The sequence below is a fragment of the Scylla paramamosain genome, chromosome 6 (genome assembly GCF_035594125.1).
Source record: "Scylla paramamosain isolate STU-SP2022 chromosome 6, ASM3559412v1, whole genome shotgun sequence".
NCBI classification, from domain to species: Eukaryota; Metazoa; Arthropoda; class Malacostraca; order Decapoda; family Portunidae; genus Scylla; species Scylla paramamosain.
Window position 1 is genome coordinate 3,633,484 of NC_087156.1, and position 72,089 is coordinate 3,705,572.

At 38.3% G+C, this 72,089-nt stretch overlaps 4 protein-coding genes across 15 annotated transcripts; 2 read left to right on the forward strand and 2 right to left on the reverse strand.

The window, feature by feature from the left end:
• Positions 1-5,944: 5,944 nt before the first annotated feature.
• LOC135101220 (zinc finger CCCH-type with G patch domain-containing protein-like) lies at positions 5,945-19,395 on the reverse strand. Of its 6 annotated transcripts, XM_064004847.1 has the most exons (12): positions 19,311-19,395; positions 17,509-17,630; positions 16,566-16,718; positions 14,349-14,460; positions 13,792-14,037; positions 13,349-13,549; positions 13,080-13,222; positions 11,470-11,698; positions 11,048-11,185; positions 10,681-10,801; positions 7,461-7,631; positions 5,945-6,903 (listed from the first exon to the last, which is right to left on the reverse strand). In XM_064004847.1, the coding sequence occupies exons 4-12, from the start codon at positions 14,394-14,396 to the stop codon at positions 6,581-6,583; spliced, it is 1,620 nt and encodes a 539-aa protein (XP_063860917.1). In that variant the 5' UTR covers positions 14,397-14,460; positions 16,566-16,718; positions 17,509-17,630; positions 19,311-19,395; the 3' UTR covers positions 5,945-6,580. The 6 variants fall into 6 exon arrangements, with proteins under 6 accessions (XP_063860917.1, XP_063860914.1, XP_063860915.1 ...); XM_064004844.1 differs by lacking the exon at positions 16,566-16,718 and having other exon boundaries at positions 19,311-19,394; XM_064004845.1 differs by lacking the exons at positions 16,566-16,718; positions 19,311-19,395 and adding an exon at positions 18,991-19,015.
• Positions 19,396-21,677: 2,282 nt separating this feature from the next.
• Positions 21,678-49,911, reverse strand: LOC135101221 (intraflagellar transport protein 122 homolog). 2 transcript variants are annotated; one of them, XR_010269163.1, is made up of 28 exons: positions 49,752-49,911; positions 47,677-47,786; positions 46,954-47,074; positions 46,577-46,694; positions 44,045-44,137; positions 43,594-43,673; positions 43,366-43,441; positions 43,084-43,275; positions 42,474-42,671; positions 42,178-42,321; positions 41,880-42,017; positions 40,558-40,722; positions 39,866-39,985; positions 38,206-38,324; positions 36,769-36,922; positions 36,415-36,576; positions 35,018-35,184; positions 34,398-34,508; positions 32,617-32,780; positions 32,246-32,390; positions 31,212-31,305; positions 30,818-30,918; positions 30,108-30,216; positions 29,624-29,792; positions 27,747-28,000; positions 26,958-27,119; positions 26,477-26,632; positions 21,678-25,915 (listed from the first exon to the last, which is right to left on the reverse strand). XR_010269163.1 is itself a non-coding variant. In XM_064004849.1 (27 exons), the coding sequence occupies exons 1-27, from the start codon at positions 49,808-49,810 to the stop codon at positions 26,531-26,533; spliced, it is 3,627 nt and encodes a 1,208-aa protein (XP_063860919.1). In that variant the 5' UTR covers positions 49,811-49,911; the 3' UTR covers positions 21,678-26,530. The 2 variants fall into 2 exon arrangements, 1 of the variants encoding a protein (XP_063860919.1); XM_064004849.1 differs by having other exon boundaries at positions 21,678-26,632.
• A 468-nt stretch (positions 49,912-50,379) lies between these two features.
• Positions 50,380-56,113, forward strand: LOC135101222 (peroxisome assembly protein 10-B-like). Of its 6 annotated transcripts, none has more exons than XM_064004852.1 (7): positions 50,419-50,535; positions 51,463-51,496; positions 51,816-51,938; positions 52,068-52,225; positions 52,485-52,736; positions 53,731-53,887; positions 53,991-56,113. In XM_064004852.1, exons 3-7 carry the CDS (start codon positions 51,827-51,829, stop codon positions 54,179-54,181), a joined length of 870 nt encoding a protein of 289 aa, XP_063860922.1. In that variant the 5' UTR covers positions 50,419-50,535; positions 51,463-51,496; positions 51,816-51,826; the 3' UTR covers positions 54,182-56,113. The 6 variants fall into 6 exon arrangements, with proteins under 6 accessions (XP_063860921.1, XP_063860922.1, XP_063860925.1 ...); XM_064004850.1 differs by having other exon boundaries at positions 50,525-50,610; positions 51,827-51,938; XM_064004853.1 differs by having other exon boundaries at positions 50,534-50,610.
• Positions 56,114-63,349: 7,236 nt separating this feature from the next.
• LOC135101224 (uncharacterized) lies at positions 63,350-69,984 on the forward strand. The gene is made up of 3 exons (XM_064004856.1): positions 63,350-64,129; positions 64,235-65,659; positions 65,783-69,984. The coding sequence occupies exons 2-3, from the start codon at positions 64,868-64,870 to the stop codon at positions 66,446-66,448; spliced, it is 1,458 nt and encodes a 485-aa protein (XP_063860926.1). The 5' UTR covers positions 63,350-64,129; positions 64,235-64,867; the 3' UTR covers positions 66,449-69,984.
• Positions 69,985-72,089: the final 2,105 nt, after the last annotated feature.

Consider the following 72,089-nt stretch of genomic DNA (forward strand, 5'->3'; position numbering starts at 1 on the left):
GTTCATCTATTTATTTCTATTTTGTATTTCCTAATCCATTCCGCTGACACGCAACGCTCTATATGAGCTTTTAATGTAGAATATCACATCGTTAACATATATGTACAAAAGTATAGTGTGCTGCTATTGTAGGACCCCTTGTTCGTATTATACTAAAAAAAAAAATGTACAGGTAAGAGAGAGGAAGATGTAGAGGCGGTGGGTGAGAAGGCACACCTTAAAGGCAGCTCTAACCAATGACATCTGCCATGAAAAAAAAAAAAAAAAAAAGTCGCTTTTGTTAGAAATAAAGGTAAGAAAGCTGCTTCAAGTAGGGAGTTGTCTGTATGTGGCAGTTGCGGGTGAAAAGGGCCACTGAGGTGCCAGTCCCCAAAGAATAAGAACCGAAGGGATTAATCAAAACTAGAAAAGTGGCTTAAAACCTCCGTCTTGAAAGAAATGTGTGGCGGCGGCTCACATCCTTTTATGGGGCTTGTTGCAGCACACCTCTACATTGGGGTTTTGACTTTTGAGTTCCCACGTTACAGTGTGCTTTAATGGCAAACTGCTTTCTGACTGCAGGAGAATATTGCATACTGGCAGAGACCTGACTGTATTAAAGCAGCCTTGAGGTATAAAGCTGGACTGAAGCAAATGTAGGATGCAAGATTAGTGAAAAAGGTGGTTGATGATGAAAATCCACTTATAATGGGAAGATACTGTGTAAACTCTTAATATGAGAATGACAAGCTATGAATAATTAGCAAGAGACAAAAGTGTGTTCTCTTATATTGAAATTTAATATCTCTTAGTAATGCTTTCACTTAAGCTTGTAATTTTTACATTTCCATGGCTCCAACATGTCTCACAGTGCTTTCCACTAAAACATGTCATATATGTATCATAATATGTTAGGGAAAGTTTTGGACAACATAGGATGTGAGCCTGTGAGGAAAGGATCCATAATGGTGTAATGTCACTCTGAATGTTCAAGTGGAATATTTAGAAATGAAAAGAATTAACCAAAGAATTATAATATTGACACAGAAATAAAAGTTGAATACTGTACTCATTGTAAATGACAGTTTTCTTACACTCAGAGCTCTTACCATAATGAAGAGAACATGAAAGAAGAACTTCAGAGTAAATGAAAGTAGTATGTGCCTTCTTACTTTTCTTACTTGATGGGTCTAGTCAGCAAGTGAGTGAATAAGTAGGTGACTCAGAACAAGGCATCAAGTATGTCAGTCAATGAAACAAATAAAAATATAGCAATTACAACTAAACTATTATCTTCATTTATTGAGCTAAAAGTCTGCACAAAATATGAAAAACTGATGGTGCATTAAGTGGAAATGGGAAAGAATTAGGCTGCCAAAGACTGTAGATTAGCAACTCAAATATATCATTTCTGAGAGCAAGCTGATATTGTTAACTAAATATTTTCCAAGCTACAAATAGAAATCTCAATCATATGTTGGTGAAAAGAATTCCATGGCTGAACAATGCAACACAAAGGTGATTTTCTTATGCTTGAACTTCAGCATGCTCAACAAAAAATTTTCAGCTTTATCATCCCAAATGCCAACAGCAAGGGACATCACAGTTATATCCATGGGTTTCATCATAAATTATTCATGGAGGATTTCATTGCAATAAAGCAATTCTTGTTTTACAAGTTTGTCTTCAGTACAGAACAGACTGGAGATTTCTGCTTTCATGCATATGCCTCCACCCTAAGACACCCTAAGCCAGTAGTAAATGAACTCTTCTGACCGTTGAGGAAGGCCTTTGTCCTGTAGTAAGATTATGTAGTAGGCTGAAGATCGTGAAGACATTCTAAGTAGTTTACTGGCATAGAAAATATGTATACTTGGGCTTCTTTTACCCAGCTCATCTGAACAGTTTCTGATAACCTGAAGTCCCCAACATACATTGTGTACCAAATGGAAAGACAAACTTAATAGTAGGTCTAACATCACTGATGAATATATATAGTACATATAAATTTGGGGTGGGGGGCATCTGCAGGCAGTATATTTGAACAAGGAAGTAGATTGTTCAATAAGCACCTGAAATTTTGGGTTTGAATCTACTCAGGATCATTCTAAGCACTGAGAACAAGAGGTTAACACTGTAATTATGATCATCCTCAACATCTTTAATTATACTATAGCATAAAGACTTTCCTGACCTCCATCAACTGCTGATGGCTGTCCACCTATTCTATACCACTCCAGCAAGGAATATTCATTAATATAAAGCCAAGCTAGATAAAATTAGATGTGAAGATGGGACAGAATGAGCCTAGTGCACGCGTGCACACACACACACACACACACACACACACACACATATACACAGCCAAGCTGCCTTCTCACAAACTGATTAAGGGGCTGAAAGAAAAGACAAAACTTGAAGAATAGGTTGATTATCATTTCAAGGGGAACAGTGCCCACTGAAATGAGTCATACTGCAATTTATACAATAAAGAGGTGAAACTCACTATCCTGACATAAATCGCAATAGCATCAATATCACTTACAATTATATTTATTAAGGTAATTCCTGCCATTTGCATAATCCTGAATAATTTTATTAACCTACACTTTCTCAATAAATAAATGTTATAGAAATCATGGACACCTGAGTTACATTGCAAAGAGAACCATTAACTTCTCATATACATTGTAATAGAAAGTATAAGACTATAAATTACTGTGATGCACAAATGGAAACAACTACACTTTTCTCCTGTGGTCCCTAAATGTACTGTGGCTTTCAGTGCATTCTGTTTCTTCTAGTAACACAACAAGGAGTATATCCAGGATCTTACAGTATGAAGAATTTGAGTTTTCAGTCATGTATTATGCTTGTTTTCAACTTATTCTAGATAATTATTGAGATTACAGACTATTTGTAGTTTGTTAATATGTACAGTTAAGATAACATGCCTACCTCCCAGGTTGGCACATCACCTCATCCCATCAAGACACAGTCCAAGTCATCATGTTAACTTTCCCTTGATCAGGCCACAAAACAGACTAGCTCAAGAAGTACCATCTGGGTTGCTGTGTTACTGCATTTAGACGTTAGTTGCATATTATAAACTGGCCCACATGCAATACATTTATGTATCAAAAAAGAAAAAATGTTATATCAGTCTCCTTTCAGAAGACAACAAATGTACATAAGTGCTGTGATGAAGAGGGTTACGTCATGTCATGTCATGTTTTCTTATGAGGATGTTATGTAATAGACCAATAAGGGTAACCAATCATTGTGCCTCACTGAAGTAATAAGGCATTCATGTATAGTATTGTGAAGATAAACTACCTGAGAAGAACAACAAGCACAATAGATCTACTAGTATCTCTTGAAATCTTATTTCCACCAAAATCTCCTAATGAAAGAATCAATGGGGATAAGAAAGGTGCCTTCTATGAAAATCCATGTGCACAGTACTTGCTCTCCTTGGTTTTTAGTTATCACAGTCCTTTTCTTGTCTTCCATGTATAGTAACAGGACAGATAAGGCTGAAAAACAAATAAATAAATAAATAAATCACTTGGGCCTTGATCATCTTAGCCATATAGGTAGCCTTGCAAACTTGCCTTTCCTGTGAATGTACTGACAGGTGTCCAGCCTCCTAGCAACAGCTTCTCATGGCCAATCTATCTAGATCTAAATCAGTCCATGTTTCAGTTTTCTTTTCTTTTCCCTTCACGGATCAGTACAAAGCATGTAGTTTTCTGTTTACTAACCTGTTTCCACTACAACCAAGATGATCCATATAAATTAATATGACTTGTAATAGTCTTAAAGAAATAAAGTATTCATAATATGACATAAAATACTGAATGGAACTGACTGCATGTATAGTTCAGGTATAGCAAAGAGTGAAGTGAAAATAATGACTATAATTAAAACTGAATAATACATAATTGTATGAGGAAAATCAAATATAAGTCATAAGAATTAGAAAGGAGTAATTGTCAGTATCTTATATTTACATTCCAGAATGAACATTGTGGGAGAAAAAAAAAAAAAAAAAAAAAAAAAAAAGATGGGGCAATGGTGTCATTCATTGCTTGATTTAAACACTCCTGCCCATTATTGTGTTTGATCCAGCTGCCTGATAATGTGTTTACCTCTCACAGTTTTGTCTAGTCACTTTCTGAAGTGCTTCAGAAATAAATTATTTAGCACTGTGCTGAAGACCTGGAGTGCAATGAATCTTAGTGAGGTTATGTAATGCAGGAAAAGAGGAAACTGAATACTAAAACAAAGAACATATAAAAAGAGAGAGAGTTCTAAAGACAGTATATATTATCAACAAGAAACACAAAAAGAGTTTGTCTTATGAAAGAGGAAGGTAATATATTATTGTAAGTAGACAAAAGGCTGACACATCCCACTGAGATGGTGGTAAATATCTCCACACTCAATGCTTAATTTGGTACCACCTTCATATTGTTTGGTCCTGATCACACTCTGAGATGATTCAACATGACAACAAGTGCTTTTTAAAAGCATTTTTATTAACCTTTCTAGTATCTCTACCTTGTCATCCTTGTATATAACTAGACCAGACCCCACCCCAAGCAAATTTGACAAATTGCATATGTGGATCTGTAAGTTAAATAAGCTCTGCTTACAGTACATAAAACAATACAAGCTGGCAGAATTTTAAGTGTCAGTACCAGGACCCTGATGCCTCATGCTTACAAAAGGGATGCTACAGCAGTGCCACTGAGCATTGAAAATCCAAATAGTACCAAATAACATTACTGTACATAATGGTTCAAAACCATTTAGTCAATAATAATTCCAAAACATTACTTTCATTGTTAACAGGCTTCTAATATTTGCTACATTATGAACAAAATGTTCACCCTTGGCCAGCTACTCCACTTCCTACCCTTATCCAGTCTATCAGTACTGAAGAGGTTTGTCACTCTACACTCTCTGGCCTCAGTGTCTTGGGTTAGTGAGTGAGTACTCCAAGATATTTGGAGTGTGCAGGTTTTCAATAGTAATTCCAGAGTACATTTGACAAAAATGATGAGCTCAGAATTTAGAAGGTTCAAAATATTATAGAATCTCTGGGATTCAGGTGGGGTGACACTTAGCCACTTACATCATCTGATTGCACAGGTCTGCTTACTTTCTTCATTATGTCAAGTAGATGTTTCAGGAACACACTTCAGAGTCATCATCATGCAGATCTTGAATGCAGCACAAGTCACAGATAAGACCAAAGGAGATAAGTTACATGCATGAAACATGACAGATGTCATGATGGGATGATGTGAATGAAAATGAGAATGGTGGCATGGGTTAGATGGCACAGGAAATGTAAAATGGAGTGACTGAGTGGGAAAAACATAGAATACTGAGGTAGTTTGGACATATGATATGAATGGATGACAATGAGTCTGTGATGAGAGAGAGAGAGAGAGAGAACATATGAATGAAAGACAATATAGGAGAGGGAGACTACCAATAAAATGTCTAAAACAGATCAGAGAGAGAGAGAGAGAGAGAGAGAGAGAGAGAGAGAGAGAGAGAGAGAGAGAGAGAGAGAGAGAGAGAGAGAGAGAGAGAGAGAGAGAGAGAGAGAGAGAGAGAGAGAGAGAGAGAGAGGCAACATTTTGATTATGCAATGAGGAAGAAAAGGAAAAACAGTAACTTTTCTGCTAGTCATCAGCTTAGGAAAAATCCTCAGAGGGACTCAAGCACTGCAGGTACAGTTAGGTGGATTCATAGTTATGTGTGTGTGTGTGTGTGTGTGTGTGTGTTTACTTAAAAATTGCTGTAGAGAAGAGCTTCAAAACAGGTTTCTATAACATGAAAAGCAAATAAAAAAAAAAACAGTGACGAATAGTGTGGTCAGTGAGGATTGGTCCCCTTCCCACTAGGCAAAGATGTGAGGGAATGTTTGTAGGTGTGATTAGTATGAAGATTTTTCTGCATTTATTGTACATCCAATTACATTTTAAAATCATGGATGTTCCTTAATTGCACCATTCCTACCTTCAAATCTTCCTAATTATCAATACTTCTGTTTAAGAAATTATAATTTATATGAACTATCTAAACATTTAATTCTTTCTTATTTTGTACTATATTCTCATCATCACACTCCTATGTCTACCATTCCAGCCCCTGTATCCCTTTAAATATCTCAATTTTTCTTCTTAAATAACAACTTTTGCCAGAAATTACTGTCCTGGTGAGAGCTTAGAGCTCATCTATAAACTCCTGCTAAAGGTAAAGATAAGACCTTTTACACAACACACTCACTCTTCATCCCCTTACTCAGGAAGTGAAAGATTTTTACTCATCAGCAAAAACCTACAGCAATCAAAAGGACATGAACCTCAAAATATTATCACTGAGCTAACAAAGTGTGTGTGTGTGTGTGTGTGTGTGTGTGTGTGTGTGTGTGTGTGTGTGTGTGTGTGTGTGTGTGTGTGTGTGTGTGTGTGTGTGTGTGTGTGTGTGTAAGAGTGCAAATGTGTGGTACAAAATAAGTAAAATGACAAGATTATTGTATAAAGTAACCGGGTGAGTATGTTATATACACTACATTTATAGCCTAAAAAACACAGTATTTCTTAGTGTCCCTTCTCTTCTGTTGCTCTCCTTGTACCTTCAACTCAGCTTCTTTAAACTTTTGTAGTTCTGACTTTTTGGCTTGTAGTTTAGTGTTTATTATACCAAGTGCAGCTTTGTTATTGCTTTGGCGAAGTTTTGCCTTTTCCATCTTTTGCACTTCCTTTTCTAGCTGTCGAATATTTTCACTGATCTGATAGTTTTTCATGTTCAGGTTTTTAGCAGTATCCTTCTGCAGAACAGTTGAACATATATTCACAGATGGTTTTTGCTTGAGGTCATCAGCATCATCTTCAGAGGTGTGACCTAAAACAGAAAGAATCATCTTAGCTAATTACACTTGATATTGTAATTATCATTGATGTTCTTCTTTCCTGTGATAATAAGAGCAACATCAAAATTTATTGTCACTTTTGGTACCTTCATAATCATTATCATCATCAACAGATAACAATGAACATTGTAGTAGAGTCAAGATTGGACATTCAATGTCTGTTTAAATAGTCATAAATAGAATGTTTAGAGAAATGGAGCATTCAGCCTCCTTCACAGCATTCATCTTTACAGAGAAAGCTGTTAATAATTATCAAACATATAAAATAGATTCTTCTAGCATGGTGCAGTCACTACACTAATAATAGAAACAACATGAATATATTCATAAGAGATGGTTTATCAAATTATCTTTTAAAAACGCCTGTCAGTCTACATCAGTTACATCCTTATACCTATGTTCTCACTACAAGCCACGCTGTGTTACATTACATTATGCTACACTTCCCTAAATATCACTGCCTTGAATCAACAAAATACTTAGTCTTTCATTTCATTGCATTACATTGTATTACATTATAATGCATTACCTTTCCCTCCAAGCTTTTTATTGATGATGTCAAATACAGATGTCTGCTTCCTCAGTCTCTCTGCAACCTGAGCTGATTTAGCTTCTTCTTTTCTTTTCTCTCTATCAAGTCGTTTTTCAACTTCTAGCAACTCTTCACCATTGGATGCTTCTCGAAGTTCCATACAGCGATCTATAAGAACACAATACTTTCACTGCAATTTGTCCTCTTCCGCACAAGATAAACAACACTCAAGAAACAAGAATAAACAAAAAAGTAGCAAAATAAAAATTAGGCACAAATATGGTAAAACTATCATTAAATATTCAATAAAAAACAAAATGAACAATGTCTTGACACAGATTCTTAAGGTGGGTTTCCACAGGGCTGTTTTTCCATCCGGCTGCTTGCAGCCACCCAGAGCAGCTGGCATGTTACATCTGAAACCATTCACACAGTTGAGAGCAGCCACTGGCTCACTAGCTGCTGAATCAGAAATTAAACAATCAAGATGGAGTCCTCCTTCAATGAGCTGGTTGCTATAGTTGTGATTTTGCTGTGCTTGAAGAAAAAGCAAAAGAAGAAATGGTTGTGGACTTGTTTCTGGTCTATATAGCCTTGCAGGCTGTGGTGCTCATAATGCCTTCTGGTAAACACATGCTGGGCTGCTGGCTTTCTCAGTGACATTGTAAACAAACCAATTTCACATCTATTTTCCAAAAAATTTGATAAATAAATTTAATTATTTTATTTATTTATTGTATATAATACAATAAATACAGTTAATGGTTATTACTAAAACACTTTCCAACAATATTCCTCCTATTTCCAATTTTATATTTATAGTTGTTCTCATTTGACCCCAGAAAAAAGCCGGGAAGGCAACCGATCAGACTGACAGAGCAGTTTCCCGGCTGGTCCGGCAATTCTGCAAATCCTGGCTGCATTTCACTCCCGGCTGCATATTCCCAGCTAAAAGCAACTGTGAATTTTCCCTCGCAAACCTGTGTAAACCCACCTTTATTTAGACTTACATGCATATATCACCTCATGCACAATGTCTAGAAGGACTGATTTTTTTTTAGGAAACCAGGAGCTGAGAAATAAGACTGGAAGCATGTAGGCCTAAATGAGTCATGGGTGCATTTATCCAAAAGGGAGGTCCAACACAAAATTTCAAGGAATATCATGTTACTTCAGTAACATGATATTCGATAACAATAACAATAAGGGATTACATTGACACTAATATCATCAATGTGCAATGGGGCAAAACAAATCCTGTATCTGAAAGTATTCTGGAGAGAGAGAGAGAGAGAGAGAGAGAGAGAGAGAGAGAGAGAGAGAGAGAGAGAGAGAGAGAGAGAGAGAGAGAGAGAGAGAGAGAGAGAGAGAGAGAGAGAGAGAGAGAGAGAGAGAGAGAGAGAGAGAGAGAGAGAGAGAGAGAGAGAGTACTAAAAGACCACACAGGAATATAACTGCTCATACTGAAGTGATACTACTTGCCTATAAGAAGGAAGACATTGCTCAGTGTCATGTACTGACAATGGGGAAGGCATTAATTATAATACTCAACTCACTATGTAGCTTAGTTTATAACTGACTGTCTAAATAACTAAGAATATTTTCCCTTGTGTAAAAGTCAGATAAGTGTTGTAAAATCACCCTCCTGGACACCAATCAATCTGACAGCCTTATATGCTTGGTTTACAATCTAACCAAACCTCTTGTCCTATCCACTCCTATGCTGATGATACCACTCTGCACTTTTCCATGTCTTTTCATAGATGTCCAACCCTCCAGGAAATAAATAGCTAAAGCAGAGAAGCCACATAATGGCTGACTGATCTCTCTAAAATTTCTGATTGGGGCAGAGCAAACTTGGTATTGTTCAGTGCCTCAAAAACTCAATTCCTCCATTTATCAACTTGACACAACCTTCCAGACAACTATCCCCTCTTCCTCAATGACACTCAACTGTCCACCTTTTCTACACTGAACATACTCGGTCTGTTTTTACTTATATTCTAAACTGGAAACTTCATATCTCATCTCGTCAAAACAGCTTCTATGAAGTTAGGCGTTCTGAGTCATCTTCGCCAGTTTTTCTCGCCTCCCCAAGCTCCTAACTCTGTACAGGGGCCTTATCTATCCATGTATGCTTCACATGTATAGGGGGGTTCTACTCATACTGCTCTTTTAGATAGGGTGGAATCAGAGAGGGTGGAATCAAAAGCTTTTCATTTTATCAACTCCTCTCCTCTAACTAACTGTCTTCAGCCTCTCTCACATCACTGCAATGTTGCATCTCTTACTATCTTCTATTGCTATTTTAACACAAACTGCTCTTTTGATCTTGTTGACTGCATGCCTCCCTTCCTCCCACAGCCTCGCTGCATAAGACTTTCTTCTTTCTCGCACCCCTATTCTGTCGACCTTTCTAATCTAAGAGTTAACCAGTATTCTCAGTTATTCATCCCTTACTCTGGTAAACTCTGAAACTGCCCATCTGATTCTGTACTTTCTCCATCCTAAGACTTGAACTCTTTCAAGATGTTTATCCTCTACTATTTGATCATTCTACTTGTCATTTCTTCTTTGGAAAATGGCATTTGAGTGGGCCTTTTTTATTCCAAATTTTTGTTGCCCTTGGTGAATGCCTCTTTTACATATATATATATATATATATATATATATATATATATATATATATATATATATATATATATATATATAAAGCTAGACAGTGACTGTTTACCAGAAAGGTAGCTGATGGCAGTACAAAATGTGGTGAAAATAGACATATCCATGTTATATTTTTGCATCAAATTATTGACATTTTTTATTTATTTATTATTATTTTTTTCACGTAGGAGGGGCATACTCTAGACATCTACATATGCATGCCTATTTTCTGTTACTGAGGTAAGTTTTTTTTACTGCCTTATGTTCCCTAATATCAGACACAACCAATTAGCCAGCAGGAACTCCAATGAATGGCCACAGTGGAAAACAAGCACTGGTGGGAAACATAGAGGCAGCACTGCTAATGACAAAAAATGGCAGGCATGGAGCTGAATGAAATTTTTTGAATTATTTTAATTTTTTTTCAAAGAAAACTCTAGACTGTTTGGCATTCAAACTGGTAAAATATCATACTGCAGGAATTCTTCTGGATGGTGTGATGGTATGGTACTGAATGACATCCTAATAGCAGCCACGTTAGACCAATGGTGCCTACCTAAAGAAACTCCCTGAGGATACACATAGGCAGTCACAGGCTCCACACGTCCCTCTCCTTCACGACCCAGACCGGTGCCCACTACATAACCCATCTTCATCATCAACTTGGATCCAATGCCCTGGTGAGAAGGAATTACCATCAGGCATCTGCTTAAATAGCATGTCCACATTTAACCTGCACTCAGACACTAAGCTTTCACATGCACTTACTCTTTCAGCATTGCAACTCAATAAACATTCTTTCAATAAACATGAGCAGTTTAAGATAGTGAACAATTATATTTGTATATATCCTATAATGAAATCTCCATGTTCTAGCATGATATGAATTATGAAATGCTTACATTAAATAAACAAAAACATACTTTAGTGTACTTTTCCCATTCTCCAAGCCGACATGATAAAGAATTCTGGCACCAGTTTGCACTTGGGATAAAGATTTGCCCTTCATCATCACTGCTGTCTGGGCTTGTGTCTTTGGTGAACTCAGGCCCCTTCAACATCTGAGAATGGAATATCTATGAGCACAAAATGAATGGATGTGTTTGTGTAAGTGTAAGGGAAATTTATATATTCATCTGGTTGTAATATAAAGGGCTTGACCTCAGGACTAAATTGAAGCTGCTTAATAAGAGTTGTGTAAATTTAGCAAAAATCTACCATGGCACATATAATGCATATTCTTGATTTTGTTACCTTTCTGCTTGAGAGAGTCAATACTTAAGTAGATAAATACAGTATACATATAAACATAATTTAAGAAAAATAATAAAAATCAACAGATCACCTCAGCATCATCATAATCATCATCACTATTTTGTTCCACACTGTCCTCACAACAAAGAGGAACAAGCTGCATTGCTGTCACTTCTGCAATCTCCTTGTTCTTGTCATACTTAATGCAGAATGCTGATCTGTCTTCCAGAATGTCCTGTACAGTTGCATTTGTCCAGAGATCACTGCTGTGCTGCACCAACACACGGCTGCCAGGTACTAAAGCATCATAATCTGGATCTCTGAAAAAATTTTGAAACATAAAATTGCTATACACTTCTGGAATACATGATTCAATCCAATATCCAGTGTCATACCAAATGCCTGATCCCTAAAGCTAAAAAAGAGGTCAACTTAAAAGAATTCTATGTAGGTATTTATGTCTCATTCCCCCTCTGTAGCATTAAGTTAATACTGAGATTTTGATCAGTAGGCAGGATAAATTGGCTGTGACTGAACCCTTCACATGATTCAGTGAATATACAAATGCGACATTTCCAATGAGGCAAAGATCACTCAGGACTGCTTCACTTTCACTCTCCTGTCACTACATACATGAGTATCTGTGCTTTCAAAAAGGTGGTGAAATGACTGTCTGACTTTTAAAATTACATATATGTGGTGAAATGACTGTCTGACTTTTAAAAATACATATATATCATCTTAAAAACCATTTTATGCATTCTTCTGTCCATCTCATGAATTATATTATCTTAAACTGTTAGTTTATCTACACACATTCATATAACTGATTTAAATTTCTGATTTGTTGTCTTGTTGCAGAAAGTAAGCAACTAAGGGATGAGTTCACAGCCCTCTCACTTCTTACAACTCACACAGTACAGATACAATTGAGCGACCTGTGTCTGAGGGCTGGCTGTATGGATACCTGACAATGCTAACCACAAAACATAGTGACATGCATTACAAAGTAGAGGGCAGTAGAGTCACCAGAAATAGAATATGATGCCTGTTCCTGAAAACTCTCTCCAAAGGAATGGCCATGACAGCAATCCATAGGGAAGCAACTGGCTCTCTCGCAAATGGGAAACACATTGGGGACAATTATCACAGCCAGCTAACAGCGATTCATGCCATGGTTATATTAGCAACAACCAGTGCTCTGTGGCAGGTAGGTCCAAGACACCTCTGTGTCCCAGAACTACAGCCAGCAGTTTTCACACCAGACATCACCTCACACCACAACTAGCCACATCCAGGCTCACCATGAAGAAGGTGCCAAAGATTTGTACATGACTTCCAATAGGATACAGAAGCTATTTTCATGTTAACTGCATGCCTCCCCTCCTCCCATGGCCTTGCTGCACACACTTTCTTTCTCTCACTGCTATTCTGTCCATTTCTCTAATGTAATAGTTAACCAATATTCTCAATCATTCATCCCTTTCTCTGGCAAACTCTGGAACTCCCTATCTGCTTCTGTATTTTGACCTTCCTGTGACTTGAATTCCTTCAAGAGTGAGGTTTCAAGGCACTTATCCTTAAATTTTTTACTACCACTTTGGACCCTATTCAGGGATCGGCATCTCAATGGGCTTTTTTTTATTGGATTTTTGTTGCCCTTGGCTGGTGTTCCTCCTACATAAAAAAAAAGTGTTATACCTATATTCCTTTATTTCTGATACGGGAACAACTTTTCCATGAGAGAAGCGACACTTGTCCTCTGAGTACTTGCAGTGGCCCGAGAGGAAGAAGCGGCAGGTAAGCATTTGTGTAGAGGTTGGCTGACTATACAGTACTTTCACCTGGAATACAGTTTATCAAGTAAGAAAATATAAGGAAAAGTTACTAGGTTTATAAAATTTTCAGTTTTAGTCTTCTAAAGAAAACCACATTAAAGAAATGGTACAAAAATACACTTTAATGCTTACCTCTGGATTTCCTAAGTTAATGTTTCCTTCATCCTCTGTAACCAGACTGAGGATGACAACATTGTGATAGGAGAGACCTCCCCACTTCTCTGTGAAAGGTGCTCTGTAATGATTTCCTACCATTGCTTCAAGTTCCTCTTTTGAAAATTTTGCAGTTTCTTCCTCAGGCACATCTTCTCCTACTATGGCTGCAATTTCAGACTGAAGAAAAAAATAATATAAAAAAAACTGCTTTAAACAAAACTGTTATGAAATATTTGCTTCCTTTGAAAATCTAAGGATAGCAGAGAAGACAGACTGAATGTGCACTTTGTATTTATCCCCAAAGCAACAGTCAAAACTCTATTCAGCTGTTTCTGTCTGTCTTCATGGGTATACATATAATTAAGAAATTTCTTGTAAATGAAATTCATCATGTCCATACAGGAGGTACTGTACATTACCTTGAAAAGTGCAAATTCATCATCTAGATTGTTGTCTTCATTTGTATTATTAGATGGACTGATGCTTTCTGTGGCTTGTTCTTTGCTGTTGGATCCTCTGTCACCCTTTACTTCATCACTGAGTGGCTGCTGGTTCAACTGTTGTAGTGTAAGCTCAAGAAGCTGCAGAAGGTTGGCTTGCAATTCTTTCAGTTGATTTTTATCTTCATTTCCAGCAGCTGCAAGTGCCTCTTCAATTTGCTGCAACTAAATCAAAATTATCCCATTAATTTTATATAATTACAACTTATCTGTTGATGAGGTTTGTATCTTAAATCATGATATGCTCTCTCTCTCTCTCTCTCTCTCTCTCTCTCTCTCTCTCTCTCTCTCTCTCTCTCTCTCTCTCTCTCTCTCTCTCTCTCTCTTCCCTACTTCAGCACTCCTGTCACAGGATTCTTTCTGACTGGGAAAAATGGTGATTAATGTCAGTTATTAATAAATATCCTGGTGACAAGAACATACATCACACAAGATGAAACAAAATTACAATTCCAGAAAGAAACATTGAAACTCACCTGTTTCTGATACACTTCTATGGATGCCAATAATTCCTCTGCAGTCATGATTATTTGTTAGGTATTATTCTCTTCCCACAGGGCTTCATCACCATATTTTCATGCTTGATATCTGAAATTGTGCATACCTCTATATATATATATATATAGAGAGAGAGAGAGAGAGAGAGAGAGAGAGAGAGAGAGAGAGAGAGAGAGAGAGAGAGAGAGAGAGAGAGAGAGAGAGAGAGAGAGAGAGAGAGAGAGAGAGAGAGAGCAGGGAAAGCATCCAGAGTTCTTTCTTTTCTTCAATTTATTACTTGCAATGTTTCACCTTCACAGAAGGCATCTTCAGGCTAAAATATATAATTATATTTAATACAATATAAAAAGATATAATTTAAAAAATAAGAGCAAAAGATAATAACATATAAGGGGCACGATAAAAGTAAAAACAAAAAACCAACATATGTATGATGGTGGGTCACATTGTTAACTAAAAAAATAAAATGAAAAGCAGCAAATATAACATAGGGAGGTTTCAAGAGAGGGAGGTTTCAAGACACTTATCCACCAATTTTTGACCACTGCTTTGACCCTTTAAAGGGACTGGCATTTCAGTGGGCATTTTTTTTATTAGATTTTTGTTGCCCTTGGCCAGTATCCTTCCTACATAAAAAAAAAAAAAAAAAAAAAAAAAAAAAAAAAAAAAAAAAACAGTGATATGTGTTGGAAAAACTAACTTGGTGTGCACTTGCTGGTAGAAGGGTGAGGAGTAACAGAGCCTTCTACCGGAAAGTGCACACGAGGTTAGTTTTTCCAACACCTATCACTATTGCTCCATATATTATATTTGCTGCTTTTTTTATTTGATTTTTTTTAGTTAACAATGTGACCCACCGTCATACATGTTGGTTTTTTATTTTTACTTTTTCTATCATGCCCCTTGCGTGTTATTATTTTTTGCTCTTATTTTTTAAATTGTATCTTTTTATACTGTATTAAATATAATGATATATTTTAGCCTGAAGATGCCTTCTGTGAAGGTAAAACCCTGCAAGTAATAAAGTGAAGAAAAGAAAGAACTCTGGATGCTTTCCCTGCTCACCTCTATTATATCTTGGAACTTCGTAATCTCTCTCTCTCTCTCTCTCTCTCTCTCTCTCTCTCTCTCTCTCTCTCTCTCTCTCTCTCTCTCTCTCTCTCTATATATATATATATATATATATATATATATATATATATATATATATATATATATATATATATATATATATATATATATATATATATATATACATACATACATACATACATACATACATGCATACATACATACATACATACATATATATATATATATATATATATATATATATATATATATATATATATATATATATATATATATATATATATATATATATATATATATATATATATATATATATATATATATATATATATTACACACACACACACACACACACACATAGGTGGGCGTTATCACAATAAATTATCAAGATAATTTATCACGATAATGATATAGGGTTATCAGTTGTCCTATAATTATTTTTCCTGCATTATTAATTCATCGGTATCACCAATACTTTTGGTTCCAAACTAGCAATAATCAATAATTTTAGTTTTTGGAACATAAGCATGTTGAAGTTTTTAACTTTCAAAATCTAATGTAGTTATTTTACTTAAAACAGTACTTTTCACTAGTGAAGCGACAGGATAAACATTGATTTTTTATTTTTTTCCTTGATTTTTCTAAGTTTTCTAAGATAAAGATATAAATAAAAATTTTGATTTATCCATTTTTTACTAAAAATATCAATACCATTATCACTAGTATTGGGATTTTGGATTTATCAATTTATCAGCAATTGGTTATCGGGCAACAAATTTATTGCCAGTTATTGATTATCAGTTATCGCCAATAAGGTTATTGTTATCGATTTATCGGTTATCATGATAAATTTTCTATCTACCTACTATCTATCTATATTTATATCTATCTATCTATCTATCTATCTATCTATCTATCTATCTATCTATCTATCTATATATATATATATATATATATATATATATATATATATATATATATATATATATATATATATATATATATATATATATATATATATATATATATATATATATTTCTGAATTTTATTGTAAGTACTTGTATAATGGCACACTCAAAGGAACAATTTTGAATCAACTCACTATCAGTGACATCAGTTTGTTGTGAATCTAATTCTACACAAGTTAAATCTGGACTTTTGATATAACCCTGAAAATTATGTTGAACGCTTTGCAGGGACTGCAGTGCCAGCACGTAGACCATGGATGAAGTGATACTGGATATTGAGGAGGTGTCTATAAAGCAAAAGAAGTGATAGATGAGATTCACACAATAACCACATGGTTTGGAAAACTGCCATCAGGTCACAATGGCTCATCCAGCTAGACATGAAGCATGGCCTTCAAAATGATAACAATGATGATGTTATGCTAAACATTGTTCACAAACTGGATAGTAATGGATAGTCCAGAGCTGGCAGCCAGCTGGTAACTGCAAGTATGACACAAAGTTGTATGACAAGGTAGACCAGTCTATGAAAGGTGATCAAAGATGATAACTAGGTGCTCAAAATACACATGAGCTGCCTTGTGTAACTCAACTAGACCTCATTTAATTACTTGTCATGTAATATATCCACTTCAGTGTAGTACATAACCATACACTGTGGGGTGACAGCATGCACTGATGTGTAACAAACCAAATGCATATTTTGAGACACTGAGAAATTAGTCTAATAGTTTAAGGCATGAGAGAGGAAAAGTCTGGGATTGATGACAGTCATGTAACCTGGGTACTACAGGCTATATCCCAATCAAGTTGCAACAATCTCTGAGATCCACTGAAGCTTGGCTGGCCATGGCTGTCCTACCACTACTGATGGCCAAACAGATACCAGGGATGATATTGAAATAAAGCTAGTGTTCTTCTCTGATGTGTGTGTGTGTATATATATATATATATATATATATATATATATATATATATATATATATATATATATATATATATATATATATATATATATATATATAGTATTATGGTTGCTGAATGTAATCCAGTATGCAATATCTTCTGCAAACTTACAGATGCTTAAACAGGATTAGAAAATCAGGTGCTGGAAGTGCCACACCCACGTGTGTGATGGATAGTTGGGCACTGGTCTACCCTGGTGAAGGCGTGTTCGTCCGTGCATGCATGTGTCACATCTGTTGCACAAATGTGTAATTAGTCACAGTGATCAGTTCTTTTGTTTGAGAATGCAACCACTGGCCAATCAAAAAATACAGAATTAATTTAGCCAGTCATGGCGTTTTATTTCACCCTGTGGAGGGAGAAGCAGCTCAATTTGAAATATTTGAATTAGTCTGAGGAAGACGTCTGTCATCGGGTGTCGCATTGATTATTTCCAGTGCATTGTCAGATTTTATGAAGATAAATAAGGTAATGACTTCATATTCATTTCTTGGTCTTGCCAGTTGGATTAGGGTAGGCAAATTTGGTTAGGTTAAATCACTTTAGTTAGGTTAGGTTGTTAGTTTAGTTAGGTTACATTAGTTTGGTTAGGTTAGGTTAGTTTAGTTTAGTTAATTAGGTTAGATTAGTTTATTAGGTTAAGTTAGTTTGGTTAGATTAGGTTGGGTTAGGTGGTGGTGGTGGTGTCAACACCCTGCTGGCAGCCATGGGCAAGTGGGAATATTGTGTGTGTTACTGCTGTGTTACTTATTTGTGAGGATGAAACTATTTTTTCTGATAGATTTCAGTCAGTTTTGTATTAATCTGCTTTTCATTTTTACCACAAAACATTAGTTTCTGATGGGGTGTTGGGGAGGGTGGGTTAAAAATAAAAACTAATGATTTGCGGGAAAACCAACATATAGATTAATTCAAAACAGGCCTAAAACTACTGGAAAAATAGTTTAGTCAGGAAAACAGTAGGCTAGCTTTATCTCAATATTCCCCAATACCAGTTCTTCCCAGTGCCAAAATGGTCACCAGTGCAGATCTGTCACCCAGCCAACCATCCCACCATGTGAGGACAATAAAGCAGTCCATATAATCGTCCACATTGTTAAAAAGTATAGAAGCCAGTCAGGAGGCAGAGCATTATGTGGTGAAGAGCACACATAGACCATCTTAAGCCATCTCATCCCCTCCCAAAACTTACTCGCCAGCACAGCAACTAATAATTAAGAGACCATGAATTTAGGCTTCAGAAATACTCTCTCTCTCTCTCTCTCTCTCAATGTGCCCAGAAAAGAAGGCAGGAAAGATATATGGAAATCTACACATGGAAAACACTAGAAAAAATGGTCCCCAATCCAGCAGCGGGATCCATAGAAGACCATTATAATGACAAGACAGGAAGACAGTGATATCACTTCCCAGCCAGCAGGCATCTCACAAAGGCAAAACACAACCTTCACCATCATGGGTCCTCAAAATTTTAACTGTCTTCCAAAAGATTTGAGGAATCTGACCAACTGTTCTGTTGCAAAATTCAAGAAGAGACTGGACTTGTTCTTATGTAGCCTGCCAGATGAACCACAGGTACGGGGCTACACCCACCTAAACAGGGCAGGCTCAAACTCTATACATGACTAGCTGAAACTAATGAAGTGGGACACTGGACCAGGAAGCAATAATGGGCCACCACGGCTGTGACACATGAACCTCTCACTATCAAGTTATCACGTAAGTCTGCCTGCGGATGCTATTTTTTTATTATTTTTCTTTTTTTTACTGATATACATGTATTTTAAATCACTTCAATGACAATTTCTCAGAATAAAAAAAAAAAATGTGGTTTTCATTTCAGGGGACGGGGACAAGGGGTTTCCCACAATGAGTAATTTCCTGGGAGATTGTCAAAATTCATCCTCACTGACCTGCTTGTTGTTGTTGTTGTGGTGGTGGTGGAAGGGTAGGGTGATGGAAGGGAGAGGGTGGTCTTGATCCTGATCTTAATAATGAAGGAGTTTATAATAGCTTCTGCAAAGAAAGATAAAAACAAGTAAATAAATACTATAAAAAATAAAAAAATCAAAGTGTCCACTCTTCCATTAATTCTTACATCTTGCACACCACATTCCATCTAAAAAATTCTTCGTTGCCTAATACTACCTCCTTCCTACTTCCTACATATTGCATACCCGTACCACATTCCCTTCAAGAACGCCTACACTGCCTAATACTACCACTAATTCCTACATTTTGCTTACCACATTCCCTCCTTCCTTCATTGCCTAACACTGTACCACTAACTCCTGCATCTTGCATACCACATTCCATCCAAGAACTCCTTCATTGCCTGAATCATCTCCTATGTACTGGTGGTCAATTTGTATCCTGATATTAAGGGTGCAAATGGCATGATTTTTCTCAACACTAAATGGCAAATACATACAGGTAACTGACACAGAAAGAGAAGAGGGTGGAGGAATCTGTAGAAGAAATAGGTATAACTAGAGATTTAATATACTAAAAGGTTCTTAATTCAATGTTGAAGTGTGACAGATTTCAAAATAAATCCTAAGAGACAAGTAAAAATGACAACAACCTAATAAGAAGTAATACAACTACAAACAGATGACAAGAAGATGATGTCTTTGTAAGAGGCTTATCCTAAAGCCTGCCAAAAGTGGCTCTGCAGGACATGGAACTCTGTGTTGAAGATTCTTGGAAGTACTTTGAAAAGAAGTGAATGTTTGATGAAAAATAAATTACTTCTTATTCTTTTTAATTATTATTATTATTATTTTTTTTTTTTACTCACCCCTCACCACTTTCTCTACAAGTACCCCTTCATTGCTACAACCATCATACCACTCTGGTCTGTATTCCTGGTGACTTGCAGAGCACATTCCAAGTACTCCTTCACAGCCACAATTATCTTAGTTTTATTTCATTGTACTAAAGTAGCCAGCAGCCATTATCTCTGCTCCATCTCTATCACATTTTTTTTTCATATTCCCACACCATGTGTTCTACTGCTTCATTTCCTCCTCCATCACACATCTAGCATTCTTTACCGTAGGACTCAGTTAAGAGCCATCTATATTACTAGGAATACTTGATCTGTCCTACCATATGTGTGTCTTGTTTATTCTTTTCACAGCAGTGAGACCCAATACAATAAAACTAAACCAATCAGCACCACTGATCAGAAACCCCACATTAAAAAAAACGGTAAAATAAAAACAAAAATTGTTTCTAAAAAATTGTCACCGTAAAACTAAAATACATGGATCAAAGTGGAACTGGCTGGTGGATTTCACTTCAGGCTGTGCTGTTCCAAAACTGCCTCATATTTGTGAATATTGTCCACTAGGCAAGTCTCTGTTGTTCTTCCCTTCACACCACTTCAAGCAGCATTGTTGCATTTACATGCTTTTTAAAATGGATGAACTATAATAAATTTATTATGTGACTCTGTGGAAAATAACCTCTTGCCTCTTGTGTCACTTATAAAGGGTTACTTGCAAGAATTTTAATTGCAATAGTATAATTTCCAATTTATTTTATGTTGTCATTAAATATGCACACACCATGAAAATTACTAAATATATGGAAAATATCTGAAAGTGGTTAGAATATTCTGGTATAAAACAAACATAAAATTATCTAATGACATTTTGGCACAGTTTAATTAATGGTGCTCAGTTTAGGCATTTATCAAAAACAGTTTTCTTGAAACTGTTACCAGATCAGGATATGAATTCTCTGAGCCTTATATTATATCACAGTGGAAAATTCTAAAGCAAAACAAACAATTAGGTGTATATAAGACTGCTGCATAAAATTTTCAATAGGTGAGTTGCACTTGGTACTGTAGTACAAAAAATAGATAAATAAATAAATTAATTAATTAAGTAAATAAATAAATTAATTAATTAATAAAATAAAATAAATAAGTAAATAACAACACAATTAAAATTTATCTATCTATATGAGGTAACCTAAAGAGGACAACACATCTTCCCTCACAGTGGTAGCAATACAAAGTAGGGGATTCCTAGTCCCTTCACTGTGCCCCTTTTGACTATCTTCTATGATGCAAAGGGAAAATGGTGCAAGTATTCCTCTAGTCTGGCCACAGAGTGTGAGATGAAGCCCTCTACACAAAAATAAGTCATACCTGCTAAGCTGCGGTTAGCATTCCCTTCTGGTACACGTGAAGTACATCCTATGCACACATACATCATGCATGTACCACTCCATGTCTTTGGGCTGAGGTTTAAAATCAAACATATAAGGAAATTTAACTAAATTTAATGACTAGAATGCTATTTGGCTTACATGAAAGGTCACTTTTTTCAGATCTATTGCAGATTACAGAACTTCAAATAATGTCTGCAAATTATATATTTTCATCATTACATATTGTACTTAATTTTCTATACTATAGCTGCCTGGTTATATGAGATTAATAATTTGCAACGATCATAATGTTTGTATCATGCATCATTAATTGCTTTATCATAGTATATTCCACAAAAAACTAGATGAATAATGAGGGAAAACAAGTCTTAGGGTAATCTATCACTGAGAAGTGAAAACAACAATAACACTATCACTTCTTAAACAACACAAAATTTTCTATTCAGATCACCAGCCTTTGGTTACAAATGGATGTGTCATGACTCACACACTTTCACTCCTTCTTGCAAGTATCTATCAGTATGTTTCTACTCTCATCCTCATCTTAAATTTCTTCACTTGTTTCCTTCAATACATTCAACTCATGAGACTTACATTCTTTCTCCACTAGACACCATTATTCCATCCTTTGCCACAGTATTTCTTATTCTTCTGGACAGTTGTTTCTGAGCACAGCAGATAATTCTCTCTATCCTATACAGTACCTCAAAAGATGCTACATAATTCTTAAATCCTTATGCTCATACTACGAGTACAATCAGATACATTTCATATCCATATAACAATAATAACAACCACAACTTTGTGCCTTTGTCCTTGGTTTCCTATTTCTTAATAGTCCCTGCATTATACTACACTCCCTTAATTTCCCTTGAATATGCCTTTTTTCTCCTATCCAAAAGTACTGTATTCAAACTTCACCCTAAGACAGACTAATTCTCATGTCAATGCACTCAAACATTTATGCAATATCTTATCAATAAACTGGTCATCATTATGGTACCTGATTTTATTTAAAAAAAAATAGCAAGCAGCAATCTATTATTTCTATTATTATTACTATTATTATTATTTTTTTTTTAACTTTTTAATAAGCATTTTTTTTTTTTTCAAGATTCTCACTGACCTCTCAGCTTTTTAACCCTCTTATGCACCAATAAATTTCATAAGTTTCCTTTCCAATACCTCTTCTGTTGGCAGGCATTTGTGGCCTCCCTATGTGCCTTGCAAAACATTGATTTGGAAGCAGTTTTCTTTCCTTTAAAACTCATAGGTAGGCATGTATTATGTATCACTAGATTCACAAGGAAATTATCTTTATGGTGATCACATAAAAAAATCACTAAAAAAGTAATTTCACTATTTTTTCGTAAAGAATAAATACAAAATAGGAAAAATGTTCACAACCTCGTAGCTCAGAACTTTTCTCCCAAGCATTCTGTGTGGTCAGAACTTTTCTCCCAAGCATTCTGTGTGGTACATCACCTAAATTGTCTTTACAATGGTACTATAGTCATTGTGACATGTCAATTAGATCTCAAGAAAAGAAAAAGAAAACTGAAATCAGCATTCATTTCAGATTACATACAGACAGCCTGAGTCAAAGGCTGAAACTGACAAATGATATAATGGTCAACCTATTCTGGGAAGCATCAGCATTGCCAATTCATTACTTTTATGAAACTTATGCTCATTTTTGACTTACCGATAACTGATGCACTTTCACCAGAAACTTCATTTCTAATTAATTTAAATAAGTTTTTTGATGCATTTGTGTGTCAGTGCAGTTCTGCATGAAGACATTTTGATGCACATGTGCATCTAGTGCATGGCAGGGTTAAAACAAATGTTACATAAATCAAACTGTCTCTAAGTTTCAAAACAAGACAAACATGAATGTGATAATAGGAAAATTAATTTAGTCCTTATGGAAAAAAAATATGAAAACTGAGGAGTACAAGAGAAAAGGTGGATTTAGAACTAGACAGGGATGATTAGATGAGATTTCCAATCTAGAAACTGACAGAAGCAAATTTTATGAAACGGAGACAGTAAGAAAATTAAGTGCATGAAGTATGTGGGAAATTATTAAATGATGTGAAAACATTTATCCATTATTGGGAGAAAAGGAAACTGGACAAAAGTTCCTGAGTTGATGGAAATGTGAGACAAGGATGAGTAATATCACCTTGGATGTTCATTTTGTTAATGCATGGAAATACAAGAGATATTTCTGAAAATGCTGGCAATGTTAGTATATAAATGTATATAAATAATGTTCATTGGAGCTCAGTGTGATTCTGTTTACAGTCAACTGACTACAATGCAAAAAATTCAAGAAATTTACAGAAGTTGATAAATGAGCTGAAACCTGTCAGAGGTGGAAAGTATAAGTTAAGTTTGAGAAATAAAAAAAATAAGTAATATATCTGCATTCAACATATTTAAACAGAGTTAAACAGAGTAAGAACTATGCATAATGTTATCTGTAATAATGCTATCATAACAATTTGTATAAGGAATAAATAGGGATTTGCATGAATGAAAGTAATAAGATCATTTGACAAAGGAAGGTGAGTAAGGATAGAGGTGAAGGAATTATGAACACTTACAGAGAGAGCCTGGCTGGGAAAAGACAGTGGTATGAACATCATGCTGCATGAGTGGAAAGATCCAAGGCTGACATGAAAGTGAGGCTTGGAAAGAGTGAGAGCTGAAGATCTTAGATCAGAGAACTGTTGAGGGATGGAATAGATGGTGGGATTAATTAAAGTGTAGATAGAAGGATATCTATTAATAGTGAAGGAATGAAATATACTGATACTGGTGAGACAACACCCTGAAATGCTCTGGTCACATGGAGAAGATGAAAGGGGAAAAGATGGAAACAAATAAATGGTACAAGTGCCATACATGCAAGAGAATGAATGGTACCTGTGAAATGGAAGGGCTTGTTGTTAAAGTCAAAGAGAGACAGAAGTGGGAGAATATAACGACTGGAGTTTGCACTGATTACGGACGGACGTAGTGAAGACTTTCCTGTGACCAGGTTTTTGATAGAGCTCCCACAAAGAAGTGTCAGAATATAGAGATATATGTATAAAATTGATATGTTATCTATCTAAACCAATCATCTCTGACTTATAACGATCCATTCTACCTCAGCATTTCATCATGTTATGATACATAAATTGAATAATAATTGAATTTAAAAAATATGCTTCAGATCTATAAAAGTTTCAAAATTTGTAGAAAATATTATTTTGATGAACCTATGATGACCTATAATAGAAATATATTTAGAGTACAAAAATGTCTAATACCAATACTAAGTATAGATATATTGTTGCATACAGCAAAGATGGGTATTAAGAAGTTATCAGTCATCTCAAATAATCTAAATTAGTGATCATTAGTTTTCATAAAACTTGATGGTTTCTAAAGAATATACTGATGTGATGTGAAGTGACTCATAAGTATGTATGTAACACTCAGTAATATATAATCAGCATTCCCTGGTAAGAAAGCCAAGCGTGGACTGTTTGGAGCTGTCACTGTGGCAGGGAAGTAGTGAGCACACATGCACACACCACCTGAAGAGTTCCCTTTCTGAATGCTACATGAAACTTGTCTTGATGGGATAACAATGAATGACTAATGGTAGTTTTTATGACTGGCTGTCTATATACCAACCCAACTTACTCCATAAGAGGGTTAGCTGAGACAAGATATCCACATGCATATTTCAATATTCACCACATTGACAAGAAAGGCACTGGCTGTATTATGGTACAGCATTGGTAAACATTTTCTGCCATGAAGCGCTAATGCAGAGAGGCCAAGGTATGCTACACATTGTGGTTGATGAGGATTGGTCCTCTCTTCTTTCAAGGCTTAGAGCAGTGATTCTCAAACTCTGTGCCACGGTGCAGAAGTGTGCTGTGACCATCCCCTAAGTGCACCTCATAACTTTCATGATAGGTATACACTACATGTGACTGTAGAGTTGGTGCACCAGCAAAGCCCAATATATATCATTAGTGTGCCACTAAGCAATAAAGTTTGAGAACCTCTGGCTTAGAGGCTAAGGTGTGAGGGAATGCTTGTGGGTGTGATGAAGATCATCACTATGAGTGCAGGGACATCCTGTCTCTTCTATCTCTCCTTGTGGGAAATGTTAGCCTGATATATACAGAGATAAATAAGATAGATTTGCCATAAATTTTCTTTACACATAGAATACATAATAAATCTTTGTATTACAACATATACAAAATTTAAGATGGCAATGTCCCAAGCAGCAGGTGATACAACAGTGGAGTGAAGGAGGGTTCTGAAAAAAAAATTAAAAACTTCTCTGTGAAGTGACATGGTCATAAAAAGTAAAGTGACCTCAAGGAAATCTTTTAATTTTCTCCAGAGTCTGTCTTTGATTGAGTAATAGATTTGTTGACATGAATATCACAGCACTTTGCAAGTTGTAAATGATTCAGTTAATTTCCTTGATATCACAAGCCATATGAATTACAGAACACCCTTCTTCCTTCAGTTAGAGAATGTGGCTCCACTTCTGCGAGTTTTCATAACCCATTGAGATATCTGGTTAGAGGAGAAGGGTGCCAAAATTAAAGCATTATGGCAGGACCATCCTTAAAAGAAAAAAACAATGGCCAAAATAGTCATGTTTTGATTTTCTGAATGCTTTACTACTGCTGTTCAAGTAGCAGACAGGGCAAGATGTACTTGATTCTGAAATGAGCAACTGAGTGTTGGTCTACAAACTCCTACATTAGTATTTATTTTGTGTTTTCATGTGAAGATATTTTTTGTGGCTAATGTAGGTAGGTTGATGGAATGCAGTGAAGAAATTTCCTACCATTAAAGTTATTCATACCTGTAAGAGTTACCTTCACTTGCACTTAAAATACATGCATGCATTTATAAGTTTTTAGTCATTGTTGTTGTCAGAAGTGTCTCCAATGGTTGTGCGGCAGAAGGGACAATGACCCTTCTGGAGGACCTGCAGAGTGTAGTCATCAGTGTGGAACATCTGCAAAAGATTAATTAAACAATTCAACTGTTCATGTCACTTAAAAAAAAAAAATAAATAAATAAATAAAAAAATAAATAAATAAATAAATGAATAATAATAAAAAAAAAAAAAAAATATATAAAAATCAAAGCCATATGAAATGACAATTGCAATATAGTTTCAGAAATAGATATTTAAACCAATATTCTATGACCTAGCTTACACTTTCATCAATATAACATTGTTTTCAGTGAATGTCAACCAGAAATTGGTAAACTGTCTTGTGTGTCTACTATGTTTCTCAATTAAGTATCTAAGTTACAGTAAAGATAACAAATATTACCTTATTACAGTGAACACAGAGAGTAATTGGCATGTCTGGCATAAAGTTCTTGTAGTACTGGAATCTGAGAGGTTTTGGCCAGCGACACACAATGACATCATGAGGCTCCATTGCTATCAGAGCTTTCCTGCCCACCGTCACTGGCTGGTACTCTGAGCCTCCCTGGCAGGGTGAGGGAGGGACTTTCATTACATAATATACTGTAAAAGCAAATAGGTGTTAAGATAAGACAGTCAAGGCTGACCAGCATCCATCTGGGCCTTGATTACTTCCGACTTGATTAGTGTCATGTTCTTAATGAATGCCTTGTCATGAGTTGAATCCTATTTCTTCTTTTCAATAACATGCCAAGGAGTCTGGCCAAGTACACAAAAAATGAAAGAAAAAATATGATGTTCCTCAAAAATTTAACTATAGGAGATTCCAAATTTAAAGCAGCTGAATTCCACAGGAATTCTGCCCTTTAGATTTCTTTTTTTTTGTGTGTGTGTTTCAGAGCACAACTAATTAAAAGTATCAAAAGCTGTTACTTTTTTTCAATGAGTACATAATTCATCCTTGAGTGCATCACATTTCACCCCACTTGGCCACTTCACATCCCACATCATCTCATTCTTGCCTCTTTCATACACACCATGACCACGTCAGTCTGACAGTACAGGTTTATGATTCGCTAAAAATCCTGTGATATACAAATCTGGAACAATGGTGATCTATAATGAACACCATGGCTTAGATTTTTTTCAAAACTACAATTTTTATTGTTCTGAAGAAAATTCTTATACTCACATAAAAGTTCATCAGATTAGCAGTGAATGGATCATCACTTGGCTCGCCGTGTGAGGGAGAGCCATCAAAGGTGAGAGCCTCTGCAGTGCCTGAGTCTGAACGTTTCCAGTGGTTATCTTCCTCTTCATCATAGCTGCCTCCTTTTGAGTCACTGCCATCCCTCGAATCACTCCCTCCAGATTGTTGGATAAGGTGTAGAGCGTCCTCATCAGATATTCCCTCCTCCAGCACAAATTCAACAACTGGTAAGATTTCTGTCCAGTGTAAAAATAAACTTATTTAATTGATATATATATATATATATATATATATATATATATATATATATATATATATATATATATATATATATATATATATATATATATATATATATATATATATATATATATATATATATATATATATATATATATATATATATATATATATATATATATATATATATATATATATATATATATATATATATATTTTTTTTTTTTTTGGAACCTCAGTTACAGAACATCTCCCTTTTCGAACAACTCCGTTTTTTAACAAAATTTTTAACTCATAATTGCTTCGGTTGCTGTACCATAATTCGGTTTTCAAACAAAGTTACTTGATTTCAAGTACCATACGACGTAGCAAAAGCTGTCATTTATCACTAATTTATAGCTTCTATAAATATTTTCTTCATTTTTATATATTTGGAGGAGAGACACAGAAGGCAAGACAGTAATTCAATCTTTGAAAAAAGTTAAATGCATTCCTGTGGAGTAAGTCAAAAGAACCTCAATGTAAACAAAACAAAGTTTGGCACTCTGGAATAATCCTGATCCTCCCGTGGCTCATTCTATGACCCACAATGCCATCACTATTGCACAACTGCATTTTCCCAGTAGCTTTTCCCAGCAGCAAGATGTCTAAGTGTTATGATCATCTTCATTTTGGCAGTTAGTGGGTTGCTCCACTGTCACTCTCTAAGGCTTCCCTCACTTGATCAGTGACAAAGAGAAAGCCTGCTTGGTCTAAACAATATCTTTTGATGATTCTGTGTCACTAAGTCCATTCAATACATCATTTCTGGATAAAAAATTCTAAGCTGGAGATGTTGTGGAGTGGCCATCTTAGCAGTGGGAGCATTGGTCATTACCCACTAAGACAGGGTGGTCGGGTGTCTGTGGGGGAAATAGTTTTGGTTTTCAAACATTTCTGATTTCAAATAGCATTCTGGAACAAATTAAGTTAAAAAACTGAAGTTCCACTGTGTGTGTGTGTGTGTGTGTGTGTGTGTGTGTATATATATATTATATATATATATATATATATATATATATATATATATATATATATATATATATATATATATATATATATATATATATATATATATATATATATATATATATATATATATATATATATATATATATATATATATATATATATATATATATATATATATATATATATATATATATATATATATATATATATATATATATATATATATATATATATATATATATATATATATATATATATATATATATATATATATATATATATATATATATATAATTTCTTTTCATGCTTCATTGTAAGTTAATACCAAAGCATGACAGTGAATATCACACATGACTTTATTTTTTTTCAACTAATATTCTCTTCTAGCACATTTAGTTACATATTAAATAAAAGAAAAATCTTCAGCAAACCCCTCTTACTGTGCATGTCTTACCAGCAATGCATCCCAACAAATGTCTTACTAACAAATACAGAGAGGAAAGTGTTGAAGTTAAAACATATGTTCACATTCACAACCAATCACAATTACATGCATCCCCTCACACCTTAGCCTCTAGGTCCATTATTTCTACAAACCACAGCCTTACCAAAAGACACAAAAGAATAAACAAATGCATGGCAACAATTGACACACTGGTTGCCATTATTGTTGACAAGTGGGTTGGTTGTGGAGCAGCGATAGCACAATGGCTGGTGCTCCTCATTGTCGTGGAAAGGCTTGGCCCGAATCTTGAGTGCTGCTAATTCAACATCTTCCTGTAAGGGTAAAGGAAATCATTTGTTCATGGGTGACTGTTTAACATACCTGTACATAAACTGGTCAATCTTTGCAGTATGGAACAGGAGAGCTCTATGGCCCTCAAGTAAAGTAGTAGTTTACTGTAAAGGTTTTGCTTTATAAATGTGTGTGTGTGATTTTTCCAATCTTGAATATCATGGACTTTCTGCTAATATTTGTTAAATAATCTTTGCAATGAAGTGAAATTTGAAACATGAAAAACGTGGATGCTTTAGCCTAGTCAGCAAGAACCTTAGTAAGAAACAAATTTTAAGGTAATATAAAGTGATTACCTGAAATCTCTGGGGAACGCGCAGAGTTTGTAGCTTATCCAGCACATAACGAGCAAGCTTGTAAGCTTCCAGGTTCCTTGCCTGCTTTGAGAGGGTATACAAGGTGGAGCTAGGAATTTATTAAGGAATTAGAAGACAAAAGCTACAAAAATCTAGAACACCTAACATAATCTACATAAAGTTCAGCATTACTTACACTATTCTCTTCAAATCCTATACTTTTGAAAGTTTATTATGAAGATATAGTATGATAAGATCTGAGATGCCTATGCATAAACTGAGAACAAACTAAGTTACTGGACAACCATAAACAACATAAAAGGCCTAAAAATACATTTTGGATGCTGTAAGAAATCAAACTTACTCACTTTGTCTCAAATATGTTTGGTGCAGGCATTACCACTATACAGTGGTGGCTTAGAGTATCAAGAGCTTGAGACAGCAGCCAAAATACAATAACTGTTCTGATGTGATATGAAGACTGAGCACATGAAATCAAAATAAAATATTTTTAACTGACCTCACAAGAAATATAAAGACTAACAGTGGATCACAAGCCTATTACTGAAATACTGGCTGGTCTGGCAAAATGGTTGTCCCAGCAAGGCTCTGGGACCAAAGGAGACGGTAAATTAATGAGTATCTACATAATCAAAATAGCATAAAGGTATGGAATATGCAACCCCCAAAATTGCTGTTTTCAAGGATACAATTTGGAGATGCCTGTGGGCTGTGCAGTCATCAGCTCATGCATCAGGAACCTGGAGATATTGAACAAGGCCTCAGGCATGTAGGCAGTGAAGGGTTCATCCTGTACACAGAGAAACCATGGAGCAAAGATAACATAACAGTATAGTCTCTATTCTAAGTTCATATGAATTCTAAGAAGGAAATCCATACAGTGATCAAATAAAGCCTCTAAGGTCTGGCAAATTACTGATAATTATCATTACATCTAAGATAAGACTTCATTAATTCAAAAAGATATCTGAACAATACAAAAAATAGCTACAAGTAGCAGATACACTTTGAGTAAAATAATAAAGTTTGTGCCAAAAAGATAAGTCTCAACATGGAATAGAGTAAATCAGCCAACACATTTACCATGTAACGTTGAATAGTATGATACACATAGTACATTGACGCCTTCTTCTGGTAGTCACTAAACTTGGTCATCATGGCACTATATTCCTCTTCACTGAAAGAGGTCATAAACACATGTAAATCAGTCATTATGGTAAGTGTCTTAAGAAAGGTTACATGCGTGCTATTATCAATACAGTATCTTGCCTTCTGCTGATTAGCTCTAATCCTATTCCCAAGAATCACTGACCAAAGTACTTACATGTTTATATATTGAATGTTTTCTTTATCAACTCTCTTCAGACTAGAGCAGGGGAGAAAAGATTAAAAGAACTGTTAAAGATACATAGTTCTGTCTTAAGTCATGACTGGAGCTGAGTTCACAATAATAATTTTTTCTTTCCATGAGTGAATTCCTTACAAAGTATAAAACCATCATAAAGATTCCTTGCACAAATCTAAATACAATAAATCTCAGGAGGTAGATATATGACAGTGGTAATTATTCACATGGTATTTTCAAATGCATGCTAGCAAAGACAAAAGGTTGTGTATGGAGGTGTATGCTTGTAAGTGCTGTTGTATGTTTTCCTTAAATGCATGCCAAACACAATCTGGCAGTTTGAGGTATATGTTTATGCATGAAGATGGACACAAAGAGTAGGAAATGCTGCATCTTGATGGTGATGTGGATGACTTGCAATGCTAGCCACTGATGTCTAGTGGGAGAAGATGACACAACCACATCCATGCTGATGCTGAGCAACCCTATGAATCCAAACATGTGATAAACAACATGGATGAAAATACTTTGAGTGTCTAACCACTGCATCTACCATGCCGCTGGTTCACCATGTGAAAGCACCTTGTGAGAGTAAGGCCTTGTGAACTATCTCTCTGACAGTGTGGGAGTAATGAGAGTTAAATCAAGGCTTTCATAAATCACAATCAGAAAATGTAATTGGAATGCCTAATACCAAAAACTACAGTTCATTTCCCAGAATGGTATTAAGATACATATACAGAAAAATAATGCAGCACAAGTGAATGCTTACTTCTCAGCTGCTAGGTCCAGACACTGCATGGCCAGCATCCAGTAGTAGTAACCAGCATCATCAAACCTGTTTTCATTTACAGCATTCATTGTGAGTTGTTCTAGCACCCTGAAGGCCTCCTCTGGTTTGCCAGCCTTATGGAAAGCTGTCATAAGGATATTTCATGAGTTTAAATATGTTGTGAATACTTATTGCAAAACATTCAGAGAAGACTAAATGTTTCTGAGTAACACAATCTTACCTCAACACCACTGTGATCTTATAATTTGCTAAAACACAGAATCTATAAATAATGCAAAAATACCCAGTTTGTTTGCTTTTAATTCATATGAAGTACCATCCTGCATTATATCTTAAATTAAAGCTCTTACCTTTCTGTGCCTGTAGAAACTTGTCTTGTTCAGCCAAAGATGTGGCATAGGGAACATAGACCAGCTGCCGGTACTCTGGGTGCTTCTCTGCCCACACAAAGGCCTCCTCCCAGTCTTGCACCTCCACATAAAGCTCTATCACACTCTGCATCTCTCCCATTTTTCTGTTATAAAATTAGTATAACTTTGTAGCATTGTATAAACCTGAAAACTGATGTCTTTCAGAAATATGTACCAAACAATATAGTCGGGTACACGACAACGAACATGATTCGTTCCAATGAAGCATTTGTTATGGCAAATGTGTGTTATGGTGACTGAAGAACCTATGGGAAAAAATTAATTGTTTCCAGGGAACCAGAAAATTATATAGAAATTCCACAAAAAAAAAAAAAAAGCACATTTGCACTACTGCATCTGAGATAACTTTCTCCCCCACCTCTCTCTCTCTCTCTCTCTCTCTCTTTCTCTCTCTCTCTCTCTCTGAAAGTAATAATAATCCAAAGGATTGCTAAATAGAATGAGACTGATTGAGAATGAAAATAGAATTATGTATAAGAGAGCGAGAAAAATGAGAAAGGATAAAGCAAAAATGACATAAAATGAATGAGAGAGAGAGAGAGAGAGAGAGAGAGAGAGAGAGAGAGAGAGAGAGAGAGAGAGAGAGAGAGAGAGAGAGAGAGAGAGAGAGAGAGAGAGAGAGAGAGAGAGAGAGAGAGAGAGAGAGAGAGAGAGAGAGAGAGAGAGAGAGAGAGAGGTATCACTCCCTAGTCCCTTATCTCTGACAGGGGAGGTGACAGGAAGGGAGGTTTGACACAAGACAAAAAAAGGGAGAGGAAAGGAAAAAAGGGAGGAAGAGACAGGTGGTGGATGGGTGAGCAGCAGCTCGCACAGCTGGTGAGTTAATCTTGCAAGTTTTAGTTTGTTATTCCCATTAAATTTTTATTAAAATTTCAGTGCTTGCATGAGTGGCGAGTTCATTATGCCAGTTTTGGTTCGTTATTCCAACTGAATATTTATTAAAATTTCAGTGCATTATTGAAGTCGTACGTTATAATGACCGTGTGTTGTCATGTACCCTACTGTACTTGCAAACATATTCTCTAATTTAGAGTATAATTTTTAAAGATGACATCCAGCAAAGAAGGAATGGAGTAGATAAAATCTTCAGTGCTTCTAGTTTTACTTTTTGCTTATTAAAATGGTTTGTAGCTGCTCAAATGAAGTGACTGCCATGCTGTCACTGCCAGTCATAAAGTTAAGACCCTCCAGTTAACAGATTATTTATGATATTCCAGTCAAAGTGATCCTCTAAAAATTTAACTCCTAAAGATGAAAGTCTAACCAGAACTTGAGAGTTACACTGCATTATCTACTTCAGTACACTCATGGATAGCAATTGCAATCATACCATGCAAAGAGCAACCCTCTCTTTCATTCCATTTCTACCTACAAGTAATTGAATAACTATTAAAACATCACTGCTAGTAGAACTAATGTGTTGACAATCATAACGTAAATGAATTTCATAGTAAATTTAGTCAATAGTCATATTGTGCACAATTACATGATGATGTTCATTTATGGATAATAAAAATTGTTGTAGTACTTATTTGACTCAAAACTCAACCTTACCTATGTCCTCTTTTGGTATTACTTTACAACTAAAACCATCATCAGCCAATCTAGTAAAGATGTATATGAGAAAATAAGTTAATGTAGTCTAGGAATGTATTATCTCAGCTTCCCAATGTTCCATTAAAACAGTTTATGATACATACTTGTACATTTCTGCAGCATAGGTGAGGGAGTTGAGACGGCGCAGGTGTTCTGCACACAAGTTCAGGGTCTGCCGATCAGCCTTATCAGTCTTGCGGCCAACATCCAGCAGCCTGCATATACCCTCAGTGGTTAACAAAGCTACTGAATATGACTGCCTTAACAGCTTATTTTAAACATTCTGATTAACATTTCAACAAATTCAACTTCAGTGGTTTCATTAGTGCAAGAAACTTAAAAACTATTCATTAACACTTTCATGACTTTAAAATGTCCTCAGGAATCATACAGATAAGATGTCTCTATTAAGTTATGAAAGACACCTCACCATTACAAAGTTCAGTCCTCTCACCTTCCTCTTTTCTAACATGAAATCTTCCAACACTCTCTTTTGTCATTACACAAGGAATAATCATATCTGACCTTATTCTTAAAAATCCACTGTGTCATCTGTTCTTGTGTATTCTCATCTCAGAGTTCTGCATTCTACCATTTCTATCACAATACAATCCATTCATTTCTTCTTGCTTCACCTTGCATATAAAAAAAGTACTACCAGCAAATCAGCACAAGATGGAAGGGACATACTGAAGCAGGATTTATTGAAGGATTTCGTACTTACATGTCTACCCAGCCATTTTCTCCCATGATTTCAATAGCCTTGTGAGTTTCTCCAGCAGACAGGTACATCTCTGCTGCTGCCCGAGGCTCATTGATGTTTCGAGCCCAGTCTGCCTTCTTCCTGATCAACTGCTTTCTGTCCACAGTCTCATCAGAACCAAGATACTCCTGTGTAAATTATTAATACAGATGAGCATTTCTAAATATATCTTGCTTTGTGTGGTAAAGACCATTTCTGGTCTGGAGAAAACACACACACACACACACACACACACACACACACACACATGCACACACACAGACACGGTGTCTGTGGTTAGCACATTGAACTCACAAACAGGGAAGTCTCAGGAGCAGAGAGGCAGATGGATGAGCCTCTTAATGTTCACCTAGCAGGAAGTAGATACAAGATGTTAGCTGAGGGATTGTGACTTTATTGTCCTGGTATGTGGTGTGCAAGAGGTCTCAGACCTACTCAAAGATCAGCTCTATTATCTCAGACCTCTTTCCATTGGAAAATGGCTGTGTCACAAGACCAGCAAACAACTGTTGGTGAATGACATACACACATTCACACTTTGGATTCCTAGCCTTCTGTTCCTACAAGGAGGCAAAGTCAAAACTCCTCAGCTTTTGTCCTGTATCAATTCAATATTTGGTGAACCAGGCATACAGTGTAGAAATAGATAAACCCATTTTGTCTTTACCTGGTCCAGGATTTAAATCCATGCCATCTGTACTAGCCATTACACCACTGGACCAAATACTTAAGGCATATACATTTTCATGCATATTTTTAAATGTAATGAAATACTGAAGTACTGAATGGTTCAAACATTGCTTTAAGGTTATTTAGTTTATCACCATCTAACAATGGGGACACATTCCTGGATCACTGAGAAACTGATTCTTAACTGGTATGAATAAGCAAACATTATAAGATGTGCTTCAGACATCCTATAAGATACATTTCCATTTTCTTCTACAATTCTAAATTATGTAACAGGAGAAAAATAGGGTGCATCCCTCATGAAGAGAATAAATTGATTACCAGTAATTATTTTCAGATGACAAAGCTGTCTTTAGCAGCACATGAAAGTAATAAGAATTTGGTAAAAACTTGGGAGTCAGTAAGAGGAGACTGAAAGTTCATGCAGTAGAAAAGAAGGTATGATGTACTATTATCAAAATTTAAGATGCTCTGATATTTCTCTGATTAGAGTTGGTCTGACAGTGAGGTAATGGCATATGAAAATAAGTTTGGTGAACAGAGCAATTCTGGGGCCACTGAGGTAGTCTGGTCACGAGGAACAATGGACTGAGTTACTAAAATAATGTTCAGATATACAACCACTAGCATACAATGGGGTGATGATGTAAGAGATTATTTTTATTTACCTGTGCCAGATCAAACATTCTGAGATCTGTGTACATATTCATGGCTGCTTGGTCCTTGCCACATCTGTGGTACAGCTTGGCAGCTTCAGAAAATTTGCCTTCATATGCCAAAATATCTGCCAGAAATATGTTGTTATCAATCTCTCCTTTGTGTTGTCGATCCTGAGGGAAGAAGTAATTATAGATCAATATTTACTGTATATGCATAATAGGCTGAGATCCTCTTTAAAGGAAGATGGCCCATTATGGGAACAACATACTGAGGCCTCCTATCTATAAATTTTCCATAATATTTGTAGGAAATGGTGGTATGCCTAAGGCTAAAAACAGTGAAGCCCATTCATGTGACATTACCTCAATTGAGTTTATCAATTCTAGGTATCGTAGATTCTTCACTCTTGTAAATGCCTTCTTCCCAATGTTATATTCCAAGCCTTGAAGAGCTGCTTTGGCCAATGCTTCCCAGTCTCCATCAGTGACACCCAGACATGCAATTTCATATGCCTCTCTGTGGAAGGTACACACAGAAACATTAATTATGTAGAAGTGTGGCAACCTGAAGACACAATGATTACTGTTAGAAACACTCATGTCAATGCAAGGAAGGTTGGAGTGTATATGTGGCACCACCTGCTCTAATGAGATATGCAGCACAGACAAAAAATTGAGAAAATAGCATTTAAAAGTCCTGCTCACCATACACTCCAACCCTGAGCTTAAGTGAGGCAAGTGACCATACTTGGCATGAGCCTCAGAAATGTCAAAAGCCCATTGGCCAGGAGGTGGTGATTCACCTATGCCCTGATTGGTCACTGCGCCTCTCTCATGTGCTTAGCTTTCTCCAGCACGGAACATCCTGCTGTGTGGTCTACGAGAGAAAAAGTGGGCTTTTTGTTAGATCTTGACATTATAAACTTGAGCTTTGGACTTTCAGAATATGTTGGTTACCTCATAAGAGAGAATGAGTCAGACTATTCATTGCATGTGAGAACTGAATTTCCACGTGGGTGTTACTTACCTCACTTCAGCAGGGCATGACACACATCAGATTACAACACCTAGTTAAATAAAAGCTAAATATGGTGAATGAATTTAAATACTTCACTATCGCCAACATCATCAGCATCACCAGAATGTTTATCATCATTGTCATCATTACATTTCCTGGGGCACAGTAGAATGAATGTGTGTGACAGAAGCAAATGGAAAGCAGCTGTGAGCGCATGATGAATGAGGTTTCAACCCTGCAACCTCCGAGGGAGATGCCACACAGTGATGATCCTACAAAGGTGTGTGGCAACAGGGTGTGGTAGGGTAGAGTACTTCTTATGAAATGGAAATAAGTAGAACAAGCCCATCTGCTTACACATTTTTTTCTAAATTAGTAAAAATCTCTTGATAAATTTATTTATTTGTTATTTACCTGTTCTCAATTCTTCCCAATCCTGCACAATAATGCAACTCTTTTCTATTTCTCCTGATCTGTTTAATAATTTAAATGTCTTTTCTATAACAATTTTTTTTTAAGTGTAGGCATTACAAATCAATACCAAGAGCTATTTCAATCCCAATACAATACAAAAATCTCTTAATTTTCTTCACGCTTCAGTCAAGAAAAAATTCTAATCCTGTTTATTTTCTATTCATCTTAGTCTTTCCTTCTTTCCCTGACTTACCATTACATCAGTCTTGCTGCTTGCCTTATGTCAATTTCATTACACTATCAAATATAAGATGAGAAACTGCATAAAATAAAGGGTTCAAATAATGATGCAGATCATTAGTACTAACCTGAACATTTTCTTATCAAGGTACTGGTACATTGGAGCAGACTGGGGCACCTCAATAGTTGACATACTGTAGATATGCAGACAGAAGATCTTGCTGCCACTAAACCCAACAACAAAGCCCTGAAGTGCAAACAATAATCACCAAACATCATAAAAAATACTGGCTTATTTTCTTTCTATCATGAAGGACTTAAAATATTTTCTGGAGAATAATATACTAAGTAGATCCATATATTCCAGCCATTAAAATGTCTATTTTATTTTCACTTTGTATACAGCCCCATTTTCACAAATATCAAGTAAAATTCCCACTAATATACTGTTATGACCAGGTTCAGCCCCTCTCACAGCAGCTACTGACTTGGGCCAGCTCCCCTAAGCCACCTCCTATGTAGCTTAGTGCAGGGCACAAATATAATGAATCCAGACACCTGCTGGTCATTTACAATTATCAAAACTTTGAGGTTGTCACTTGGTTTAACCCACCAACCAAGAAGGGTGTATAACAAACATCAACTTAATTAAGCTGAAAAGAACTTATGAGCCAGGTTTTAGGGCACAGACAGCATAGGCAATGTACACACAGGGCAAGGGCAAGGGTAATACCCTACTGGACAAACTGCCCATATTAACGAAACCAACCAATTGTCCAGAAGAAATATTACACTTGATGGCCAGAGAGAAGCCTATCTTCCGGAAGACAGATTCCCACCTCCTATAAAACTGGTAGAAATCAGGGAAGAAAGTAGACAGTTGTAGCCCAGCTCAAATATTGTATAATCCTCTAACCCTGGACAAGTACAGCTGCAAGCCAGGACATTAGTAGCATTTAACAAAGACGATACACAACATTCACAACACTCAAATATACACCAGATCCACAACCAGGCACTGTACATCGGCAAAACATGGGGGAGAGAACTGAGCCTACTCCCATCAGAATAAAGGCCCAAATACAATGGACAGTCAAACAATAGAAACTGCAGGTGGTGTAGCTTCTCCAACCTGCAGGAGCAGCAGACACACAAGGGTCCTGACATGCCTTTGAAATACAACAGAACTGTCCAAATACTGGTCTTCCATGGGGCTTAACTAGTAATCACTATAATAATGCAGCACACAGTAATCCCACCCATAGGTAACAAAGTAATATGCCCTTCCTATCATGCTCTATGTGCCTCACTCTATGCTGCGTCTGTCTTCTATGATATCTATTTTGCTACTGACTGAGGTGGTGAGGAAAACCATTCACTTATGTTACAAAAGTTATTGTGGGGCTAGTTGGAGGGTTGGATGAAAACAAATTACATTATGGGAGAGAGCAACTCTTCATCCATTTTTTCTGTCAATCTCAACTCTAAGGAAGGAACGGAAGTGTGGGAGATCAGATGAGGAAGATCAACTTCCACTTCATACAAAGTTTTACTGTAACTTCTTGGCACAGAGGGACCCATCCGTGACTTGTCTTTCTCTCGCTCTCTCCCCCCTATTCTCTTTCTCTGTTCATTATTCTTCTCACAATTTTGACTCTTTATCAAGTTGTGAATAATAATATCTGTTCACTAAAACACAAGTCCTGACCTCCTTGTAGAATGCCATAATTCAAAGTTATAATTATAGGTTAAATGAAGATGGATTAGGTGAAGAAATCATTTGAGTACCTGCAATTTCTGCTGATGAGTTGGAAAATTTGAAGCTTTGATGTTTAATGTGTTGCTTCCAGAGAAACATAGCATATCTTCACAACTTGTGTTCCAAGCAACACTATTAGCATTGGGTTCCTGAAAAAAGAATGTAAGATAAAAACAAAGTAATAGCTTCATCAACTAAATGCCCAGGACTTTTATACTCAGTAGAGTAATAAAAGTTCATTAGAAAAGTTTGACATCTCTAGTGAGGGAGAAATAGAAAAATTTCAAGATGAGGTTCAACGTAACACTAGGACAATCAAGCAAGAATAAGAAACACTTGATACACAAGACATTAAAAGATTATGATAGCTTCTGTGCATATGATTGGAAAGACCAAAAACACCAATAATCTAAATACATAATGAAGACTGATCATTCCTTAAGTTACATGGAGAACAACACTAGAATCTCCCATTATTAATTCAATAATTCATGTACATACAATGCTCTTGTAGACTTGATTTACAATACAATACAGTCTCTATGAACATATACTTTAACAACAACTGGTTCTCTGCAGATCTTTTAGTACAATAAGCTGCTTTTCAGGGTGAAGTGGTATCTGAGAACATAAAATGACTAAGGGTACCCACTACAAAACAAACCCACTGAAATGTTTATTGTTCAAAGTGTGTATCACTCATATATTAAACATTTCTCACCTGGAACAGCATCTCTGAGGTCTTGACATCATAAACCAAGAGTGTGCTGTGCTCGTCCACCACGGCAAGCTTCTGCCGTGAAGAGCTCAGATCCAGGCAGCGGATGGCAGAGGGAACTTTCAGCAGTGGCACAGGAAATGCATTATCCAAGAAAATCTTTAGCACCTGCATTTAAGAAAAAAAAAAAAAAAAAAAAAAAAACTGTTAGTTCCTGGATTCAAATTTTTGTTTAAAGAATGCTAACTTATTCAAAATGCTTCATACACACAATACATACGATGAAAAAAAAGAAGAAATTATAAATTAATTTTTAAAATAGTGCATCACTTACAGGAAGGACTGGATAAATAATGATATGGAGACAAGACTGCATGAGCACAACTCAGGCCCTGTATACTTTGACTGTAAATACAGTTAAGTACACAGATGATAGATCCTCACCAGTCACACTTGAATCAGAGTCAGCTGCATAAGTACATTCAGCAGGTCCCTCTGACACATTTATCACTGCTATATTATAATAGACACATCCCTTTCACTGAATACTGGTACCCAAGAACTATCTCCAAGACTTTGTAGATCATTAATGTCCATGACTAAATGCTCATGGTATAAGTATAGTCCACTTTTTATGAGCTGCACCTTATCAAATGAGAATGCTGGGTGGAGACTGGCCTCATAGTGTGTTTCTTTTAACTGCCACACAACACTTCATTCCCCTCCATGCAATTTGTTTTGCACCATGGAGTGTTGGACAAGGATGATCTACTGCCCTCTAATTTATGGCTTATATACCATCATTACATTAATGGAACTATATATCACAATGTAATGCTACATTTTCATTAAACATGCATGCAGCTGGCAAAATATGATGGTACATCCATCATATTCCATTCGACACTGATCACCATTCATACTCAAGCAAAGTCTAGTCTATGATTGAGTTGCTAGATATGAAAATTTACATAATCTGCAACACAGCTGGAGAGAATGTGTTCTGAGAATAAGAAAAAGCTGTCTAATGCACTGCACCACCAACTTTGTAAATTTCCATCTTACTTGATCTATTGCAAGAGACCTTATTCATTTTCCTTGAACTCTCAGAACATCCTATCCATTCACTGTCTGCCACATCACACCTTCCCTGTACTTGTTCTTTCCCAAGATACCCTATTCACTGAATATGCATATTACATTTCCACTGTACTTTTACATTTTACATATTATTCCACTTCTACATAATGAGCTCTCCCTCTCTCTCTCCCTCATGGAGACAATACTAAACTGTACATATACCTCCACTGTGTCATGCATCCTACCTGTCCATTCTTCAGACCAAGGAGAAGACCCTCACGACTGGCTGGGCCTCCCACCACCTTGATGTACCGAATGAGTGAATCCATCTGCCACTCACGCTCCTTGTTCCCAACAAAGTTAAGGCACTGCAGACGCTTCTCCTGTAAATAGGGTTGAGCATTATTTACTGAAGACAAGAAATACAATGACAAAAAGATACTATGACAAACTAAACAATGGAATGAAACACATTCATAAATTCAAATACATCACTAGTGTTATTTCCAATAAATCACACCAAGATCAGCAGGGAAAGTTCACCTGACAGAGAACAATGTGATTCGTGCAAACAACAAGCAAGTTACACTCCAGGCGCTGGTTGATCTTCTCCCTCACTCGGTAGTGCATGTCTGAGGCATCCTGGGAGTACAGCTCATAGATGATGATTCTTTCAGGCAGCTGCACCTGCACCAAACATTACCACATCTCCATCATTCAATGGACTGCTCATCTCAAATTTTCATATGGCAATACAGTTCAAATTCGAAGGTTGTTCTAAGATAAAGATAGGTCTTATCAAATATTACAAAATATGAATCCATAAATTCTATACTTACTGCTAAACGATGTTTGTAGATTGCAATCTTCTTGACAAGATCACGACACTTGATTCTCACTTTCTGTTCTGTGATGAGATGCTGTATTATGACATCTGTCATGTTCTCTCGGAAAGCATAGCGCTCCTTGTAGAGACCGTGCACCGTGGAAAATATCAACTGGTAGTAAGCAATTGTTCCATCTTGACATCCAATAGCCTGAAAGTTGACATTTTACCATGATAATTCAACAAAATCCTAAGGAAAACTGTCATGCATACCTTCATGGTTCCTCTCAAGATAACCAGTTAGGTGATTATCTTGAGATGAGACCATGATTTACACCACACGACTTGGAGCAAGTCTCAGAGAAAAATATTAACAAAGAAAACTTAAATAATTTTAATTAACATCTAGCACTTATTATTCTTTCATCACCTTCAAATCTCTTCCTCTATCTTTCACATGATTAACATACACAACACATAACTTTGACATTATAGCACCAAATTCTGATTTATTCAATAATCAACCAATCCATTAACAAATCACTCAAAATTACCAACATGTAATTTATATGCCACAAATTATTCTCCTTGTTGACATTGCTAAGAGATCCCTCAGCACTCACTACAAAGTTGGAGTCTGGGCGAGCAGCACAGCACCACACCCAGGAGGACTGCTCCCCAATGGTGCCAAGCTTGACCCCTTCCCTGGTGTACAGGAGACATGCCTTGTTGGAGCCTCCTACCAGTATATACTCTCCTTTGCTGAAGTAACTCACACAGCAAGGGTCAAAGCCAAGTATCCTTTCTTTTCCCACCTGAAAACATACGATACATATTATAGGTAATAAATACACTACTAAATATCTGGCTTAATTTCATACCCCTTTCCTGCAGTGTATCCATACCTGTTTTCCACTGAGGGTGTAAAAAGAGAGATTCTGGCCCCAGTCAGCAACACAAAGAACATCCACAGGCTCATCTCTGAAAAATTCCCAGAAGTGATGAATAAGAAAGGCACATTATTCTAAAAAAGAAGTTAAGTAAATCTTCTTTATTGACTGTTTTTCCTTCATGTACATAATAAGAATGAACCATGTTAATAAAAAAGTTCAATATACTGTCTGACGACTTACTTTGAAGGATTCCAAGCCAGCGACCAAATTGGGGAGTTTATTCCTCCTGGACGTTCAATTCTCATTTTTTCTTCTCCAACCTGCAACGGAAATTGTTCTGATAAGTCTTCTAGATTTTGCAACCAATCATTCCATTATTTTCATACATGAATTAATTTTTCTTTTTATCTGTCTGAGACTGAGACAGAAAAGGAGGCAATGTAATGCTCAACTAAATTCAAAATTCACAAAATATTATAGTGCAATATAACAAAACATTTTGATGAGAATTTTGCAGCCATGTTAAAAATTTTACCTGGCTACACAAAACTGAGAGTAACATACATGTGAGTCTACACATTTCACAAAAATAACCAATTAGTATGAAGAGCATACAAGTTTTCCTCTTACAGCAAAACAAGCCACTACACTAACAATGGTTTCTTCAACTAACCCATCACTCAGCCTTTACCTTGCTCCTGATGGAGACCACACCATTGGCCAGTCCAAGGGCCAGGTACACCCCATCATTGGTCCAGGCACAGCAACAAATCCTACTTGTGCTCTGAGGGAGAAAAGATACAAGTGTAATTGTCAACAACTCTTCTCTGCAAGAAGCGAAGTTAATGATGTGTGTGAAGGCTGCACATGTAGGGTCTCATGTCCTGAAACTTGCTCTGAAGGCAGCCATGGGAAGTTATAAATTGCAAAACTACTAGAGTGGCTTGGGACTGAAGCTATGACGAGGGACTTCAGGAAGAAGACACATTACTGGTTGAGCCAAAGTGATCACCATTGCCCAAGTTGATTTCAGCTGGACTCCATTGCCCTACCAAAAAAAAAAAAATAAAAAATAAATAATAATAATAATAATAAATAAATAAATAAATAAATGAATAAATAAATAAAAATAAATAAATAAATAGAAAACAAAATAATAAAATAAATAAATAAATAGAAAACAAAATAATAAAATAAATAAATAAGTAATTAAAAAATCCAACTGGATGACAACTTAAGAGCTACACATAGGAGAATCAATCAGTGCTAACACACACAGAACAAATCATACTGATGGGGAGGCAATGTGGGATGTGCTAGATATATTTGGAGTGAAATGACAGTTGCTATAAAGACACCATTCAATGAAGATGTTACTGCATATACTAGAATACAAAGGAAAGAGTGTAAAAAGCTTCATTATAAAGTGGGACAACCAATCAGAAGGTACTTAGTATAAACCTCTATCAATGCCACAAAACAATATGGAATGTGATAAAATTCTTTGTACACCTCATCCTTTCACTGCTAGCTACTTGTTTTCCCATAACCACCTACAACTTTTGGACACTTCTTCTCATGCCAGACGCTGGAGTAGTGCTGTAACTTGGAACGTGCAAACTTAATCTCCTCTATTCTCATCTGTTCCATCCATGCAACTTCTTTCTCTTTACAGTGGTCTAAATGTTAACAAAGTGACTATGAGTATGTAAAGATGTGAAAGAACTAAATGAAACATGGCAAACATTATCCTCAGACTTATGGTAAAATATGGAAGAGGCCTAAAAAAAAAGAAAGAAAGAAAAAAGAAAGAAAGAAAGAAAGAAAGAAAAATTAATAACTAAAAATTCCTGGATATGCATATATGCCCAAATCTGTCTCAAAACTTCACAAACTGTTTCTGTGCACAAGTCCCAATGTCTATTATTATATTTGACTGAAATCTAGCGGCCACCTTTTATAATATCTCACCAACAGACATAACCAAACTGAATACATAACCAAATTACATCATTGCAGCTCAGTGTATTAGAGGATGAAATTATATGGAATTACAAGAGAAAACAATGAATGATAGTGCTGACTTGGAATTGTACTTAGATGCTATTATGTGGCACCTTGAAATGGTCCTGTCTGTGCGTGACATTGTGATGACTGCAGAGCATGGACCAATGTTACTTGGATGAAAGGTATTGCAGAGAATGAGTAATATTACTTCTATCTATAAACCAAGCCAGTAATCCCACACATGAATGTCCACACTCATCCACATTCAGCCCTGTCAAGCCCTGGTGTAAAGAGATAATCTCATGGGCACCCTACTATATCACAGGTACTTTGGCATGGCACAGCTGGCCACATATACAAATATTACTAAGATGATAAATACAAAATGAGTATTATTTAGATAAAAAAAAAAAAAAAAAAAAAAAAGCTACTGCAGAGAAAAAACAATATTCTTACAAAATAATACTGTATATAATAACAAATGATAAATAAATAAATAAAGTTAATACAGTTTGGAAGAAACAGAAGCTGAGGGTAAACCTGACCAATTGCTAATATATTCTGAGGAAAAAATAGCAAAGTAGATAATTTTGATGTCCATATATTGTAAAAGAAAGTATGAGTCCACTCACAAGTGTATGGCCAGGCTGGATGTTGTGTATACAAGTGTGAATTCAAATATTTTAGTTTTATCTTTCAATATGAAAAAATCTAGGAGAGAGAGAGAGAGAGAGAGAGAGAGAGAGAGAGAGAGAGAGAGAGAGAGAGAGAGAGAGAGAGAGAGAGAGAGAGAGAGAGAGAGAGAGAGAGAGAGAGAGAGAGAGAGAGAGAGAGAGAGAGAGAGAGAGAGAGAGAGAGAGAGAGAGAGAGAGAGAGAATATACTAAGGAAGACAAGTATGGTGACATGTATCAAATTGTAGCATAGTCAAGATAAAAGAAACAAGGAAAGTAGGCAGACACAATGCCTAGAAGTTTATTGGTAACATTATTTCCGATAACCCTTATTTCTACTATCTTTACTACTGCACTTCATACCATTTCTATCATTGATGACTAACCTTGTTTCTGTACACACTCTTCTGCCCCCCTGATGACTAACCTTGTTTCTGTACACACTTCTGCCCCCCTGATGACTAACCTTATTTCTGTACAGTCTTCTGCCTCCCTGATGACTAACCTTATTTCTGTACACTCCTCTGTCCCATGATGACTAACCTTATGCTTCTGTACACTCTTCTGCTCAGGTGACCACAAGCCAAAGTCACTGAGGGCACAGGAGGCTAGCTGGTGGGACACAGGGTTGTACGCCAAGCACTGTATAGCATCATTGTGCCTGGCAAAGGAAATTCTAATTAAGAGACAATGTAGTGATTCCTTTACTGTCATCAAAAGTATATGTAACTTTTTCTACCATATATGACATGAGGATAATGACTCAAGAAATAAAGGCCTTCACTAAGGGCTAGTAGAATGAGTAAACTTGAAAATGTGACTCATATGCAGGTAAATAAGAAAAAAATTAGATGTTAATTTTCGATGTGTCGCATTTCCATGCAAGTTTTAAGGAATGAAGTTATTTTAAAAAAACTTACGAATACTTAAGGATGCCCTCAAGTTTTGAAGTCCATATGATAACACTTTTGTCAGCGCTGCCAGAAGCAAAACGTTTGCCGTCTTTACTGTAGCCCACACAATACACTGCTTCCTTGTGACCTACAATCAAGACATTAATACATCAACATTATGCTGACTAGTTTCACATCCATATTTTCTTATGGCAATTTTAATTGTGGGTTATTTACATCAAAGTAAGGATCAATGTTCTCTACTTTTAATAGCAATTTGCAATACATTTCTCACTTAATGTTTATGTGGACTCAAAAATGTAAGCCAAGCAAGTACATACAAAATATGCAGGGACTCAATTTCTTCATTAAAGATAACAGAAAATTCCTGCCATGCTACACTAACAAGGTGATTATGATTTTTTACCAAATACTGACAATGCAGAAATTAATCAAATATGCACAAGGCTATTGTAGAGGAAGAAGATGCAGTTGTTACAGAAATACAAACTATCAACTACTGATAGTTTTCAAGACGACTGTTATTTCCTTTCCTTTAATGCCAATCATCTAATGCTATTCCTGTGCAACATTAAGGCACAATAACAGTCCTCTTTTCACAACAAAGCCTAAATGGAAATATCACATCTCACAAGTTGAAATACAAAACAGAATCAGTGAGATGAAGCAACAAATGCAGTCAATTGAGGGAAGCCAAAACCACAGAGCTCAATCCCTCATCTACCTCACCTTTGAGGGGTTGCACCAGTGCTCCATCTGTCGTGTCATACACCAGCACACGGTTCCCTGCTGCTACAATGAGCTGTGATCCATCAGGTCTAAAGCACAAATCATATATACTGGAAAGAGATAACTAACTATAGTTGTAATTACTACTCAAACTGCAGAGATGAAAATTAATTCACATTTTATATTACAGATGTCTACAGTATCACAGTTATATTCAAAAGACAAGCTTTAAGTAAAATGAATTGGGATCATATCCACAATCACTGTATTATGGTACAGTAGTTCATGAGATGCACAGTTGTCAAAATAAATAAAAAAAGTAAATCATAAAAGGGCACCAGTAGAAAAAGTTGCATGCTCTGATGGCAGACAAACACAGAAGGCCATGTGATGCCCAGCAGGCTGAATGGAAAGCCTAGCTGTGGTGGCAATTAACTGTTTTGTCACATTCATTCACCTACAAACTGGTACATTTTTTGGCAGGTTTTGGCCAATCTAAGCAGCTACTCAGGACTTTGCATAAGTAGTACACAGCTGTGAGATGACAGGTGAGTTGACCACATCTGCTGTGTTCTCAGTGGTGTGCTTCACTTCCTGCAGCAGCTGTCACTCTGCCAACCTGGACCCAGGAAACACTTTGCTCTCTCACCACAACTATTTTCAAAGGCCACAAAGATGATTGGCTAGGTTTCCAAGTGTTTTTCCTGTTAATACTAAAGAAATTTTGTTAACGTGTCATTAGAACCACATAAAAGACCCATATCACTTCAACTAGAAAAGGGTTCCCAACCTCCTTGTTCTCATGTACCCCTTGGACATTTTTATAGGTTCCTATGTACCCACAAATGAATTAATGATAAAAAAGATAGTAATATTTTGATATTGTAATGTACTCAAAAAGTACTCATACAGTGGTTGAGTTAGTAGAATCCAAGTAACATACAAGCACATGATACTGTGCACTTAAGTATGAGTACTTATACCAACTTGGACCCAAGCTTGGTATTGATATGACATTAAAAATATTTTTGAATATCAATCTCAGATATTCTTGTCTTTTTCATTTATTATTCCAGTATGTGTAGTATATTTTTTTATGTAACACTTGCAACAAAACTACGGCACCAGTGGTGGTGATGAGTAACACCTTCACTCGCTGTGAGTGTCAGTAGGACTGAGTGACTTAGGCTGGTGCCACCTGCCAGTTGGTATATACATCCCTTACCAGATTCTTTCAGGCCCAATACTGATTGCAGCCATGGGAAGTTCCATAATAGTGAAAACTAAATGGTATTCACCCTACTCTTGATATAATTTAAATAAGTTTTGCTTACTAAAATGAGGAAATCGAAAAAAAAGTGCAATCTGACTGCAGATTACACCACCATATATTGCACAGTAGTGGTTATTCTCTGAGACCTAATGTACCCCCTGAAAAGTGCAAATGTACCACTGGTGGTACATGCAGCCAAGACTGGGAACCCCTGAACCAGAGGCTTTTGAATATAGTGGGGGCTGCAGCATGGAAGCATTTCAGAAATAGTCTTTGAGGGATTGGTTGTGGTGACACTTGCTCTGCTGTGTCCATCCGAGAGAGAGAAAAAAAAAAAAAAGTGCACCTGCTATGTAAACTCAAACTGTCTGTCATGAATTCCTAGAGTTGTGTTCATTTGGCAGAGTAACTGGAGAGGTACTACTTAATGTCAAACTAATGGAGCAAATGGAGACAATTGGGTTTGAAATCTGAAAGAGAAGAAGAGTATAACGAACTGAAAGATAGACCAAGAGGAACATGGAGTGGCGGTACAAAGGCTACACCTCAGGCCAATAAGCGAACAGAACTGGTATAGAGTTGTGAAAGAGGAAACAACAGGAGTATAACAAACTGAAGAACAGACAAAGGGAAACATAAGGGAGTGGCGATACAATGGTTAGATTCCAACAATTTAAGTAAATTGGAGCAGAGTCTTTCCCAGTGAAGACAACACGGCCCGACAAGGGCGCCCCTCACACGCCTCACTACCACCAATACTCGCCGTGTTAATGGCACTGCATTCCTTCACACACGTCCTTACCACTGCTCTACTTTGTCCCGATCATGCACCTTGTCCACCCAGGTCGGCACGGCCCTCATGGTGGCGAATTCAGGCTGACCGCCACACAATCCTTGGCGGCATCGTCTGGAATGTTTGCCGGGGGAGGGACTAGGAGGAGGAAAGGGACAACTGTCAACACTAAGGGACCACAAGTGTAATACCTTACACTTTTTACTTCTACATATTATTAATGATACATTGAGTTACACTACGGAGCTAAGAGTATGAATGAGTGTGCGGTTCAGTCTCAGCCACCCCGTGAGGGAATGTCAGCCTGGGATATAGATAAGTATATAGATTAATGATATTTTTACTATGAGTTTTTCCTTCTGTCATCAATAAGGGACCATATATGTAACACCATAGAGTTTTTACTTTTATTACTAATCATACATTGGTCTAAACTAGTTTTCCATGAATCCTTACTTGTTGAAAACTTATCAGGAAAACCATTTTTTGTATCTTGCTTTTGTGTGTAGAACGCAAACTGTCGAGGCAATTTAGTTAAGGTCCTCTTTTCCATATTGTCAATATTTTGCTAAATTATTGTTCCTTAACTTCTAAGTAGAGCATTATTCTAGTTTATATGTGAATAAGTCAGTATAAATCAAGGATTGAGAGATCTAGATCTTCCAAGATCAAAATTCAAGACCAAAACATAAACAGCAAGAAAGGCGAGAGGCAACTCCAACTTGACTCGAGAAGCTCATTGCATCATTTCCCTCCCCCCTTCCCCCAGCTGTTATCTCCTCATTCTGTAACTGTAAGTAGGAATTAGACTTATGTTGCACAGAATTAAGTACTTCAAAGTTGGGACTGTCATGTGGCCCTTCATCCTGTAAGTGTTAGGTTACAAGGCTTGTGTGTGGGAAGTTATGCAATGTCAAGGGTACAGAGAGAGAGAGAGAGAGAGAGAGAGAGAGAGAGAGAGAGAGAGAGAGAGGTTTCTGGAGTTACCACGGTTTTAGATGATATTGAAATGACTTGCCTTTTTCATCTGATGAATAGGTTACATCATTAATGTCATTGGCAATTCGTTCATTGAACAGGTCACGTTCACAAAAAAAGCATCATATTTTGCCCGGAAATTATTAGTGCGCTAAGGTTATTTTCATTATAGTTTGACGATTGATGAGACTGATTTTCGCCCTGGGAGACTTACTGAAATCAGCTTGTGGTAACTTGCAACGATAGAATAATTTTAATTTTGTCAAGCATATAATGCATTTTGTCATAATATATAATAATGAGGCAAGCAAAGTTTTGCAACAGGGTATTGTAAATAAGCTAATGGATTGGATTTCGTAGGAAATATAGCCATGAATGTTATTGTGGAACATCAGGTCAGCAGGACACATGCTGCCTCTGGGTAAGTGCTTCAGGGATCTCTCCTTGGCCCATTACAAGTGTTGTTGGTAGTGACTGCAGGTACAAAGGCTTCAAAAGTGTCTATGGCCAATTCAGTCCTGACATGTAAGGCACTGTGATTTGTTCTGGTCAGTGTTTTGATCCCAGGCAAAAGCCCATCATGGTATTTTATTATTATTATTATCATCATCATCATCATCATCATCATCATCATCATCATCATCATCATCATCATCATCATCATCATTATTATTATTATTATTATTATTATTATTATTATTATTACTTATTTTCTTTTTTTCTTTTTTTCTTTTTTTTTTAGATCAACTTTTCAATGTTTCCATGATGCTCTAAAGGTGAGCATGGCAAAATGTACTACTGCTTTTCATTGTTGATTATGTTGACTTGTTGTCTGTGCTAATTCAAGTCTATTTTCCTTAAAGGTCCAATTGCCTCTTGTTGTTTGGAAGTTCATTGTCAAAAGTTAATATCTTCCTTAGAAAAATGTAACTAATTAAGTTTATAAGATTAAATTCTCAATAATCAAAAGATTTATGAGAAAAACAGTACTGAAGTTTTGTCTTATAAAGGCAAAGGTTAATATCATGGACTACATGCTCTACTGTTAGGTAGATTTTCTTACTATGAATACTGCAATAAAGTTTATCTTCATAGTTTCTTCACAGATGCCATTTCAAGTAGCAGGGGCAGCTGAGGTCTTAAGAGCAACACAGAAGGATGAAAATTTCCTGGATTATTTGAAGAGCTGCATCTCAGAAATTGTACAAAGAACAGCTGGTAAAACATATTTACTCTAAGATGTGTTGTTTGCTTTATAAGAAAGTAAAAAAGAATAATGTGTAATACATTACTTGAGATGTGCAATTTAACATTTACCTCTAAAATACATTTATTTCATACCAACAGGCACAAGAGTGTGGCTTGATATTCACAAAAATGCAGAAGTCATATGTGAACTTGCATACTATGGTCTCACCACCTTGTGTCTTCGCCAGACCCTGGGAGAAGAGTACACTGGTATTTTACAGGTGGATTCAAGTAGAAGGAAATTACCCAGTGTATGGGTAAGTAAGGTGCAGGTTAACATTTTGTCTTGCCAAAATATGGAGTTAGAGGTGTCAGAAACTCAACTAAGGTGGCTATTAATGCCACAGTATAATTTGGCATATCATTTTGTGGTAAGCCTTAAATCCCTCAGTTATAAATTCCTTTGATGACTGTATCAAAGAAAGCAATTGTTATATTTAGGTTCAATCATGTAATCTAATACATTTCCTTCTACAACCAGCTACAACACATAACTTTCATTTTGTCTTCTTTCAGCAACGGGTAGCTATGGTGATACTGCAGTGCTTTGGGCCAGAGATTATTAGGACATTGCTAACAAGATTTGAAGAGTCACTCAAAACAGGGAGTCTTTCAACTTACCTACGACCAGAACTCAAGAACATCTTACTAAAGCAAATACCAGTCCTTAGATACTCTGTCACTATACTGCATCGCATTCACCTAGCAACATTTTATTGGAGTGGATCCTTTTATCACATATCTAAGAGGATTGCTGGAATAAATTATGTAAGTGTTTAATAATAATGATTCATTACTCTTTTTGTTTAATAATATAGATTCAGTACTCTTTTTGTTGAATATAGATTCATCACTCTTTTTGTTTAATAATATACATTCATTACTCTTTTTGTTTAATAATATAGATTCATTACTCATTGTATTGGTGTATCATAATGTAATATTACATATGACATTGGAAGGAACAGACCTGTGTCTGTACTTCCAGCACATGTTATAGAATAGAGCACTGTAATGGTACCAGACATAGGAATTCAATTTGAATCCAAGAATATAGTTTCTTCACACAAGAGACACAGTCAAATAAGGAGGTGAGGTGCTTCAGCTGTGAAGGCTTGCTGTTTTCTGCCTTTTACTATGAGCTGGGCATCCCACTCAGCTTCATGAAGGGAAGGGGGATTGGAGACCAGCAAGTTAGTATTAGTCTTAATAAGGCTGACAAGTTGGCTCAGAGGGATAAGGCTTGCAAGCAGTGAAGGAGGCAAGCAATTGGTTGAATGTAATATTACCACCTTCATATTGTGATAAAACCTGGAATGAAGATTAGGAAAGCTATCCCTTTATTTAAAATTATGAAAGCAAGAGTTTTGACAAATGATTTGCTGGATTGGAGAATGAAAAGTTACTTGAATTACTTTAGATCTTGATACCTTATCTCATTGTTAGACTTTATTAGTAGAATTTTCATTATATCAGATTATGGAGCTTAAATTACATTTGGCAGTGTGGCTTGTTAATCCAAGTCAGTTTTCTCAGTACTTATATTTTCTGTTTTTACCTAAAGTTTAAACCCCTTAACTTGCTCTCTGTAGGTATTTGTGTTATGATCATGATTATAATACTGATGATGTTAATATGATAATGGTTGTCATGTTTATGAGTGATCCTTTTCTTGAGACATGTTGCCTTCCTTAACCATTGTGCCCAAGATATTGTTATAAATCTAACTTGGCCCAGACTCATTTCACCATTCTTACTTCAGGTGTTGACCCGTGAGTGGCTTGGCGACAGCTCTGCAGGGAAGTCCTTCAGGATTCTGGGAATAGTCTTGCTCACACACATCCTTCTGACAGTGTTATATTCATCTTACACATATTTCTTTACCAAGTCAGCACAAGAAAGCACACCACCATCAGCAAGTTAGTACAAGTGGCATTTGTCTTGAAATGGTAAAATTTGTTATTGATTATAAAAGTCCCATGTTACCATTGCAAACTAATGACTTTTATTCCAATTCTGCAGAGTACTACGTAGAGCACTCAAAACAGTGCTCTCTCTGCCTGGATGAACGCAAGCACTCTTCCATCACTCCATGTGGACATTTATTTTGCTGGCAGTGTATTCAGGAGTGTCTGCAAAATAGTCAGAGCTGTCCAATTTGCAGACATCCGTCATTACCATGTCAGGTTGTTGCACTTCTCAATTATGACTAGATGATGAAATCTGAATATAGGTCATGAGTATTCCCTTGCTCAATTAAGTATTAAGGAATAATTTCATAAACATATACTAGATAGATTTATATAGTGGGATATGCTAGATTAAAGCAGGGAAAGCTGTAAGTTTGGATGGTTGTGGTGTAGAATGTTTATTTAGAATAGTGGACTGATGACTGTTGAGTGATTAGTATGTCTATCTATCTAAATGCTTGGTTGACATTTCTGCAAAGGGTGGTAACTGAGACAAGGGACCTACACACACACATACACACAAGAATGCACTGAAGTATATCTTAGTTACCAGTTTCATGCAGTAGCTGTAAAGGTGAAGATAAGAACATAAGCTGCAAGAAGCCATCAGGCCTACACATAGCAGTCCCTGTATGAAACATACCTACATATTTCTACCTATCATCTTCATCCATAAATTTGTCTAATCTTCTTTTAAAGCTCATTAATGACTCAACACTAATACCTTGATAACTGAGTCCATTCCATTCATCAACTATTTGTGAACCAGTTTCTTATCTCTTTTTTCTGAACCTACATGTTTTTCAAGCTAGAACCCATTATCTTTTCATCTATCCTGATTACTAATCTTGAAAATTTTGCTTGTCACCCTTGTTATAACCCCTCTGCCACAAAGACTTCCGTTAGGTTTCCTCAACCTTTCTAAGGAATGTGAAGTTTACAGTGAATGAAACAAGAAAGGTATGCATAGGAATGAATAGATTGTTTAGTTGCATATAACTGGCCAACTCTTTTGAAGCAAAGCTTCAAAAGAGTTGTTATCCATAGGGATAACAACATTCAAACAAGCAAGATGTAGATAATTTGTAGATAATTTAGAATAAATGCAAAGACAAGATTGTACAAGTTGAGAATCCTTCATTTGGAGCACTTAGAGGTGGAACTATTCTAAATCTCAACTTGTTTAAAGAACAAGAGGAGTATCATGTAAGAACTGAATGAAGAGTGACAAAGCAAGTACAAAGGATAAGGTGTTAGAAGAGTGTTAGCTGAGTGAGCAGACCAGGCAGTGTTATGATTGGGCTTGTGGATGTAATAGATCACTTGAAGATAACTGGGTCTGGTGTCAGAGTTATAGATGTGCTAGAGGAATGTCTGTTGAACAAGGAAGATTTGATGCATGTGATAGATGAACTGAGAAGTTGCAAATGGGATGTGGCCTCTTGAGCCTCTATAGGAGTTTACCTACATCTGGTCCTGTTGGCTGATTAAGTCAGGTACAAGGAAATGGTAAAGCAGTGATAAACCAACTCCATTGTCATGCCCTGATGGGGAGATTGGCAGTTATTTTGTGCAAGTTACTTTCATGCAGTGTGGATAGTGAGGGTCTGTCATAGCTTTCTTAGAGGCTAAGAAAGGTATCAGCTTGATAATAGACAAGAAAATCTATTGTTGTGATATATATATATATATATATATATATATATATATATATATATATATATATATATATATATATATATATATATATATATATATATATATAATCATGTACTGTACATAGATGTACATAATATATACAGATATATACATAATCATGTATCTCTTTCTTTCCGGTAAACCCCTCACTTTAGAAGCATTACATAACGGTACTGGATGTTTCCAGCCAGTACTGCAAACATTTCGAGATTTGAGAATGTCAAACAATCTGTTAAATACTCTTATTAATTTTATTGTTTCACAGTCCTTAAATCCCTTAATGTTCTCATGTAAGGTAAAATTGTAGTGAATCTGCCAGTCACTCAACAACTGAGGTGTTAGTCTAAATTGATTTTTTTTTCTTTGTTCATGCTACATGGGAACTCCGCACATTATTTCCTAAATAAAGACCTTTTCGTTCTTGGAGAAGATGCAAATTTTCAATAAACTGCAATTCTGTAGTGTTACCAGAACCACTACTTTGATATCTCTCAAAGAATTCCTTACTAGATTCAGTATATGACATGGATGAGAAAAACAGCAACAGGTTTCCTGCTTAAAGGGTGACGAAATAAAGACTTCATGGTAATAAACGCGGCGTCACACGGCAAATTTAGCCCAACATGGCTGTTTTTTGCAAGCAGCAAGCAGCATCTTGTTTTTCGTTTTCTGTTGTCCGAAAGAATGGAAAATGGTTGCATTCCCGGACGTGTTGGGAATATTTGCGGTCAAATAACTCATGTTACAATCTATACATGTAAACTAAATAATACTTTGAGAGAAATTATTATCTACAACAAAAAAAAGAATAGCGAACTTCATGTGCGATTGTGTAATTGTGATTTGATTGTCTGGTGTGAAAAAAAAAAAAAAAAAAAAAAAAAAAAAAAAATATATATATATATATATATATATATATATATATATATATATATATATATATATATATATATATAGAGAGAGAGAGAGAGAGAGAGAGAGAGAGAGAGAGAGAGAGAGAGAGAGAGAGAGAGAGAGAGAGAGAGAGAGAGATTATAATTATGACTAGTGCAGCTGGCGTGTCGTGATGGAATCCCTCGCCAAGCTTTACTGCAGTGCGAAAGCTCGGCACAAATTAATTAAACAATAGTAGATCGAGACTATTATGGTACTCGAAGTATTTCTACCTCAACCCTGGAGTGATTTGAACATGGCTAGCAGGGCGCGGCCTGCGGAGACAGTGCCGCACAGCCATATGAATTGCCAAGTGGAACAAAAGATTTACAGCATCCTTGCTCCAACATCAAATCGAAAGCTATTCAAAACCATGCATTCGTATATAGTAACATAATTTTTCAATAATTAAGGCAAAATAAACTGCCTGAAGGGATGTTTTTTTGTTGTTGCTGGAATAACGAAGCGTCGACACAACGGTTCAGACGCCAAACTAGGGTTCACCAACGAAAACGGCCAATATGTTCGAAGAAATTTACCCTGTGTGACGCCGCCTTAACACTAAAATTACATCCACTGCGTGTCCTGTGACCTCACCTAGTACGAGGTGTTACTCATGAGAGGTCATGTGAGGTCATGTGAGGTGACGAGACCACTAAGCCTGATCAGACCACCACACACATCAGCTCACGGTACCAACTCCCTGCCAATGTGGCGGCCACGCACTGACAGACTTCACTAAGAGCGGGTCATTACCACCTCCATCTTTATTAAACCTCCTTGGCACACACTATTATTATTCATCCATGCATCAAATAAACGTCCAACACTGCAAGGTGTAATTCCTTCATCCCCTCCTGCAAGAGACAGGATGGGAAGAGGACACACAATTCCCAGTACATGTCTGTAGCAGCGGTAGCACAACGGTACACTACTACTACTACTACTACTACTACCACTACTACTACTACTGCTACTACTACTACTACTACTATTAATTCTACTACCTATTACTGCTGCTACTACTACTACTAATACTAATTCTACCATCTATTACTATTACTACTACTACTACTACTACTACTACTACTACTACTACTACTACCACTACAACTACTACTGCTGCTATTACTATTACTGTTACTACTACGATGACGACGGCGACGACTACTATTGCTGCTACTACTACTACTACTGCTGCTACTACTATTACTGCTACTACTACTACTACTACTACTACTAGTACTACTACTACTATTTAATAATACCTCCACCCCATGTTTATTGATGTGTCAATTAGGGGCTCCATTACTTGGAGGTCATTAGCCCCAGCTCCCGCTAATGACTGTGGCATCCAACCATATCTAATACTCTATAATATACACATTAGTTGTTAACTATAAATTCATTCTACCTCTACTCTATCTACTCTTATACCACTCTCCACCACTGTAGCCTCGCAGTCGAGGCCTCCTAAGTCTGCAGGTATGGGAGTGGAATGCCTTGTCCCCCTGAGACACAGGAGGGCAGATCTGAGGAGGGAGAATGAGAGACGGCACCTCATCCATGCGACGACATGGCTCCTTGGCTGGTGCTTCTTTTCTGCCATTAGGTCGGCTAGTCTTGAGTAGAAGCACTGAGCCTTGGAGCCCATCCCGCCAGATGTGGTGAAGACCAGAGGTGTGAAGCTGCCCTGGTCAACGTGTTGGATTCTCTCCCCATACGCTCGGATCTTCTCCTGCTCATTCTTGCGGTGGGCGGCCTCCAGGGAGAGTTCGTGGTGACAGGCGGCCATCGGGTCAAAGATCCGTATGTCCACGAATGCTTTCTGTCCCCTTGTCCAGAACCCTCGTGCACTGACGTCGACTCGAGCCTCGTTGGTGTTGTTGGCTGTTCTGTAGCGCAGGTGCTCGCCGTCTAGCGGCAGGAGGGTTGGTTCAGTGGAGACATCGTGGCACACCTCTCTGAGCATGCTGGCGGTCAGATCTCTCACCTCATCGTGCCTGATACATACGAATCCCCCCTTTTTGCACGTCATGGTGTGGTTGACGTCATTGGGGGAGCCACACACACAAGTACTGGGGAGTCCTTCCATCGGCCAGCCGTACCTCAGAGCAATGGCGTCGACAAATTCTTGTTTGTTGAGGCTGAAGCCCTTCGCTCTGATGGGCAGTGACGTTAGCCAGTTAGAGGCTCCCGTTTCCTGTGCAGTGAGGATTTTTCTCACTGTGGTTGCAGGCAGGATGTTTATCAGGTCTTCGAGACAGTTTCGTTGATGTTGTTGCCTATCTCTAGATATAATTCGTCCTTGCTCAGTGACTGCACTTTGGGCTATTTCACCATGTGCGTCCTGAGCAATGATCTTCTCTGTGAGGGACCTGGTGAGCTTGAGGGAGTTGAGGTTCTCCACAGTCGCCAACTTCTCAGGGGAGGTGATTCCCATCCCGCCCAGTCTTGGTGGAAGTTCGAGCAGCGCCCTTTCCCCATCTCCGATGGTGTGGTATCTCAGTAACGCTGGGAGGAAGGTGTTCCTTATCGAGACCTCCAGTGGTGCAAGGAGAGGGCTGATGCCTGGGATGGTGCGCATGGCGAATCTCCATCGGTGCTGCAAGCCGTGGGTGTAGGCAGAGTAGGCTGCATGAGGCTCAGTCCTGGCCATGTCAGACAGGACTTCCACCTCATGTATCCACTCCTTCACCTTTTCTCCTATGTACTCCTTCTTGAACTCCTCAGTTCCGATGACAGCACCCAGATGCCGTTGTCCATCCTTTGTTATTATAACTCCACTGCCACTGAAGCTATCCACTGCACTGTCATAGTGTTCAGGCTTTACAATAAGGACGGACTTAGCGGCATTGGGTGTGTACCCTATGATGGGACCATTGTCGTTCACTAAGCCCCACCATTTTTTCAAGTCTGTTATTTTGCCGGCCCCTGACAGGTCATCCGCGTACGCCACTTGCTTCACACTCGTTTTCTCATATGAGATAACTTGTTGCAGCACTGAAAGTCCGAGGGCGTACATCGCCATGGCCACTGGGTCACCTTGTGTTGTCCCTTCCATGGACTTTAACACCTTAACACTATTACCACTATTACTACATATGTACAAATCCGAGGGGTCACTATATGTGTTTTCTACATATTGTGCCAGAGAGGGACATTTTACTCGAATGTTGTGAAGCATTGTTTTTCTGTTAATAGTGTTGAAAGCGTTTTTGGCGTCCACTAATAACACCGCTTCACAATTGTCTTCACTGAACATTTCCCTCATAGCGTGGATGGCGGCTTCCCCTCCTGCCTGCTGTCCTGCACATACTTGCAGGTTCCCCACTGCCCTCCTTACGTCGTCCTTGACCACCGTCATGACGCATTTACCCACGATGCGTCTTATCACCTCGCCGATGCCAATTGGTCTGCATCCCGGCTTTTTGTCCAGCGGAATTAATCGGCATGCTGTGAGAGCCTCGACGTGGTGACAATTTGTGGTGGCAAGCTTCCTCGCCAGTGCTGCCAGGGCGCCGCATAGGTCGTTAGCTGCGCTGCCACAGAGTGCGCCGCTCAACAGGCGACGCCACCCTCTAGCGTCTAGTCCTGAGGGACCAGCACTGCCGTGTGTCTGGAGAGACTTCTTCCAGATCATCTCTCCAGTTATCACCTCGTAGATGATATCATTGGGCTTGCGGAAAGGCCCCTGCATCCTGAGGCCCTCCTCGTCACTGGGGGGAGGATGTTTTTCCTTCAGCAGGTGGATGGTTTCCCTGGTGAGGGGCAGCACTCCACCTGACTGCTGTTCATTAAGTGCCCGCAGAGCCCTAGACACCTGTCCTTGCCGCATATTGCCAGCGAAATTACGGGCTTTGTCTTTCTGCCCTTGTTGGTTTCCTGATGGTCTTGGCAGCCTCTTCTGGATGGCTCGGGCTTCCTCCAGGAGCTCATCCAGTTGGTTGTTCTGCCATAGACCGACTCTTCTTGCGACGGCTTTCACGTTTTCCGCCACCTTCGCATTTCTATGTGTCTTTTGAAAGAAGAGTTTTGGCAGTGTGAAGAATAATTTCATCGCATACGGTGCGAGGGGTGACTCTTGTAAGTAATTGTTGAGGAGGATGACCATCTCTTGTACAATTTTGTTGGTGGCTGCACACTTTGGTGGATCGAACAGATGACATGTCGACCACCCAACTAATTCTGTGTAAGTGTTGTTCACCCACATGGTTGTTTCTTCTTCTGTTAGTCCTTTCCAGACTAAGTTTCTCCTCCCGTTTGTATGTCTCGCGGCGTACGCATTGTGTTGCGGTAGCGATGGGGCGTGTTGTGATGGTGTTGATGGCAGGGCAGCCTCCCCTCCCATCTCTGTCTCCATCGTTCGCTCTTGTTCCTCATCCTGCTGGGATTCCTGGCTGTCCCCTGGCTCCTCCTCCCTCTCACTGCCCTGGTGGTCACGTCCCAGGGGGTTTTGGCATCCATCTCCCTTTCTACAATTTATACACTTTTTGTTTTGTCTCACACATTGACAATTAACACATCTGTGTTCCTCTTTTGTACACTGACAACATCTTCTTTGTGCAGGTGGGTTAGACATTGTATTAATAACATGACATTATTAGAGAGAGAGAGAGAGAGAGAGAGAGAGAGAGAGAGAGAGAGAGAGAGAGAGAGAGAGAGAGAGAGAGAGAGAGAGAGAGAGAGAGAGAAGTGAAGGAGGTAGGAGGGAGGAGGGAGAGAGAAGTAGGGGGAGAGGGAGGGTAAAGGGAGGGGTAGGAGGGAAGGGGAAAGTGACAACAGAGAGAGAGAGAGAGAGAGAGAGAGAGAGAGAGAGAGAGAGAGAGAGAGAGAGAGAGAGAGAGAGAGAGAGAGAGAGAGAGAGAGAGAGAGAGAGAGAGAGAGAGAGAGAGTGAAGGAGGGAAGGAGGAAGGGTAGGGGAAGAGGTAGGAGGGAGGAGGGAGAGAGACGGGAAGCCGGGGGAGAGGGAGGGGTAGGAGGGAGGGGAAATAGGGGAAGGGAAAGTGACAAAGTGACAACCGAGAGAGAGAGAGAGAGAGAGAGAGAGAGAGAGAGAGAGAGAGAGAGAGAGAGAGAGAGAGAGAGAGAGAGAGAGAGAGAGAGAAGTATGAAGGAGGGGGGCGAGAGAGATAGGGAGAGAGAAGGGAAGGAAGGAGGGAGGGATGGTAGAGGGAGAGGTAGGAGGGAGGAGGAGTAGGGGAGGGGGAGTAGGGGAGGGGGAGGCGACAACAGAGAGAGAGAGAGAGAGAGAGAGAGAGAGAGAGAGAGAGAGAGAGAGAGAGAGAGAGAGAGAGAGAGAGAGAGAAGGGAAGGAGGGGAGGGAGGGAGGGTAGAGGGTGGAGGAATAGGGGAGGGGAAAGTGATAGCAGAGAGAGAGAGAGAGAGAAAGAGATAGAGAGATGAGGGAAGGAGAGAGAGAGAGAGAGAGAGAGAGAGAGAGAGAGAGAGAGAGAGAGAGAGAGAGAGAGAGAGAGAGAGAGAGAGAGAAACATTTATGGTAAATATGGGACTTAGATATGTATTACAGGCACTTTACTCAGTATTCCCTACAATGTTTAGCGGCAGTAGTAGTGGCAACAGCCGTCTTAGGAGTACCGTTACAACAGTTAGAGTGATAGTATATTACTACTGAAAATTTAATGAAGATCTGTAATTTTGGGTACTCACGTGGTGTGCATGGCTCCAATAAAATTCAACAGAAAGATTTATACCTAGTATTATAACAGAGATATCAGTCTATAATATATAGTAAGATTTATATAGAAATATATGGAGTAGGTGGCACCTGTATCCCCGACGGAGAGTGGATGGGCAGCCGCGCGGGCTGCTCGGAGTTTGCCCTACGCGATTTATCACCTGATAACCCTTCCGACCTAGTTCGACCCTTTCAACGGTCGCTCCGTGACGCTCACAACATCCACTGACTATTCAATATTTCTTTTAATATTTTTTTCTTGTCACGGGAAAAGGATGTGATAACACACACACACACACACACACACACACACACACACACACACACAGGCAAAGACAGAGCCAAAGGCAATTTTTATTACTACTACTACTACTACTACTACTACTACTACTACTACTACTGGTTCGCTTCGCTGTTTCGAAACCTTGACGAAATGCGCGCCGCACCTTGCACCTTTCCTTAATTAATCAGACCCGCTCCCACCTGAGCATCAGACGCCCACCTCACTCATCACTCACAGAGGTAACAGTAACAAAACGTCACAGCAGTAATTGCCACGCCTTCCTTCAGAGAGAGAGAGAGAGAGAGAGAGAGAGAGAGAGAGAGAGAGAGAGAGAAGGAAGGCAAGTTTGTTAATGAAGCAAACAAGATGTGGTGTGTTGTGTGGTGTGGCGGTGCAAATATCTCCTTGCCTGTCATAACTACGTCAACACCCATCCCCTTCCCCTCAGGCCTCAATCCCTTAATGCCCTCCCCCAACTGTCCCCACTCGTACTTCACCCCTCTCCTCCCATCCACTGCGATGTCATGGTGTTCGTTTCTCTGTCTGTTCATTCCTTAAAGTAACATTTCTTTATCGTTTTCTACAAGGCGCCTCGTGTTCCCTCCCACCAGAGTGGTGCCAGCACGCTGGGGAGGGAGGGGCGGGCGGGATGGAGCCTTGCGCCGTGCTGTCTTGCCCCATACACTAATATATACACACAATATAATTCACCAGTAGCAGCAGGGAGTACACTACTTGCTATCGCCAGACAGCTGCCCTACAAACTGGCCTCTTCAAGTAATGACCGTGACGTCACGTGTCTTCACTTCCTGTCGCTCGCTGAAGAGCTTATATCGTGCACAGTACACACACTCACATACACACACGACAGTTATGGAGGGAGTCTTGCCGTGTCCGTTGCTGCTCCTGCTGCTGCTGCATCTAAGTCCTGAAGGCGCATCAACCCCCACCCTGGCCCAGGACTGCAATACTGCCGACATAATAGTGGAAGAAGGAAAACGAGACGCCATCAACACCACAAACATCACCTGGAATGATGGAGAATATGTCGGTGAACTTACTGTGTTTATGAAGCCTGAGAGTGGCTTTGAGGGCGTGAGTCTTGATGTGCGGACAAGTGACGTCACTCACCACACTGCCTGGTTCCCTGCCGAGAGATGTTTCCCGCGCGATGGCAAGTGGCTGACATTCACGACGATAATTTCGACAACACGGACGGGTCTTTTGTTTCGCTTCTGGTCTACTGCATGCCAGAAGGAGTGCGAGATCAACGCTGTCCAGAAAATACCTGTGAACCTCAGCATAGTGCCTCACGGCCCTTCCAGGTGGTTGACCCAGCAGCAGCCACCTGAAAACTGTGGGCACCAGCTCTTAGGTAATTCAGATTTCAACAAAACGGGCAGTTGCATACACTCTCCATCCACCACCACCACCAACAATACCACCACCTCCACCCGTGGAACGCCCTCTGCTCCTAAGATGACACTTTACGTTTACATAGTGGGGTCAGCAGCAGCAGCAGCAGCAGCAGCGGTGGTGGTGGTGGTGTTCTTTTGGAAGCAGAAAGCTGCCACATCACGTGAGTACCGTCTGTATGTGTGTGTGTGTGTGTGTGTGGCAACAGTAGCGATCGTTTCACACAACAACAACAACAACAACAACAACAACAAACTCTCTCTCACAGCGCACCACGCCCAGCCGGACTCTCCCCGCCCCCACCAAGATGAGCACGTCATAGAAAACAACATCTACGAACCATTTGATGATCCCACTAACGACGCGCCGCAAACCTTCCAGAACGAACTGTACGAGTCCTTCAGCGGCCACGCCGGACGCCGGCACGACTCGTAAACGAATGTAGGATATTTTGGCCACGGACATTTTGGCTACGGACACTTTGGTCATTGGCCACCAAACTAGGACGGTTTGGCCACGGCAGCAAACCTTAGGAGGATGTTTTGGCCACGAAAAATTCACAGTACTGTTCTTTATTTTTCACATATTTTTTTTTCACTTATAATTCGTGATTGTGAAAATGTCTGACCAGTTTACTTCTTACTTGATTAATTACTTACTTAACTTGATTAATCTTACCAGATTACCTTACTTAATTAATCATTACCAGAGAGAGAGAGAGAGAGAGAGAGAGAGAGAGAGAGAGAGAGAGAGAGAGAGAGAGAGAGAGAGAGGAATTAGATCTTTTACTGCCATACGAGTTTGTTTTGAACTGTGAAGCAGTTGGTGGTTTGTGAGGTTTCTGACCGAGGTGAGGAACAGCCTGATTGGAGGTACTTTGCACAGTACTTACTACTCCACCATGTCAGCTGAGCTTGAGGTCACCACATCAAATCGAGGTGAACAGAAAATCTGCCTGGATGGCTTTATGTACACTAAGAAGCATGTTGCAAAATCAGTGGATGAGATAGTTTTTCGGTGTGTCAAGCGGGCTAGTCTGAAGTGCCCTGGTATACTAAAGACAACCAAAAGTCTTGGTAACCCTGAAGTTGTGACCTCGCATAACCATCTTTCTGACACAGTTGGATGCCAAGTGGAGCAAGCTCGACAGGGTATGAAGAGGAAGGCTTCGAACACCAATGATCAGCCTAATCAGATTCTCGCCTTCACAGTCGCGGCACTGCCCGCGGAGGTCAAAGCACGCATGCCTAGGTCTGATTCTAGTAAGCGTGTCCTTCGTCGCATCCGGGCTGCACACCGTCCCAAGGATCCACAGTCTCTTCAAGAGTTGGAAATCCCTGATGACTGGACATCCCACCTCCACTATGACAATGGACCAGAGGCAGATGAGCGTATTATCAGCTTTACCACCCCCAATCATCTGGAACTGTTAGCACGCTGTGATGAGTGGTGTATGGATGGCACATTTTCGGTAGCTCCGAGACTCTTCACCCAGCTATATGTCATCCAAGGTCGAGTCAACAGTGTTTATCTACCTCTTGTGTACGTCTTGCTGCAACGCAAGACACAAAGTAGCTACGAACAAGTCTTCAGGGTCCTGGCGGAGAGTGGCTGTGATCCCATTTCAGTCATCATCGACTTTGAGAGGCCTGTGGAGCTGGCCCTTCATGTGGTATTCGGGGAGGAGGTCCAGGTCAGTATTGGAGTAACTCTGATTGTAATTTAATTGAAATTTAATTAATTACTATTACTTTCTGAAAGTATTTTTTAATTATATATATTTTTTTCAAATTTAACTATTACAACCCTGGTACAGGTGCGGTTCTGTTTCTATCATCTAACCCAGTCCATCTGGAGGCAGATCCAGCACCTGGGTCTCAAAAACCTATACGAATCCGATGAGGAGTTCCGCCTCTTCTGTGGTCAGGTGGATGCACTGGCCTTCCTGCCCCCAAAAGATGTCAAGGATGGCATGTCATACCTTCGATCTACCATGCCTGAGGAGGCTGCTCCACTCTTGGAATACTTTGACTCCACCTATATTTCAGGCCAACTGCGTCATTGTCGTAACATCACTTCCAAGTCAGGACACCTACAGCCAATCTCGATTCATCTACGTCGCACGCCACCTATGTTCCCGCCTGAGAAGTGGAATATGCACCACGCAACTCTAAACAACCAGCCAAGGACAAATAACATTTGCGAGGGGTGGAACAACAAGTTTTTCCGCCTGGTGGGACATGCCAACCCCACGGTGTGGAAGCTGATAGAGTGTCTGCAAGCTGACGCTGCCACTGTGGATGAAATTCTGCTGCAGCAAGAACGCGGCATTCGCTCTGCTAAGAGGTTTAAGAAGATATACAAGGAATTACACATCCGCATCCAAAACCTGGTCATCGATTTGAATGAAGGGAAGAAGACCATCCCACAATTCCTCCGAGGCATCAGCTATAATCTTAGAGGTGGAGATATGAATGCGTAGCATGTGAACCTATACTTTTTAATGACAATTTTAATTTAAAAAATGCTCTATTGCAATTTTTCAAAAATGCTCAATTACATTTTAAATACCAATATTTTTGTTGAGTTTATCACATCAAATATCCTATCTTCCTTGGGTGGCGATTTATTTTTAATTTAATGGCCAAAATGTCCGTGGCCAAAATATCCTACTTTCCGTGGCCAAAAAGTGGCAAGTTGCGATTTGATGGCCAAAACGTCCGTAGCCAAAACATCCGTGGCCAAAACATCCGGCTACCCTCGTAAACGGCCCCAAGACAGCGCCCACCACACACACTCCCGCTGCCTGACGGGGCACGCACGCACGCACGGCGTAGAGAGAGAGAGAGAGAGAGAGAGAGAGAGAGAGAGAGAGAGAGAGAGAGAGAGAGAGAGAGAGAGAGAGAGAGAGAGAGGTTTAAACATGCTGCATTATTTCCTTTTAGTCTATAGTCAGTTTCAAAGTGAGCAAAGAACACACAGCGAAACCTTACAAATATATGCCAAGGATTGCCGATTATGGCCTAGCACGTGATTACACACACACACACACACACACACACACACACACACACACACACACACACACACACACACACTGAATTAGTACAAGATCAAGACTAACAATAGAGTACCTTCTCATCTAACTCAGTGTGCCCTAAAGATGAGGAGAAAAAGTTTCCTTCTCGACCGGAAACTATTACATTCTCACCAGGCCGCGTAAGGGCCTGTGTGAACATAAGAACATAAGAGCATAAGAAATAAGGGAAGCTGCGAGAAGCGACCAGGCTTACACGTAGCAGTCCCTGTATGAAATATAGCTACCTATTTCCATCTATTATCCCCATCCATAAACCTGTCTGATCTTCTCTTAAAGCTCTCTAATGTCCTAGCACTAACAACATGATTACTGAGTCCGTTTCACTCATCTACCAATCTATCTGAGAACCAGTTTCTTCCTGTCTGCTTCCTAAACCTAATTTTTTCAAGCTTGAACCCGTTATTTCTTATTCTACTCTGGTTGCTTACATCCCCCTTGTTATAACCTTAATACCACTTAAAGACTTTTATCAGGTCCCCTCTTAACTTACGTCTCTCTAAGTCTAAAGAATGTAAATTTAACAGCTTCAATCTCGCCTTGTAAGGAATACTCCTCATCCCCTGTATCCTTTTAGTCATTCTCCTCTGTACTGATTCTAATAGACCTATATCTTTCCTGTAATGTGGGGACCAGAACTGCACAGAGTAGTCTAGATGAGGTCTGACCAGCGTCAAGTATAACTTTAATATTATTTACGGCCTTCTACTTTTAACACTCCAAAAAATTAATCCTAGTACCCTATTTACCCTGTTTCTGGCCTCTATGCATTGTTTTCCTAGACGAAGTTCAGAGCTCACTGTAACTCCTAAATCTTTCTCGTACCCTGTACCTACCAGAGTTTCGTTGTTTAATGTGTACCTACTGTGTGGGTTTCCTCTACCTACGCTAAGCATTTTGAATTTATTGATATTAAATTGCCTTTGCCATCTATCCGTCCATTCATTCATTCTATCTAAGTCTGCCTGCAAGGCGATGGCATCCGATTCTGACCTAATTAATTTACCTATCTTTGTGTCATCCGCAAATTTACTAACATCACTACTAATTCCACTATTCAAGTCATTGATATATATTAGAAATAACAATGGCCCTAATACTGATCGCTGTGGCACCCCACTGATTACATGACCCCACTCGGATTTTGAGCCGTTTATTACCACTCTCTGTCGCCTGTTACCAAGCCATGACCCTATCCAGCCTAACACCTTCCCATCTATCCCGTGTGTCCTACCTAACCTTTCTCAGGAGCCTTTCATGGGGTACCTTGTCAAATGCTTTACTAAAGTCCAGATATAAGATATCATAACTATCACCATTATCTACTGCCTCGTACACCTTACTGTAAAAACTTAACAAGTTTGTCAGGCAAGACTTCCCCTTCGTGAAGCCATGCTGTGACTGATTTATCAAGTTATGTTTGTCTAAATGTTGCCTAATGTTCCTCGCTATTATTGACTCTAATATTTTACCTACAACTGAGGTTAAGCTGACAGGTCTATAGTTAGACGCTAAAGTTTTATCTCCTTTCTTAAAGATGGGTACTACATTAGCCTGCCTCCACATTACTGTTACCTCACCTGACTCAAGTGATTTCCTTAAGACAGAAACTAACAACTCACTAATAACCACTTTGCATTCCTTAAGTACTCTGGGATATATTTCATCTGGTCCTGGTACTCGTATCTTGAACTTTTTTAGCCTATCTATCTCCTGTTCCACTATCTCCTAAGTTATGAAAATATCTGTCAGCTTCTCATTCTTGTCTGCTCTAAACATCTGTTCACTATCTGGCATATCCTGCATGTTTTCCTGGGTGAAGAACTAACCAGCTCCCTATCTGCTGCCTTTAATGGACCTATAGTATCCTTATTCTTCGTCCTGTTCACCTGATAAAATCCCTTGGGATCCGTCTTCACCTGGCTGGCTACTTTTAATTCATAATTTCCCTTAGCTTTCCTCGTTAACTTCCTAACCGTTCTAACTAATTCATTATATTGTGACCTTAAAACTTCTTCACCTGCCCTTAATCTCTTATATATACTTCTCTTACGCCCTATATAATGCTTTAACCTAGCAGTCATCCATTAAGGGTAATTTTTCTGTGATCTTATTGCTAACTGACCTGTATGAACTTTATCTACGAAATATTTATACAACTCATCTACATTTACTTCACTTAATCTCCTCATCTCGGCCCCTTCCATCCTCTCCACTCCTTCATCTACTCGCCTCGACCTCACCTCTCTCATTTCAGCATGACTTGACCTTCTAACATACTCACATCTATCTCCCCCTCCCTCTCTCCTCCACCCCTTCTGGACACATCTTCCCTCCTCTTGTCCTACACCCTCATGCCTCACCTCATCTCTCTCATCCTGCCTTATCTCTCTAAACTCCGTCCCTGATCTGACCTCACCCTGCATCCGTTGCCAGTCAACCCCATGGAGGTACCTTTTTAATTGCTCAAAATCTGCTCTCCTAAAGTCAGGTATTTTACTAGTGTTTTTACTTCTAAAAGTTTCTTCCCATTTTAAATTGTACCTAATTTCCCAATGGTCACTGTTACCTAGCTGTCCTCCAACCTCTACCTGCGTGACTGCTTCCTTCCTGTTAGTAAGAATTAAATTATAATATTATTCCCCCTTGTGGGTTCTACGACTACCTGTTTTTTTATTCTTTTTAAATATCCTGAATTACCTTAAGAAATTCCTCTGCTTCCTTGTTACCCACCATCAGACTCCAGTCGATATTCCTAAAATCAAAATATCCTATCACACATACCTGACTGTACCTGCCTGCTCTATTTATTTCTTGCCACAGTGAGGTGTTAATTTCCTTTGTACTGGTCGGTGGTCTGTACACTACTCCCAGTGTGTGTGTGTGTCATTATAATTTAGTGTTTGTAATATTCATTAAATAAATGTGTAGACATCATATTGATGTCTTTTATTTTATTTCCTAAGATTACCTGAGAGAGAGAGAGAGAGAGAGAGAGAGAGAGAGAGAGAGAGAGAGAGAGAGAGAGAGTGTGTGTCGACTCTGCCTTCCGTTCAGCTCTTCATATCCTCTCTCCTCGTCCTTCTCCTCCTCGTCCTTCTCCTCCTCCTCCTCCTCCTCCTCCTCCTCCTCCTCCTCCTCCTCCTCCTCCCTCCTTCTCACTTCAGCAGTCTGCAAGCTGATGGAAACAATAATCAGAGATAAAAATGTTAAATATTTAGAAGAAAATAAAATCATAAAGGATTCGCAACACGGTTTCAGAACCAAGCGTTCCTGCTTTGCTAGGCTTCTTTTATGAAGTATTTAACTCGTATGACGAGACAAAAGCTGTTGATATTATCTACCTTGATTTCCAGAAAGCATTCGACACTGTTCCCCATAAGAGACTCATCAGTAAAGTAAAAGCTCACGGCATTGCCGAAAACACCCTGAAATGGCTGAGAGACTGGCTCTCTGACAGAAAACGGCGTGTAGTGATAAATGGAAAAGAGTCAGAGTGGCAAAAGGTAAATAGCGGCGTTCCTCAAGGCTCTGTATTAGGACCAGTACTCTTTATAATGTACATTAATGATACTGATGAAGGGATAAATTGCAAAATAAGTAAATTTGTAGACGACATTAAAATAACAAGTAGAGTAACGTCTGTGTCACAATGGCAGGAACTGCAGTGTGATCTCAATAAACTAACAAGCTGGGCAGAAAAATGGGAGATGAGATTCAATATAGAAAAGTGCAAAATTCTACATATCGGAAGCAATAATGTTTAGGCAAGATTTTTTTTTTTTTTTTAATGTAGGAAGGACACTGGCCAAGGGCAACAAAAATCCAATAAAAAAATATGCCCACTGAAATGCCAGTCCCACAAAAGGGTCAAAGCAGTGGTTTAAAATTGATGAATAAGTGTCTTGAAACCTCCCTCTTGAAGGAATTCAAGTCATAGGAAGGTGGAAATACAGAAGCAGGCATGGAGTTCCAGAGTTTACCAGAGAAAGGGATGAATGATTGAGAATACTGGTTAACTCCTGCGTTAGAGAGGTGGACAGAATAAGGATGAGAGAAAGAAGAAAGTCTTGTGGAGCGAGGCCGCAAGAGGAGGGGAGGCATGCAGTTAGCAAGATCAGAAGACCAGTTAGCATGAAAATAGCGGTAGAAGACAGCTAGAGATGCAACATTGCGGCGGTGAGAGAGAGGCTGAAGACAGTCAGTTAGAGGAGAGGAGTTGATGAGACGAAAAGCTTTTGATTCCACCCTGTCTAGAAGAGCAGTGGAACCCCACCCCCCTCCAGACATGTGAAGCATACTCCATACATGGACGGATAAGGCCCTTGTACAGAGTTAGCAGCTGGGGGGGGTGAGAAAAACTGGCGGAAACGTCTCAGAACACCTAACTTCATAGAAGCTGTTTTAGCTAGAGATGAGATGTGAAGTTTCCAGTTCAGATTATAAGTAAAGGACAGACCGAGGATGTTCAGTGTAGAAGAGGGGGACATTTGAGTGTCATTGAAGAAGAGGGGATAGTTGTCTGGAAGGTTGTGTCGAGTTGATAGATGGAGGAATTGAGTTTTTGAGGCATTGAACAATACCAAGTTTGCTCTGCCCCAATCAGAAATTTTAGAAAGATCAGAAGTCAAGCGTTCTGTGGCTTCCCTGCGTGAAATGTTTACCTCCTGAAGGGTTGGACGTCTATGAAAAGACGTGGAAAGGTGCAGGGTGGTATCATCAGCGTAGGAGTGGATAGGACAAGAAGTTTGGTTTAGAAGATCATTAATGAATAATAAGAAGAGAGTGGGTGACAGGACAGAACCATGAGGAACACCACTGTTAATAGATTTAGGAGAAGAACAGTGACCGTCTACCACAGCAGCAATAGAACAGTCAGAAAGGAAACTTGAGATGAAGTTACAGAGAAAAGGAGAGAAGCCACTGTCAAGCACCAATAAAGAAAAGATCTTGGTGTCGTTGTGTCAAACGACCTAAAGCCGAGTCAACATTGCACAGAAACAGTAAAAACGGCAAATAAATTAGT

Coding starts and splice junctions, on each gene's coding strand:
- LOC135101220 (XM_064004847.1), bottom strand. CDS start 14,396: ATGACTGCAGAGGAATTATTGGCATCCATAGAAGTGTATCAGAAACAG. Junction 14,038..14,348: donor TAGAAGTGTATCAGAAACAG/GTGAGTTTCAAT, acceptor ATTTTGATTTAG/TTGCAGCAAATTGAAGAGGC. Junction 11,699..13,079: donor TCAGAAATAAAGGAATATAG/GTATAACACTTT, acceptor AAATTTTTTCAG/AGATCCAGATTATGATGCTT.
- LOC135101221 (XM_064004849.1), bottom strand. CDS start 49,810: ATGAGGGCCGTGCCGACCTGGGTGGACAAGGTGCATGATCGGGACAAA. Junction 43,674..44,044: donor TGGTCTCCATCAGGAGCAAG/GTAAAGGCTGAG, acceptor TTTCCGTTGCAG/GTTGGAGAAGAAAAAATGAG. Junction 30,217..30,817: donor CCCACAGGCATCTCCAAATT/GTATCCTTGAAA, acceptor ATAAATTCCTAG/CTCCACCTTGTATACCCTCT.
- LOC135101222 (XM_064004850.1), top strand. CDS start 50,555: ATGTTGCACAGAATTAAGTACTTCAAAGTTGGGACTGTCATGTGGCCC. Junction 52,226..52,484: donor GGAAATTACCCAGTGTATGG/GTAAGTAAGGTG, acceptor GTCTTCTTTCAG/CAACGGGTAGCTATGGTGAT. Junction 52,737..53,730: donor GGATTGCTGGAATAAATTAT/GTAAGTGTTTAA, acceptor TTCTTACTTCAG/GTGTTGACCCGTGAGTGGCT.
- LOC135101224 (XM_064004856.1), top strand. CDS start 64,868: ATGTCAGCTGAGCTTGAGGTCACCACATCAAATCGAGGTGAACAGAAA. Junction 65,660..65,782: donor TATTCGGGGAGGAGGTCCAG/GTCAGTATTGGA, acceptor ACCCTGGTACAG/GTGCGGTTCTGTTTCTATCA.